The 67747-nt window shown below is 41.3% G+C and overlaps 1 protein-coding gene and 2 long non-coding RNA genes across 3 annotated transcripts; 1 reads left to right on the top strand and 2 right to left on the bottom strand.

Moving 5' to 3' along the window:
• Positions 1–1179: 1179 nt before the first annotated feature.
• On the bottom strand, positions 1180–5879 carry LOC124019368 (serine/threonine-protein kinase 10-like). The gene is made up of 7 exons (XM_046334686.1): positions 5583–5879; positions 4870–5018; positions 3979–4040; positions 3372–3527; positions 3080–3162; positions 2458–2557; positions 1180–2329 (listed from the first exon to the last, which is right to left on the bottom strand). The coding sequence occupies exons 1-7, from the start codon at positions 5877–5879 to the stop codon at positions 1356–1358; spliced, it is 1821 nt and encodes a 606-aa protein (XP_046190642.1). The 3' UTR covers positions 1180–1355.
• Positions 5880–21253: 15374 nt separating this feature from the next.
• Positions 21254–22798, bottom strand: LOC124019372. The gene is made up of 4 exons (XR_006835768.1): positions 22514–22798; positions 22179–22250; positions 21868–22009; positions 21254–21454 (listed from the first exon to the last, which is right to left on the bottom strand). It is a non-coding gene; the product is annotated as an uncharacterized LOC124019372 (long non-coding RNA).
• Positions 22799–26038: 3240 nt separating this feature from the next.
• LOC124019370 lies at positions 26039–48803 on the top strand. Its single transcript, XR_006835767.1, has 3 exons — positions 26039–26173; positions 27279–27351; positions 48167–48803. It is a non-coding gene; the product is annotated as an uncharacterized LOC124019370 (long non-coding RNA).
• Positions 48804–67747: the final 18944 nt, after the last annotated feature.

Here is a 67747-nt window from a genome sequence, read left to right as displayed (position 1 = left end):
ACGAGAGAGAACAGGCTGTAGAGCAGACCCACTCTAACCAGATCCTTCACATCGTCACAGGAGAGTCATGACATTCCCCTCTACGAGAGAGAACAGGCTGTAGAGCAGACCCACTCTAACCTGATCCTTCACATCGTCACAGGAGAGTCATGACATTCCCCCTCTACGAGAGAGAGCAGGCTGTAGAGCAGACCCACTCTAACCTGATCCTTCACATCGTCACAGGAGAGTCATGACATTCCCCCTCTACGAGAGAGAACAGGCTGTAGAGCAGACCCACTCTAACCTGATCCTTCACATCGTCACAGGAGAGTCATGACATTCCCCCTCTACGAGAGAGAACAGGCTGTAGAGCAGACCCACTCTAACCTGATCCTTCACATCGTCACAGGAGAGTCATGACATTCCCCCTCTACGAGAGAGAGCAGGCTGTAGAGCAGACCCACTCTAACATGATCCTTCACATCGTCACAGGAGAGTCATGACATTCCCCCTACACGAGAGAGAGCAGGCTGTAGAGCAGACCCACTCCTAACTTGATCCTTCAGATCGTCACAGGAGAGTCATGACATTCCCCTCTACGAGAGAGAGCAGGCTGTAGAGCAGACCCACTCTAACCTGATCCTTCAGATCGTCATAGAAACAGACAGCATATTTTCCAGAATCCTTCTTTATTATAAACTGGGTGGTTGGAGTCGTGAATACTGATTGGCTGAGAGCCATGGTATAGCAGACAGTAGTATGTATATATATATTATTTATTTCCTTACCTGGGAAGTCAGTTAAGAACAAATTCTTATTTTCAATGACGGCCTAGGAACAGTGGGTTAACTGCCTTGTTTAGGGGCAGAACAACAGATTTTTACCTTGTCAGCTCGGGGATTCAATCTAGCAACCTTCCGGTTAATGGCCCAACGCTCTAACCACTAGGCTACCACACCCCCTTGTGTGTTATTGCTTAAATAACATTGGTGGACAGTGGACACTAATGACCAGAAGAAAACCTGAATTTAGGTGGGAGATGGTGCTGGTGACTGAAGCTCAAAGGAGGGTTAGGGTACGTTTATCATTATCTGAGCCATATACAGTCATAGAAACACACAGCATATTTTTTTAAATCCAGAGTGAATTACCTTCCTACAGATAGTAAAGTCTACAATCAAAGACCCAGTTAGGTAATAATCAGCATGTTTTTGTATTTATTGAAGAACAGGGATTGAATGTGAAAGGAAAGATTAGGATTGGTATGATTATGCCATGTTATGACAGTAAAAGTCTGGTTAATGTTTGTATAAAGATGAAAGTACACACAGTTCCATTCAGTGGGTTAGGACATGGTGCTGGCCACAACAAGGTTAAAGGTTAAAAAGCCGTTCGAACCAATTTCTCCTGCTCCTCTTCCTCCTCTTCTTTTCCATCTTCCCCCTCTCATTTTCCATCTTCCCCCTCTCCTCTTCAATCTTCCTCCTCTCCTCTTCCATCTTCCTCCTCTCCTCCTGTCTCTCCTCTTCCAACTTCCTCGTCTCCTCTTCCGCCTTACTCCTCTCCTCCTGTCTCTCCTCTTCTATCTTCCTCAACTCCTCCTCTCTCTTTATTTCCTCCTCTCTCCTCACCTCCTCTTCCCGCTTCCTGATCGCCTCCTCTTGTTTCTTCATTTCTTCCTCTTTTTTCTTCCTCTCCTCCTCTCTCTTCCTCTCCTCCTCTTCGATCTTCCTCTGGACCTCCTGGTACACCTCGTTGGTGTAGTGTTGTCCTCCGTTCCTCTTCACCATCTCCTCTATCTTCTTCAGCAGCTCTGGGACCTGGTCAAGGTTGGCACTACTGTCACTGTCATTGATGACAGAGTGATGTCCACCTCCACATTTACTGATGAGATCCTGGAGGTGAACACTTTCTCCTACAAACTGCTCAACAGATTTTTTTCTCAGCTGGTCTCCTCCAGTGAACAGCACCATGGTGTACTTTGAGGCTTCTTCTCCAAAGTTCTCCTGGATCCACTTCACAGTGTTCCTCTCCTCCTCTGTGAACCTCCCCAGTCTGATCACCAGCAGGAACACATGGGGTCCTGGGACGGACATGTAGAAGCACCTTTCTAGTTCACCTTTCATTTTCTCTATAGTCACTGACGTGTCAAAGTGTCCCGGCGTGTCAATCACATCAATCTTCCTCCCATCCACCTCTCCACTCTGTTTCTCACACTGAGCAGTCACAGACTCAGGGGAGGAGTCTTCTTTAAACCCCTCCCCACCCAGGATGGTGTTTCCTGTTGCGCTCTTCCCTGCTCCAGTCTTCCCCACCAGAACTATCCTCAGATGAGCTGGACCAGTTTCTGTGAATTAAAAAGAAAGAATATAGAGGCACCATTATATGCTGAAGAATTATCAAGTAAATTATTAAAATAATGTAACTTACCATACATAGTAATGTTGATGATTATAACAACAAACATGTACTTACTCTGCCTCTCTCTCGCCTCCTCCTCCTCCTCTCTCCTCATCCTCTCATCCTCCTGTCTCTCTCTCTCCTCTTCCTCCTGTCTCCTCATCCTCTCATCCTCCTGTCTCTCTCTCTCCTCTTCCTCCAGTCTCCTCATCCTCTCCTCCTCCTGTCTTCTCATCCTCTCCTCCTCCTGAGAGAGAGAGAGAGAGAGAGAGAGAGAGAGAGAGAAAGAGAGAGAGAGAGAGAGAGAGAGAGAGAGAGAGAGCAAGAGAGAGAGAGAGAGGGACAGAGAGAGAGAGAGAGACAGAGAGAGAGAGAGAGAGAGAGAGAGAGACAGAGAGAGAGAGAGAGAGAGAGAGAGAGAGAGAGAGAGAGAGAGAGAGAGAGAGAGAGAGAGAGAGAGAGAGAGAGAGAGAAAGAGAGTGAGTGAGTGAGCGTGTGAGAGAGAGAGCGAGAGAGAGAGAGAGCAAGAGAGAGAGAGAGAGAGACAGAGAGAGAGAGAGAGAGAGAGAGAGAGAGAGAGAGAGAGAGACGAGCGAGAAGGTGGAGCTAAAATGAGGAGTTGTTCAGCTACGTTGCTATAAGTGAATGTCACACATAGAGAACGAGAGGCTTTGAATCAGAGTGTCTTGTACAGTACCAGTTTGAGGAGCACTTGATGGACCACGTCGTTTATTGATTGCTTGTGCCTCTCATATGTTCTCTCTGTCACAGTGAGGCAATCTGAATAATAGGCAGAACGAGTTAACAACCAAATGGTCTCTTGTGACTGCTGACATAAATGTCCAATCAGTATTTGGTCCTGGGTTCCAATACGAACAACCGAACAACATATCAAGATATTTAAAAAAAAGGTTCATTATCTTGATTAATGACACCTGTTACTCATCAAGTGACAGGGCAAAGTATAAACAACCTTCCTGTAGTCTCACCCAGGAAGTGGGGTCTATTAGAAGGCTGTTGGTCCCAGCAATTCACCATGAGGTCCACCATCTCCCCCAGCCCACCAGCCTGGTCCCTGTCCACTGCCTCCAGAGGAGGCCTGTCGCCCAAGGGGACCCGGAACCTCACCATACTGGACTGGAGATCTACAGGAGAGTGAAATAAGAGAACAAGAAAGTGTAAATAATAGTGAGTAGTGACGGGTGAGATGGAGAAGAGACGGAGAGGAAGACGTGTGTGTTAATGTGTGTGTTAACGTGTGTGTTAATGTGTGTGTGTTAATGTGTGTTAATGTATGTGTGTTAATGTGTGTGTGTTAATGTGTGTGTGTTAATGTGTGTGTGTTAATGTGTGTTAATGTGTGTGTTAATGTGTGTGTGTTAATGTGTGTGTGTTAATGTGTGTGTTAATGTGTGTGTGTTAATGTGTGTTAATGTGTGTGTTAATGTGTGTGTTAATGTGTGTTAATGTGTGTGTTAATGTGTGTGTGTTAATGTGTGTGTGTTAATGTGTGTGTGTTAATGTGTGTGTTAATGTGTGTGTTAATGTGTGTGTTAATGTGCGTGTGCTTAACAGTGACACTGAATTACCACTTACGAGGGTTATCTGCATAATAGGGCACTTTTCCAGTGAAGATGGACCACAGCAGTATGCCGTAACTGAGACAGAGGAAATAGAGTTATCGAATGTCCGCGGTGCATTCTGAGTGCTGTCTCTCTGTGTTATACCTGTAGATGTTCGTGAGTGCTGTCTCTCTGTGTTGTACCTGTAGATGTCAGTGAGTGCTGTCTCTCTGTGTTGTACCTGTAGATGTCAGTGAGTGCTGTCTCTCTGTGTTATACCTGTAGATGTTCGTGAGTGCTGTCTCTCTGTGTTGTACCTGTAGATGTCAGTGAGTGCTGTCTCTCTGTGTTGTACCTGTAGATGTCAGTGAGTGCTGTCTCTCTGTGTTGTACCTGTAGATGTTCGTGAGTGCTGTCTCTCTGTGTTGTACCTGTAGATGTCAGTGAGTGCTGTCTCTCTGTGTTGTACCTGTAGATGTTAGTGAGTGCTGTCTCTCTGTGTTGTACCTGTAGATGTCAGTGAGTGCTGTCTCTCTGTGTTATACCTGTGTATGTCAGTGAGTGCTGTCTCTCTGTGTTATACCTGTGTATGTCAGTGAGTGCTGTCTCTCTGTGTTATACCTGTGTATGTCAGTGAGTGCTGTCTCTCTGTGTTGTACCTGTAGATGTTAGTGAGTGCTGTCTCTCTGTGTTGTACCTGTAGATGTCAGTGAGTGCTGTCTCTCTGTGTTGTACCTGTAGATGTTCGTGAGTGCTGTCTCTCTGTGTTGTACCTGTAGATGTTCGTGAGTGCTGTCTCTCTGTGTTGTACCTGTAGATGTCAGTGAGTGCTGTCTCTCTGTGTTGTACCTGTGTATGTCAGTGAGTGCTGTCTCTCTGTGTTGTACCTGTAGATGTCAGTGAGTGCTGTCTCTCTGTGTTGTACCTGTAGATATCAGTGGCTCGAGTTGGTTCATACGATGATTCAAAAGCCTCAGGGGGCATGTAGCTTAGAGTGCCTCCTTCCTTCCCGGGCTCTTGTCTGGACATTTCCAAAACACTATGGGAGACTTCAGCAAGGCCAAAATCTGTAAGCTAGAGAGAGAGAGACAGCGAGACAGAGAGAAAGAGAGTGGGCGTGTGAGAGAGAGAGAAAGAGAGAGAGAGAGAGACAGAGAGAGAGAAAGAGAGGGAGCGTGTGAGAGAGAGAGAGAGAGAGAGAGAGAGAGAGAGAGAGAGAGAGAGAGAGAGAGAGAGAGGGCAGAGAGAGAGAGAGTCTGGAGATTTCCAGAACAGAGAGAGAGAGAGAGTGAGAAGAGAGAGAGAAAGAGAAAGAGAGAGAGAGAAAGAGAGTGTGAGAGTGTGAGAGTGTGAGAGTGTGAGAGTGTGAGAGAGAGAGAGAGAGAGAAAGAGAGTGTGAGAGAGAGAGAAAGAAAGAGAGTGTGAGAGAGAGAGAGAGAGAGAGAGAGAGAGAGAGAGAGAGAGAGAGAGAGAGAGAGAGAGAGAGAGAGAGAGAGAGAGAGAGAGAGATGGGCTTAACATAGACTAAACAGAAATAGTCATGTTCAGTAAACATGTATACTGCCCGTGGGTAGTGATGACTGCATATAGTTCAGACGTATCTCACCACTAGTAGAGACTCAGGATCTTGGGACTTGCCTTTGCATTAAGGTTGTCATCCAGCAGCACGTTATTGGGCTTCAGGTCGCGATGCAGAAGTGGCTGAGGAAGGTTGTGAAGGAAGTTAATTCCTAGAGCGATCTGGTGGGCCAGGCGGAAGGCCAGGGGCCAGGGTGGGGGGCCAGAGAGGCTGGCCTGGAGGGTGGCCAGGGAGCCTATGTTCATTAACTCCATCACAATACCCAGCTGGGTGGAGAGGCCTCTGCCTGGAGAGGGAGGGCACCCCTGGTACACCCCCAGAATCCTCACCACATGGGGGCTCCCTCCCTTCTGCATATTCTTTACCTCCTTAAGCAGGGACGTGCTAGAGCTGGAATGAGGTGTGTGTGTGGGGGGGGGGGGGAACAGGGATTATAGTCCATGAGCCAAGCCAACAAGTTATTTATCACATACTGCACACCCTTTAGAGTCACAGCTATCCATCAGACTCATTTTTGGGAAAGGTTCAGGTCAAAATAACTTTAGGTTAAATATTAGAATTACCTATATAAATTGCTTTAAAAAAGAAACATACATTTTAACTTTGTTTGACGAGTGGTACTGAAAGGTCATTTCATGACCTTTCTAATGATATATAACATAATTATTATTATTATTATTATTATATATTATAACCCACTTTCAAAGGACCAGCTACAACTATTGTTTAAAAATCAGCCATATTGTGCCATTGACATTAGACTGTTGGAAGTTTAGCCATAGAATTCCACGAAGAAGGGAAGCTATGTTTGTGGATTGTACACTTTGTTGATAGAGGCACCACATTTCACACACACAGCTAGAACATGGTTTAAAAAAAAGATTTGTAGATACAGGGCCATCACAGGATGGACACAATAACCCGACAGATATATGGCCGCCAAACAACTCAATGGGGTCTTATTGGATTCATTTTGCTTGACCATACCTGTAAGAAATATAATTTCAGTACGCCCAATAATGTCTTAAAATGTCCATAGTGACCCAGATACATTATGATGTCACATTATGATGTCACATTATGATGTCTCATTATGATGTCACATTATTCACAGAATCGTGGTAACAAGGTGTCTTAAAAAGCTGTATGATGCCTTCTGAATATTTTACAAACGTTTTAAAATGGATATGTACAAGTGAATAGTCACGGATGTGAGCTCAGTCAACTGACAGACAATGTGATCCTGTCAACGGTTTTCAGAAAGTGAATAGTCACGGATGTGAGCTCAGTCAACTGACAGACAATGTGATCCTGTCAACGGTTTTCAGAAAGTGAATAGTCACGGATGTGAGCTCAGTCAACTGACAGACAATGTGATCCTGTCAATGTTTTTCAGAAAGTGAATAGTCACGGATGTGAGCTCAGTCAACTGACAGACAATGTGATCCTGTCAATGTTTTTCAGAAAGTGAATAGTCACGGATGTGAGCTCAGTCAACTGACAGACAATGTGATCCTATCAACGGTTTTCAGAAAGTGAATAGTCATGGATGTGAGCTCAGTCAACTGACAGACAATGTGATCCTGTCAACGGTTTTCAGAAAGTGAATAGTCACGGATGTGAGCTCAGTCAACTGACAGACAATGTGATCCTGTCAACGGTTTTCAGAAAGTGAATAGTCACGGATGTGAGCTCAGTCAACTGACAGACAATGTGATCCTGTCAACGGTTTTCAGAAAGTGAATAGTCACGGATGTGAGCTCAGTCAACTGACAGACAATGTGATCCTATCAACGGTTTTCAGAAAAGGTTCAAGAAAAGAGCAGAAGCTCTGAATGATTCGCTCAGACTCCAGTTCTACCGATCTACAGGTTATGGAAAATGTGCTACTTTAATATTGCACCAGTCGGTTTCCTCAAGAAGAAAGCACTTCTATGTAAAACACAACAACAACTAAAACACTTTAGTAAAAGCTACGATAATTTACGCAAAATTAAAATAAAATAAATACTACAGTATCCCACAAATAGCAAAAACTTCTTCTTCCTGTCTGTGTGATGGACGGAGAACCCCGCTGGCTGAATGGACGGGGACAGTATATCCGGAGAGCCATGATTACGTAAGACAGAGTCCCTGATATCTTTCTGTACCCCAGGGGAAAATACTGTACCCTAACCGTAACCTTATTTCTAAGAGTTTAGGTTCACTAGACTGACCCTTCAGCCCTGCATCTACAGATGTTTTTTTAAACCCTGTTCTAGCTGTCTGTGTGACATGCGTCAAGTTACAATGCAAAACCATTGCTTCCTCTCTTCGTGGAATGTCAATGGTACAATTTTCCCAATGTTTTAATAGTTGTAGCTGGTATTTTCAAAGTAGGTTATATTACATATAAGTTGAAAGGTAATTCCATGATCTTTTAGAACTCCTGGTATGATGAGGGTTTTCTGGTTAAAGCGATTTATACAGGTAATTCTGATGTGTACCCTAGAGGTCAAAGGTAACATTTCTGTTTACCTGAACATTCCGAAAATGTGTCTGACGGTTAGCTGTGAATGTCAGCTTTCCAACGAAGAGGGAATACGTGATCAGTAACTTCTGACGGATAGCTGTGAATGTTAGCTTTCCAACGAAGAGGGAATACGTGATCAGTAACTTCTGATGGATAGCTGTGAATGTCAGCTTTCCAACGAAGAGGGAATACGTGATCAGTAACTTCTGACGGATAGCTGTGAATGTCAGCTTTCCAACGAAGAGGGAATACGTGATCAGTAACTTCTGATGGATAGCTGTGAATGTCAGCTTTCCAACGAAGAGGGAATACGTGATCAGTAACTTCTGACGGATAGCTGTGAATGTCAGCTTTCCAACGAAGAGGGAATACGTGATCAGTAACTTCTGACGGATAGCTGTGAATGTCAGCTTTCCAACGAAGAGGGAATACGTGATCAGTAACTTCTGGTATGCTGGCATGGTTTGTCATAGGGTGAAATCCCGATGGGAAAAATGGATGGGATGGATGAATAAAAGAGTGATAACACAGAGAAAAGCTCCCATTGCTAAACTGCTGTCACACATTTTCAAACTTGAGGGAATTAGACCTTCAACAAAAATCTCAGAGACATCGTCACCCCAAGTGAGCCGGTCTGACCCCCCTGGCTCATGAACTAGAGCAGGGGGGTCAAACTCATTCCATGGAGGGCCTAGTGTCTGCAGGTTTTTGTCCTTTCAATTAAGACCTAGACAACCAGGTGTGGGGAGTTCATTAATAATTAGTGACCTTAATTCATCAATCAAGTACAAGGGAGGAGTGAACCTGCAGACACTCGGGCCCTCTGTGGAATGAGTTTGACACATGGACTAGAACCTTAATGAAACCTTTACTTCCCCCAGTGGTACCTTGACGTAAATACATTTGACCTAAGAGCAACAACAACAACAACATTTTTTAAACAAAAACTGTAGGGGCAGCACTTTAAACCAGAAATAAATGACAGATTGCACCTTTAATGGTTGACATCATTAAAACATATACACTACCATTCAAAAGTTTGGGGTCACTTAGAAATGTCCTTGTTTTTGAAAGAACAGCATATTTTATGTTAGTTAAAATAACATCAAATTGATCAGAAATACAGTGCAGACATTGTTAATGTTGTAAACGCCTAATCGAACCCACAAATGCTGATGCTCCAGATACTCAACTAGTCTAAAGAAGGCCAGTTTTATTGCTTCTTTAATCAGAACAACAGTTTTCAGCTGTGCTAACATAATTGCAAAAGGGATTTCTAATGATCAATTAGCCTTTTAAAATGATAAAATTATAAACTTGGCTAACACAACATGCCATTGGAACACAGGAGTGATGGTTGCTGATAATGGGTCTCTGTACCTCCTCTGTAGATGTTCCATTAAAAATCATCCATTCCCAGCTACAACAGTCATATACAACATTAACAATGTCTACACTGTATTTCTAATCAATTTGATGTTATTTTAATGGACAGAGAAATGTGCTTTTCTTTCAAAAACAAGGACATTTCTAAGTGACCCCAAACATTTGAACGGTAGTATATATATATATTTTTTTAAAGTAATGTAGTTCAGATAGTTTTCTTTCATATTTGCCAGGGCCATTATTTAGAGATTGTGACCGGAGCAAACAGAATGAACATATTGTCTTATGGACGGCTGTGGGATGGTCATATTTACCCATCATCATAATGCAGCAACTTGATGCACGGCTGTGGGATGGTCATATTTACCCATCATCATAATGCAGCAACTTGATGGACGACTGTGGGATGGTCATATTTACCCATCATCATAATGCAGCAACTTGATGGACGGCTGTGGGATGGTCATATTTACCCATCATCATAATGCAGCAACTTGATGCACGGCTGTGGGATGGTCATATTTACCCATCATCATAATGCAGCAACTTGATGCACGGCTGTGGGATGGTCATATTTACCCATCATCATAATGCAGCAACTTGATGGACGGCTGTGGGATGGTCATATTTACCCATCATCATAATGCAGCAACTTGATGCACGGCTGTGGGATGGTCATATTTACCCATCATCATAATGCAGCAACTTGATGGACGGCTGTGGGATGGTCATATTTACCCATCATCATAATGCAGCAACTTGATGGACGGCTGTGGGATGGTCATATTTACCCATCATCATAATGCAGCAACTTGATGGACGGCTGTGGGATGGTCATATTTACCCATCATCATAATGCAGCAACTTGATGGACGGCTGTGGGATGGTCATATTTACCCATCATCATAATGCAGCAACTTGATGCACGGCTGTGGGATGGTCATATTTACCCATCATCATAATGCAGCAACTTGATGGACGGCTGTGGGATGGTCATATTTACCCATCATCATAATGCAGCAACTTGATGCACGGCTGTGGGATGGTCATATTTACCCATCATCATAATGCAGCAACTTGATGCACGGCTGTGGGATGGTCATATTTACCCATCATCATAATGCAGCAACTTGATGCACGGCTGTGGGATGGTCATATTTACCCATCATCATAATGCAGCAACTTGATGCACGGCTGTGGGATGGTCATATTTACCCATCATCATAATGCAGCAACTTGATGCACGGCTGTGGGATGGTCATATTTACCCATCATCATAATGCAGCAACTTGATGCACGGCTGTGGGATGGTCATATTTACCCATCATCATAATGCAGCAACTTGATGCACGGCTGTGGGATGGTCATATTTACCCATCATCATAATGCAGCAACTTGATGGACGGCTGTGGGATGGTCATATTTACCCATCATCATAATGCAGCAACTTGATGCACGGCTGTGGGATGGTCATATTTACCCATCATCATAATGCAGCAACTTGATGGACGGCTGTGGGATGCAGTCATGGTCATTTTACCCATCATCATAATGCAGCAACTTGATGGACGGCTGTGGGATGGTCATATTTACCCATCATCATAATGCAGCAACTTGATGGACGGCTGTGGGATGGTCATATTTACCCATCATCATAATGCAGCAACTTGATGGACGGCTGTGGGATGGTCATATTTACCCATCATCATAATGCAGCAACTTGATGGACGGCTGTGGGATGGTCATATTTACCCATCATCATAATGCAGCAACTTGATGGACGGCTGTGGGATGGTCATATTTACCCATCATCATAATGCAGCAACTTGATGCACGGCTGTGGGATGGTCATATTTACCCATCATCATAATGCAGCAACTTGATGCACGGCTGTGGGATGGTCATATTTACCCATCATCATAATGCAGCAACTTGATGGACGGCTGTGGGATGGTCATATTTACCCATCATCATAATGCAGCAACTTGATGGACGGCTGTGGGATGGTCATATTTACCCATCATCATAATGCAGCAACTTGATGGACGGCTGTGGGATGGTCATATTTACCCATCATCATAATGCAGCAACTTGATGGACGGCTGTGGGATGGTCATATTTACCCATCATCATAATGCAACTTGATGGACTGTGGGATGGTCATATTTACCCATCATCATAATGCAGCAACTTGATGGACGGCTGTGGGATGGTCATATTTACCCATCATCATAATGCAGCAACTTGATGGACGGCTGTGGGATGGTCATATTTACCCATCATCATAATGCAGCAACTTGATGGACGGCTGTGGATGGTCATATTTACCCATCATCATAATGCAGCAACTTGATGGACGGCTGTGGGATGGTCATATTTACCCATCATCATAATGCAGCAACTTGATGGACGGCTGTGGGATGGTCATATTTACCCATCATCATAATGCAGCAACTTGATGGACGGCTGTGGGATGGTCATATTTACCCATCATCATAATGCAGCAACTTGATGCACGGCTGTGGGATGGTCATATTTACCCATCATCATAATGCAGCAACTTGATGCACGGCTGTGGGATGGTCATATTTACCCATCATCATAATGCAGCAACTTGATGCACGGCTGTGGATGGTCATATTTACCCATCATCATAATGCAGCAACTTGATGCACGGCTGTGGATGGTCATATTTACCCATCATCATAATGCAGCAACTTGATGCACGGCTGTGGATGGTCATATTTACCCATCATCATAATGCAGCAACTTGATGCACGGCTGTGGGATGGTCATATTTACCCATCATCATAATGCAGCAACTTGATGCACGGCTGTGGGATGGTCATATTTACCCATCATCATAATGCAGCAACTTGATGCACGGCTGTGGGATGGTCATATTTACCCATCATCATAATGCAGCAACTTGATGCACGGCTGTGGGATGGTCATATTTACCCATCATCATAATGCAGCAACTTGATGCACGGCTGTGGGATGGTCATATTTACCCATCATCATAATGCAGCAACTTGATGGACGGCTGTGGGATGGTCATATTTACCCATCATCATAATGCAGCAACTTGATGCACGGCTGTGGGATGGTCATATTTACCCATCATCATAATGCAGCAACTTGATGCACGGCTGTGGGATGGTCATATTTACCCATCATCATAATGCAGCAACTTGATGCACGGCTGTGGGATGGTCATATTTACCCATCATCATAATGCAGCAACTTGATGGACGGCTGTGGGATGGTCATATTTACCCATCATCATAATGCAGCAACTTGATGCACGGCTGTGGGATGGTCATATTTACCCATCATCATAATGCAGCAACTTGATGCACGGCTGTGGGATGGTCATATTTACCCATCATCATAATGCAGCAACTTGATGCACGGCTGTGGGATGGTCATATTTACCCATCATCATAATGCAGCAACTTGATGGACGGCTGTGGGATGGTCATATTTACCCATCATCATAATGCAGCAACTTGATGGACGGCTGTGGGATGGTCATATTTACCCATCATCATAATGCAGCAACTTGATGGACGGCTGTGGGATGGTCATATTTACCCATCATCATAATGCAGCAACTTGATGCACGGCTGTGGGATGGTCATATTTACCCATCATCATAATGCAGCAACTTGATGCACGGCTGTGGGATGGTCATATTTACCCATCATCATAATGCAGCAACTTGATGGACGGCTGTGGGATGGTCATATTTACCCATCATCATAATGCAGCAACTTGATGGACGGCTGTGGGATGGTCATATTTACCCATCATCATAATGCAGCAACTTGATGGACGGCTGTGGGATGGTCATATTTACCCATCATCATAATGCAGCAACTTGATGGACGGCTGTGGGATGGTCATATTTACCCATCATCATAATGCAGCAACTTGATGGACGGCTGTGGGATGGTCATATTTACCCATCATCATAATGCAGCAACTTGATGGACGGCTGTGGGATGGTCATATTTACCCATCATCATAATGCAGCAACTTGATGCACGGCTGTGGGATGGTCATATTTACCCATCATCATAATGCAGCAACTTGATGGACGGCTGTGGGATGGTCATATTTACCCATCATCATAATGCAGCAACTTGATGGACGGCTGTGGGATGGTCATATTTACCCATCATCATAATGCAGCAACTTGATGGACGGCTGTGGGATGGTCATATTTACCCATCATCATAATGCAGCAACTTGATGCACGGCTGTGGGATGGTCATATTTACCCATCATCATAATGCAGCAACCCATCATGATGATGCACGGCTGTGGGATGGTCATATTTACCCATCATCATAATGCAGCAACTTGATGCACGGCTGTGGGATGGTCATATTTACCCATCATCATAATGCAGCAACTTGATGCACGGCTGTGGGATGGTCATATTTACCCATCATCATAATGCAGCAACTTGATGCACGGCTGTGGGATGGTCATATTTACCCATCATCATAATGCAGCAACTTGATGCACGGCTGTGGGATGGTCATATTTACCCATCATCATAATGCAGCAACTTGATGCACGGCTGTGGGATGGTCATATTTACCCATCATCATAATGCAGCAACTCATAATTTACCCATCATCATAATGCAGCAACTTGATGCACGGCTGTGGGATGGTCATATTTACCCATCATCATAATGCAGCAACTTGATGCACGGCTGTGGGATGGTCATATTTACCCATCATCATAATGCAGCAACTTGATGCACGGCTGTGGGATGGTCATATTTACCCATCATCATAATGCAGCAACTTGATGCACGGCTCATCATAATGCAGCAACTTGATGATGGTCATATTTACCCATCATCATAATGCAGCAACTTGATGCACGGCTGTGGGATGGTCATATTTACCCATCATCATAATGCAGCAACTTGATGCACGGCTGTGGGATGGTCATATTTACCCATCATCATAATGCAGCAACTTGATGCACGGCTGTGGGATGGTCATATTTACCCATCATCATAATGCAGCAACTTGATGCGGCTGCATATTTACCCATCATCATAATGCAGCAACTGATGGATGGTCATATTTACCCATCATCATAATGCAGCAACTTGATGCACGGCTGTGGGATGGTCATATTTACCCATCATCATAATGCAGCAACTTGATGCACGGCTGTGGGATGGTCATATTTACCCATCATCATAATGCAGCAACTTGATGCACGGCTGTGGGATGGTCATATTTACCCATCATCATAATGCAGCAACTTGATGCACGGCTGTGGGATGGTCATATTTACCCATCATCATAATGCAGCAACTTGATGCACGGCTGTGGGATGGTCATATTTACCCATCATCATAATGCAGCAACTTGATGCACGGCTGTGGGATGGTCATATTTACCCATCATCATAATGCAGCAACTTGATGCACGGCTGTGGGATGGTCATATTTACCCATCATCATAATGCAGCAACTTGATGCACGGCTGTGGGATGGTCATATTTACCCATCATCATAATGCAGCAACTTGATGCACGGCTGTGGGATGGTCATATTTACCCATCATCATAATGCAGCAACTTGATGCACGGCTGTGGGATGGTCATATTTACCCATCATCATAATGCAGCAACTTGATGCACGGCTGTGGGATGGTCATATTTACCCATCATCATAATGCAGCAACTTGATGTGTGGATGGTCATATTTACCCATCATCATAATGCAGCAACTTGATGCACGGCTGTGGGATGGTCATATTTACCCATCATCATAATGCAGCAACTTGATGCACGGCTGTGGGATGGTCATATTTACCCATCATCATAATGCAGCAACTTGATGCACGGCTGTGGGATGGTCATATTTACCCATCATCATAATGCAGCAACTTGATGCACGGCTGTGGGATGGTCATATTTACCCATCATCATAATGCAGCAACTTGATGCACGGCTGTGGGATGGTCATATTTACCCATCATCATAATGCAGCAACTTGATGCACGGCTGTGGGATGGTCATATTTACCCATCATCATAATGCAGCAACTTGATGCACGGCTGTGGGATGGTCATATTTACCCATCATCATAATGCAGCAACTGATGCATGGTCATATTTACCCATCATCATAATGCAGCAACTTGATGCACGGCTGTGGGATGGTCATATTTACCCATCATCATAATGCAGCAACTTGATGCACGGCTGTGGGATGGTCATATTTACCCATCATCATAATGCAGCAACTTGATGCACGGCTGTGGGATGGTCATATTTACCCATCATCATAATGCAGCAACTTGATGCACGGCTGTGGGATGGTCATATTTACCCATCATCATAATGCAGCAACTTGATGCACGGCTGTGGGATGGTCATATTTACCCATCATCATAATGCAGCAACTTGATGCACGGCTGTGGGATGGTCATATTTACCCATCATCATAATGCAGCAACTTGATGCACGGCTGTGGGATGGTCATATTTACCCATCATCATAATGCAGCAACTTGATGCACGGCTGTGGGATGGTCATATTTACCCATCATCATAATGCAGCAACTTGATGCACGGCTGTGGGATGGTCATATTTACCCATCATCATAATGCAGCAACTTGATGCATCATATTTACCCATCATCATAATGCAGCAACTTGATGCACGGCTGTGGGATGGTCATATTTACCCATCATCATAATGCAGCAACTTGATGCACGGCTGTGGGATGGTCATATTTACCCATCATCATAATGCAGCAACTTGATGCACGGCTGTGGGATGGTCATATTTACCCATCATCATAATGCAGCAACTTGATGGACGGCTGTGGGATGGTCATATTTACCCATCATCATAATGCAGCAACTTGATGCACGGCTGTGGGATGGTCATATTTACCCATCATCATAATGCAGCAACTTGATGCACGGCTGTGGGATGGTCATATTTACCCATCATCATAATGCAGCAACTTGATGCACGGCTGTGGGATGGTCATATTTACCCATCATCATAATGCAGCAACTTGATGCACGGCTGTGGGATGGTCATATTTACCCATCATCATAATGCAGCAACTTGATGCACGGCTGTGGGATGGTCATATTTACCCATCATCATAATGCAGCAACTTGATGCACGGCTGTGGGATGGTCATATTTACCCATCATCATAATGCAGCAACTTGATGCACGGCTGTGGGATGGTCATATTTACCCATCATCATAATGCAGCAACTTGATGCACGGCTGTGGGATGGTCATATTTACCCATCATCATAATGCAGCAACTTGATGCACGGCTGTGGGATGGTCATATTTACCCATCATCATAATGCAGCAACTTGATGCACGGCTGTGGGATGGTCATATTTACCCATCATCATAATGCAGCAACTTGATGCGGCTGTGGGATGGTCATATTTACCCATCATCATAATGCAGATGCAACTTGTGGTCATATTTACCCATCATCATAATGCAGCAACTTGATGGGATGGTCATATTTACCCATCATCATAATGCAGCAACTTGATGCACGGCTGTGGGATGGTCATATTTACCCATCATCATAATGCAGCAACTTGATGCACGGCTGTGGGATGGTCATATTTACCCATCATCATAATGCAGCAACTTGCAACTTGATGCACGCAGCTGTGGGATGGTCATATTTACCCATCATCATAATGCAGCAACTTGATGCACGGCTGTGGGATGGTCATATTTACCCATCATCATAATGCAGCAACTTGATGCACGGCTGTGGGATGGTCATATTTACCCATCATCATAATGCAGCAACTTGATGCACGGCTGTGGGATGGTCATATTTACCCATCATCATAATGCAGCAACTTGATGCACGGCTGTGGGATGGTCATATTTACCCATCATCATAATGCAGCAACTTGATGCACGGCTGTGGGATGGTCATATTTACCCATCATCATAATGCAGCAACTTGATGCAGTGGGATGGTCATATTTACCCATCATCATAATGCAGCAACTTGATGCACGGCTGTGGGATGGTCATATTTACCCATCATCATAATGCAGCAACTTGATGCACGGCTGTGGGATGGTCATATTTACCCATCATCATAATGCAGCAACTTGATGCACGGCTGTGGGATGGTCATATTTACCCATCATCATAATGCAGCAACTTGATGCACGGCTGTGGGATGGTCATATTTACCCATCATCATAATGCAGCAACTTGATGCACGGCTGTGGGATGGTCATATTTACCCATCATCATAATGCAGCAACTTGATGGACGGCTATGGGATGGTCATATACCCATCATCATAATGCAGCAACTTGATGCACGGCTGTGGGATGGTCATATTTACCCATCATCATAATGCAGCAACTTGGCCACATCGAACCTCCACTTTATATGCCTGGCCTTGTGGATCTGTCCGAATCCCCCTCCACCAATCACTTCCCAGTCCTGCAGGCTGTCATTACTGATCAGGTCCAGTGCCGGGCTGCTGGGTAACGGCAGCGCCATCTTTCATTCAAAATATATTACAAAACATTGATGTTAAATACCTCAACTCAGACTTATCAAAGTAGCATGAAGACATTTACAGGCAAGATATGGAGTTGACATAAAAAGTACATAACAGACTATCGCAACTCAGTTATTTGGCCAAATTAGTTTATATATATATATATATATATTGCACTAAACAATGAAACTCTGTGTTGGGATTCGCATGTCAATAACCTGTGAAATGAACCTTTCGCTTTACTTCAGTATCATGTCCTAAAGGTCGTGTTCCCCTGCTCAGCGGTTGATAATGTATGTATGACTCTTTACTTCAGTATCATGTCCTAAAGGTCGTGTTCCCCTGCTCAGCATAATGTATGTATGACTCTTTACTTCAGTATCATGTCCTAAAGGTCGTGTTCCCCTGCTCAGCGGTTGATAATGTATGTATGACTCTTTACTTCAGTATCATGTCCTAAAGGTCGTGTTCCCCTGCTCAGCGGTTGATAATGTATGTATGACTCTTTACTTCAGTATCATGTCCTAAAGGTCGTGTTCCCCTGCTCAGCGGTTGCATTCATCAACCAATGGGTGAGTGGCATATCATCAGCTGTGCCGTTGGGCACCGGACTGCTGTAACATATGATGTGGTTGGCTGATATATAAAATAGCTATCCAGACGTTGTCAGATCTGGCACGTGTCAGTAATGTCTGACCAATGGAACATGACCTTAGTTCATTTAAAACAAAGTCATTTAATATCAAATCAAATATAAATGTATTTGTCACATACACATGGTTAGCAGATGTTAATGTGAGTGTAGCGAAATGCTTGTGCTTCTAGTTCCGACCGTGCAGTAATATCTAACAAGTAATCTAACCTAACAATTTCACAACTACCTTAAACACACAAGTGTAAAGGAATGAATAAGAATATGTACATAAAAATAAAGGATTGAGTGATGTCCGAACGGCATAGGCAAGATGCAGTAGATGGTATAGAGTCCAGTATATACATATGAGATGAGTAATGTAGGGTATGTAAACAAGATGCAGTAGATGGTATAGAGTACAGTAATTACATATGAGATGAGTAATGTAGGGTATGTAAACAAGATGCAGTAGATGGTATAGAGTACAGTAATTACATATGAGATGAGTAATGTAGGGTATGTAAACAAGATGCAGTAGATGGTATAGAGTACAGTAATTACATATGAGATGAGTAATGTAGGGTATGTAAACATTAGTGGAATTGTTTAAAGTGGCTAGTGATACATTTATTACATCAATTTTTCCATTATTAAAGTGGCTAGAGTTGACCAATATATATATATATATATCATATTGGGTGGAGGGGGTTCTGAATGAATGTAAATTTAGAAAATGCAAAAATAAAGTTGTTTTACACCGGCAAACTGTGGAAAGAGAGACATTATACAGCTGGTGGGAGTTGTAGTTCGTGTTTGTAGTTCTAAATAAACGGATGTAACTTTTCGGCTTCGCGCTTCTTCTTGGCAGTCAAATACGGGGTTTCGAAACCCAGAGGTGCAAGACGAGACTTCCAGGAAAGATTGCGATACACACCAAACAGACCAGCCCGGGGTTTCAGAAGTCAATTAGAGAAGTGAAAGATTCTTCCGAAGTTGTTAACTTTCTCGAAATCTAAAGGCACAAGCTAGATTGGAGCCAATGTCTTAAATAGTTGAACATGGTATTACTCCAACCTCTGAAAGTAAAAACTGACACGTTTTCATTTTCGAAAAAACGTTATATTGCCTTTGATTTGACGGTCCGCACATGCGCAGTTCGCGTTAGAATATATGACGCCATCAGTTTGAATAGCTGTACGGTCTTTGTCAAATACTTTGAAAACCGGCAAATAAAAGTAAATTCACCCGGAAACACTTACACATTTTAATATTTATCTTAGTATGATCGCGTTGTCATGTCTTTGACAATGCAAACTTTTAGACTCATTTTTAACTTACAAAATAAAAATACGGAAGTTACATTTCAGGATCTGACCGTTTGTTCGACGTAAATAATGTAAATGTTATTCAATAGAAAATGTTAATAGCGATCATTATGAAACAATCACGTACCTGCATTTGGTGTGATTTGTTGAAACTGTTGGTCAATCGTGTGCAAATAGATGTAGGCCTATTGGTTCAGTTTAGCGAAGTATGAATTACTGATAGTTTATTGAAAAAGAGTCTGGCTGCTCTGTGTCTGGGAGTAGTGGGGATTTCCACACTTATGCCATTTGCTACCACGTCATTTCTGGTGAAATATAATTCTTGCAGGATTTACTGATTCTGTTACACATAAAGGCAACAACAATAACAACAATTATAGTGACCTGTATTAGCCTTTTGGTGTTGGGTGGACAGTCCCTGGGTTCGTGCCCCAGTTGGGGCTAACTATTTACATAAATTATTCTTTGATCGTGTATATTTGGTTGATCTAGACATGCACAGTGCTTAATTTGAGCCGGATCCGGTACATCTACACGAGAAAGAAAATCACTGTTTGTAATGTAAAAATTATAATCAAAAGCACCCAGAGTTCATTTGAGTTATGCCCTCAATACCTAATTCTGCTGCCCCCTAAAAAAACGTAATTGTAAAACATAGATTTTCAGTCCGCGCCTGATATTCTTAGAATTCATTCGTGTTGGGCCGGTCCGGTTTTATGGTTTGCGCAATATTATAGACTATGTTTTTGAGAGCAACGCGTAGCCGTTGCTGCGGTGAGAGAGAGATCTGTGATCTCGCTCCCTCTCTCTGCTCTAATTGACACGCAACTCTCATCTCTTAAACGGTTGCACTTCATCATTTATACACTTATAGAGTCATACCGCGGGAAGGTGCTGGAGGAGCAGCACCCCTGATCATACCGCGGGAAGGTGCTGGAGGAGCAGCACCCCTGATTAATTGAAATGCATTTGCTGACGTTATAAAATTACTGCTGTCTGTTCAGAAAGAAATTATTCTGAATACTACACCAGGAGCAGGTCTATAATTTAGCCACAGAGGAGCAATAGCTTCTTTAAGCAATAGACTAGCTGTGGATTGTGTTTGTGTAGCCCATTCATAAGGCATATAGACCTAACCCAGGAACGCAAGGCAAATCTGTCAGTGAACAGCATGCAGCCAGAGCAAACCATTCCCAATATTTCAAGTAGGCTACAATCACAGGAAAACACAGGTTGGAAAGCAAATGTCTCCTGCTTAAAATAGAAGACTGTAATCTGGTTATAGGCTAACAAAATATTGTATAAACTTCCAAGTAGACCTAATGAGCAAACATTGTTTTGCAAAGTAATACATAAGAGATAGACTTATGCCTAGTAAAATAAAAAAATGTTTCCAAATGATTCATAATTAAAGTTTTATAATTGCATCACGATACATGATCCATCACCAAAGCCCTTCCATCTACATACATCAGAATAGTTCAGTTGAGTGTTCTTGACCTATGAAGGGGACCTGGCAGAAATGGATAGAGGCAATCAAGGTGTGGAAATGTTCACATACTGTATGTTTTCAAAGAGTAAGGTGGAACTACAGTACAACTGTAATACTGGTCCTAATGGCTGTCCTAGGATCAGATTACCTGACTAAATACTAACCAAACCATTAAAGAGTAAGGTGGAACTACAGTGTAGCTTTAATATAGCTCCTAATGGCTGTCCTAGGATCAGATTACCTGACTAAATACTAACCAAACCATTGAAGAGTAAGGTGGAACTACAGTGTAGCTTTAATACAGGTCCTAATGGCTGTCCGAGGATCAGATTATCCTGACTAAATACTAACCAAACCATGACAGAACTAAATCATATCAGATATATAGGGGCCAATATGAAATGTAGTATGTGGCTTTATGATGAGTCACTCACCCACTGTAGGTCTCTGAAACACAGGAGTACTCTGTGCAGCTCTGACCAGCTCCTCTTTGTAGGAAGTCAGCACTTGTCTCCGGATTCTATCTCCCATGATCCTTAGCTGATACTCCTCTGGGTTCTCCCCCAGTGGAACGGGCTGGTGAGGAAGGAAATGTAGTCATTGGAGTTTTGTTCTGTTATGTAACATTCTCCACGGTGGAGTTTGGCCTGAGCAAGGCACTACAACAGAATATTTAGTGATTTCTCAATCTTTAGTATTGTTTAATATTAAGAAAAAAGGAAGTCAAGGAAAGTTCAGAACTTACTCAGACGCACGTCCATCTCAGCTCAGCCGGGGAAAAGGAGACTCTCACAACTAGTAATGTTATCACTCCACACTGAGGACGTTATGGAAAACACTATTACTGAATGAGGAAATCACAATTGTGGTGTTTTAGGGTTTGTGTGTGTGTGTGTGTGTGTGTGTGTGTGTGTGTGTGTGTGTGTGTGTGTGTGTGTGTGTGTGTGTGTGTGTGTGTGTGTGTGTGTGTGTGTGTGTGTGTGTGTGTGTGTGTGTGTGTGTGTGTGTGTGTGTGTGTGTGTGTGTGTGTGTGTGTGTGTGTGTGTGTAAAGCCATGCAGCAAGTCAACTGAACACTCACCTAATATTCGTATTGCTGTGTGCTCCAGTCCTTCTCTCTATCAGGTGAACCCTCACATGTAGACTACACACATCCTCGACTCTATCAGGTGAACCCTCACATGTAGACTACACACATCCTCGACTCTATCAGGTGAACCATCACATGTAGTCTACACACATCCTAGACTCTATCAGGTGAACCATCACATGTAGACTACACACATCCTCTATCAGGTGAACCATCACATGTAGACTACACACATCCTCTATCAGGTGAACCATCACATGTAGACTACACACATCCTCTATCAGGTGAACCATCACATGTAGACTACACACATCCTCTATCAGGTGAACCATCACATGTAGACTACACACATCCTCTATCAGGTGAACCATCACATGTAGACTACACACATCCTCTATCAGGTGAACCATCACATGTAGACTACACACATCCTCTATCAGGTGAACCATCACATGTAGACTACACACATCCTCTATCAGGTGAACCATCACAGGTAGTCTACACACATCCTCTATCAGGTGAACCATCACATGTAGACTACACACATCCTCTATCAGGTGAACCATCACAGGTAGTCTACACACATCCTCTATCAGGTGAACCATCACATGTAGACTACACACATCCTCTATCAGGTGAACCATCACAGGTAGTCTACACACATCCTCTATCAGGTGAACCATCACATGTAGACTACACACATCCTCTATCAGGTGAACCATCACATGTAGACTACACACATCCTAGACTCTATCAGGTGAACCATCACATGTAGACTACACACATCCTCTATCAGGTGAACCATCACATGTAGTCTACACACATCCTAGACTCTATCAGGTGAACCATCACATGTAGACTACACACATCCTCTATCAGGTGAACCATCACATGTAGACTACACACATCCTCTATCAGGTGAACCATCACATGTAGACTACACACATCCTCTATCAGGTGAACCATCACATGTAGACTACACACATCCTCTATCAGCTGAACCATCACAGGTAGTCTACACACATCCTCTATCAGGTGAACCATCACATGTAGACTACACACATCCTCTATCAGGTGAACCATCACAGGTAGTCTACACACATCCTCTATCAGGTGAACCATCACATGTAGACTACACACATCCTCTATCAGGTGAACCATCACAGGTAGTCTACACACATCCTCTATCAGGTGAACCATCACATGTAGACTACACACATCCTCTATCAGGTGAACCATCACATGTAGACTACACACATCCTCTATCAGGTGAACCATCACATGTAGACTACACACATCCTCTATCAGGTGAACCATCACATGTAGACTACACACATCCTCTATCAGGTGAACCATCACAGGTAGTCTACACACATCCTCTATCAGGTGAACCATCACATGTAGACTACACACATCCTCTATCAGGTGAACCATCACAGGTAGTCTACACACATCCTCTATCAGGTGAACCATCACATGTAGACTACACACATCCTCTATCAGGTGAACCATCACAGGTAGTCTACACACATCCTCTATCAGGTGAACCATCACATGTAGACTACACACATCCTCTATCAGGTGAACCATCACATGTAGACTACACACATCCTAGACTCTATCAGGTGAACCATCACATGTAGACTACACACATCCTCTATCAGGTGAACCATCACATGTAGTCTACACACATCCTAGACTCTATCAGGTGAACCATCACATGTAGACTACACACATCCTCTATCAGGTGAACCATCACATGTAGACTACACACATCCTCTATCAGGTGAACCATCACATGTAGACTACACACATCCTCTATCAGGTGAACCATCACATGTAGACTACACACATCCTCTATCAGCTGAACCATCACAGGTAGTCTACACACATCCTCTATCAGGTGAACCATCACATGTAGACTACACACATCCTCTATCAGGTGAACCATCACAGGTAGTCTACACACATCCTCTATCAGGTGAACCATCACATGTAGACTACACACATCCTCTATCAGGTGAACCATCACAGGTAGTCTACACACATCCTCTATCAGGTGAACCATCACATGTAGACTACACACATCCTCTATCAGGTGAACCATCACATGTAGACTACACACATCCTAGACTCTATCAGGTGAACCATCACATGTAGACTACACACATCCTCTATCAGGTGAACCATCACATGTAGCCTACACACATCCTAGACTCTATCAGGTGAACCATCACATGTAGACTACACACATCCTCTATCAGGTGAACCATCACATGTAGACTACACACATCCTCTATCAGGTGAACCATCACATGTAGACTACACACATCCTCTATCAGGTGAACCATCACATGTAGACTACACACATCCTCTATCAGGTGAACCATCACAGGTAGTCTACACACATCCTCTATCAGGTGAACCATCACATGTAGACTACACACATCCTCTATCAGGTGAACCATCACAGGTAGTCTACACACATCCTCTATCAGGTGAACCATCACATGTAGACTACACACGTCCTCTATCAGGTGAACAATCGCATGTAGACTACACACATCCTAGACTGGTGCCGTAGTAAGTATGTGAGGTCACCCTCCCTCCCTTCTGGGTCTCTTACCTCAAAGAATTTAAACTTTGTATTATCTCAAATGACCTTGTGCCAGTTGTCGAGACAACACCAGGTAAACACCTGTAAGGACACGCCCCTCTAATGTGACTACAGATCTCTCTAACGGAATGATATTAATAGACCATGTGACTACAGATCTCTAACAGAATGATATTAATAGACCATGTGACTACAGATCTCTAACAGAATGATATTAATAGACCATGTGACTACAGATCTCTAACAGAATGATATTAATAGACCATGTGACTACAGATCTCTAACAGAATGATATTAATAGACCATGTGACTACAGATCTCTAACACAATGATATTAATAGACCATGTGACTACAGATCTCTAACAGAATGATATTAATAGACCATGTGACTACAGATCTCTAAAAGAATGATATTAATAGACCATGTGACTACAGATCTCTAACAGAATGATATTAATAGACCATGTGACTACAGATCTCTAACAGAATGATATTAATAGACCATGTGACTACAGATCTCTAACACAATGATATTAATAGACCATGTGACTACAGATCTCTAACAGAATGATATTAATAGACCATGTGACTACAGATCTCTAAAAGAATGATATTAATAGACCATGTGACTACAGATCTCTAACAGAATGATATTAATAGACCATGTGACTACAGATCTCTAACACAATGATATTAATAGACCATGTGACTACAGATCTCTCAAACAAATACAAGAGGAAATAGTGAGTACATGAGAAAAGCAACAAAGTGAATATAACGTTATTTTGCACATCCATTAATTTTAGAACAAAAACTGTGACTGAAGGGGACTTCCTGATTGGTGTCATAGCTGTACTGTTTGTGTTATTATCCTGTGTTAGTAATGGTTTGTATCTGTCACTAAGCAGTAGTGAACTATGAATGGGGGTGGTGCCTCTCATCTTGGTTTCAGGTCAGGGAAAATGAAACTTAAATCCTCAGCATCACAATATCATCAACGGAGGCAGCAGAGACAGACAGGACAAAGTCACAGGTAGGTGTTGAATGGTTTAGTTTTCTGAAAAATCTATTTGAATCGGGGACACCTGAACAATGTGTATGATAGGATACACGTTAACGTCCCAAGTACTGCTACATACTTCCATTCATTTTTTAAAAATGGTACCAGCTACTTCAGATGAGTCCCGTCACATACCATCGTGCTTGTGAGAATCTCCCCTTTCCATAGTGGAGTCATATTAGTTTGTAGTCCAAACCATTCAGACGCTACAGACAGAAGTTGGCACATCGGCGGTACTGACTTCAGACGCGTCTCATAACACTTGTGGGGTCGTAGAGCAAAACGAAGAACATCTTTTTGTAGGCCAAACCGTTCGGACGCTACAGCCGTTTTAGTGAGAAGACCGGTTTTCGCGATGCCTCGTGGTCTGGCGACTATCGCTGTATCTCGGCCACCTTCCTCCACCGCAGATGCTGAAGTCCGATATCGGCAGATTTGGTAGATTGAGAAGCAGTGGAAAACAGAAAGGGAAACGCGGCACACATTTCCAGGAATTTGGCTACAACTCCAATGCCCGCGGAAAGTGCCTGGATGTGCGTATGTTCTGCAGTGTTGAGATGGAGAAGCAGTCCATGCAAAACAACACATACAGTATCTTTAATTTAAACTGATGGACTTTAATGGGGATTTTTTTATTATGTTACTTAGATTGAAGCAACGGTGAATCAATAGACTCGTTGTTTATTGTGAAACAGTCTGTTCTGTTTAACATGTTATTGTGTTCTATGTTTATTATGTTGCATGTTCTATGTTTATTCTGTTCTATGTTTATTATGTTGCATGTTCTATGTTTATTCTGTTCTATGTTTATTCTGTTCTGTTTATTCTTCTCTGTCCTGTGTTAATTCTGTTCCATGTTAATTATGTTCTGTGTTTATTATGTTCTATGTTTATTCTTCTCTGTGATCTGTTTATTCTGTTCTATTTTCTATGATTATTCTGTTCTATGTTCTATGTTTATTCTTCTCTATGATCTATGTTTATTATGTTCTATTTTCTATGATTATTCTGTTCTATGTTCATTGTTTAACTGGTAAACAACATCACCTCATTGTCTAATTTCTATGCTTTATTGTAGACACCCTCTTCATTGAGTTTAATTGAGTTCAGGATAAACAACAGAGGAAAGTACAACAAAATGATGACTTCAGGTGAGTGCTTTACCGTGATTAAAACCCAGACTTCCCTCTCCTATAGGAGAGGACAGTTCAGTAGTGATGCTTTACCGTGATTAAAACCCAGACTTCCCTCTCCTATAGGAGAGGACAGTTCAGTACTGATGCTTTACCGTGATTAAAACCCAGACTTCCCTCTCCTATAGGAGAGGACAGTTCAGTAGTGATGCTTTACCGTGATTAAAACCCAGACTTCCCTCTCCTATAGGAGAGGACAGTTCAGTAGTGATGCTTTACCGTGATTAAAACCCAGACTTCCCTCTCCTATAGGAGAGGACAGTTCAGTAGTGATGCTTTACCGTGATTAAAACCCAGACTTCCCTCTCCTATAGGAGAGAACAGTTCAGTAGTGATGCTTTACCGTGATTAAAACCCAGACTTCCCTCTCCTATAGGAGAGAACAGTTCAGTAGTGATGCTTTACCGTGATTAAAACCCAGACTTCCCTCTCCTATAGGAGAGAACAGTTCAGTAGTGATGCTTTACCGTGATTAAAACCCAGACTTCCCTCTCCTATAGGAGAGAACAGTTCAGTAGTGATGCTTTACCGTGATTAAAACCCAGACTTCCCTCTCCTATAGGAGAGGACAGTTCAGTAGTGATGCTTTACCGTGATTAAAACCCAGACTTCCCTCTCCTATAGGAGAGAACAGTTCAGTAGTGATGCTTTACCGTGATTAAAACCCTAACTTCCCTCTCCTATAGGAGAGGACAGTTCAGTAGTGATGCTTTACCGTGATTAAAACCCTAACTTCCCTCTCCTATAGGAGAGGACAGTTCAGTAGTGATGCTTTACCGTGATTAAAACCCAGACTTCCCTCTCCTATAGGAGAGGACAGTTCAGTAGTGATGCTTTACCGTGATTAAAACCCAGACTTCCCTCTCCTATAGGAGAGAACAGTTCAGTAGTGATGCGTTACCGTGATTAAAACCCAGACTTCCCTCTCCTATAGGAGAGGACAGTTCAGTAGTGATGCTTTACCGTGATTAAAACCCAGACATCCCTCTCCTATAGGAGAGGACAGTTCAGTAGTGATGCTTTACCGTGATTAAAACCCAGACTTCCCTCTCCTATAGGAGAGGACAGTTCAGTAGTGATGCGTTACCGTGATTAAAACCCAGACGTCCCTCTCCTATAGGAGAGGACAGTTCAGTAGTGATGCTTTACCGTGATTAAAACCCAGACTTCCCTCTCCTATAGGAGAGGACAGTTCAGTAGTGATGCGTTACCGTGATTAAAACCCAGACTTCCCTCTCCTATAGGAGAGGACAGTTCAGTAGTGATGCTTTACTGTGATTAAAACCCAGACATCCCTCTCCTATAGGAGAGGACAGTTCAGTAGTGATGCTTTACCGTGATTAAAACCCAGACTTCCCTCTCCTATAGGAGAGGACAGTTCAGTAGTGATGCTCTACTATTGTAGTCTAACAGCTTCCCTATCATAGAGGATAGTTCAGTAGTGATACTCTACTATTGTAGTGTAACAGCTACCCTATCATAGAGAAGAGGACAGTTCAGTAGTGATACTCTACTATTGTAGTGTAACAGCTTCCCTATCATAGAGGACAGTTCAGTAGTGATACTCTACCATTGTAGTGTAACAGCTTCCCTATCATAGAGAAGAGGACAGTTCAGTAGTGATACTCTACTATTGTAGTGTAACAGCTTCCCTATCATAGAGAACAGTTCAGTAGTCATGCTCTACTATTGTAGTGTAACAGCTTCCCTATCATAGAGGACATTTCAGTAGTGATACTCTACTATTGTAGTGTAACAGCTTCCCTATCATAGAGAAGAGGACAGTTCAGTAGTGATACTCTACTATTGTAGTGTAACAGCTTCCCTATCATAGAGAACAGTTCAGTAGTGATGCTCTACTATTGTAGTGTAACAGCTTCCCTATCATAGAGGACAGTTCAGTAGTGATACTCTACTATTGTAGTGTAACAGCTTCCCTATCATAGAGGACAGTTCAGTAGTGATACTCTACTATTGTAGTGTAACAGCTTCCCTATCATAGAGAATAGGACAGTTCAGTAGTGATACTCTACTATTGTAGTGTAACAGCCTCCCTATCATAGAGAACAGTTCAGTAGTGATGCTCTACTATTGTAGTGTAACAGCTTCCCTATCATAGAGAAGAGGACAGTTCAGTAGTGATACTCTACTATTGTAGTGTAACAGCTTCCCTATCATAGAGAACAGTTCAGTAGTGATGCTCTACTATTGTAGTGTAACAGCTTCCTATCATAGAGAACAGTTCAGTAGTGATGCTCTACTATTGTAGTGTAACAGCTTCCCTATCATAGAGGACAGTTCAGTAGTGATACTCTACTATTGTAGTGTAACAGCTTCCCTATCATAGAGAACAGTTCAGTAGTGATGCTCTACTATTGTAGTGTAACAGCTTCCCTATCATAGAGAACAGTTCAGTAGTGATGCTCTACTATTATAGTGTAACAGCTTCCCTATCATAGAGGACAGTTCAGTAGTGATGCTCTACTATTGTAGTGTAACAGCTTCCCTATCATAGAGGACAGTTCAGTAGTGATACTCTACTATTGTAGTGTAACAGCTTCCCTATCATACAGAACAGTTCAGTAGTGATACTCTACTATTGTAGTGTAACAGCTTCCCTATCATAGAGGACAGTTCAGTAGTGATACTCTACTATTGTAGTGTAACAGCTTCCCTATCATAGAGGACAGTTCAGTAGTGATACTCTACTATTGTAGTGTAACAGCTTCCCTATCATAGAGGACAGTTCAGCAGTGATACTCTACTATTGTAGTGTAACAGCTTCCCTATCATAGAGGACAGTTCAGTAGTGATACTCTACTATTGTAGTGTAACAGCTTCCCTATCATAGAGGACAGTTCAGCAGTGATACTCTACTATTGTAGTGTAACAGCTTCCCTATCATAGAGGACAGTTCAGTCGTGATACTCTACTATTGTAGTGTAACAGCTTCCCTATCATAGAGGACAGTTCAGCAGTGATACTCTACTATTGTAGTGTAACAGCTTCCCTATCATAGAGAACAGTTCAGTAGTGATACTCTGCTATTGTAGTGTAAGAGCTTCCTATAATAGAGGACAGTAAGTGATACTCTACTATTGTAGTGTAACAGCTTCCCTATCATAGAGGACAGTTCAGCAGTGATACTCTACTATTGTAGTGTAACAGCTTCCCTATCATAGAGGACAGTTCAGTAGTGATACTCTACTATTGTAGTGTAACAGCTTCCCTATCGTAGAGGACAGTTCAGTAGTGATACTCTACTATTGTAGTGTAACAGCTTCCCTATCATAGAGGACAGTTCAGTAGTGATACTCTACTATTGTAGTGTAACAGCTTCCCTATCATAGAGGACAGTTCAGTAGTGATACTCTACTATTGTAGTGTAACAGCTTCCCTATCATAGAGGACAGTTCAGTAGTGATACTCTACTATTGTAGTGTAACAGCTTCCCTATCATAGAGGACAGTTCAGTGGTGATACTCTACTATTGTAGTGTAACAGCTTCCCTATCATAGAGGACAGTTCAGTAGTGATACTCTACTATTGTAGTGTAACAGCTTCCCTATCGTAGAGGACAGTTCAGTAGTGATACTCTACTATTGTAGTGTAACAGCTTCCCTATCATAGAGGACAGTTCAGTAGTGATACTCTACTATTGTAGTGTAACAGCTTCCCTATCATAGAGGACAGTTCAGTAGTGATACTCTACTATTGTAGTGTAACAGCTTCCCTATCATAGAGGACAGTTCAGTAGTGATACTCTACTATTGTAGTGTAACAGCTTCCCTATCATAGAGGACAGTTCAGTGGTGATACTCTACTATTGTAGTGTAACAGCTTCCCTATCATAGAGGACAGTTCAGTAGTGATACTCTACTATTGTAGTGTAACAGCTTCCCTATCATAGAGAACAGTTCAGTAGTGATGCTCTACTATTGTAGTGTAACAGCTTCCCTATCATAGAGGACAGTTCAGTAGTGATACTCTACTATTGTAGTGTAACAGCTTCCCTATCATAGAGGACAGTTCAGCAGTGATACTCTACTATTGTAGTGTAACAGCTTCCCTATCATAGAGGACAGTTCAGTAGTGATACTCTACTATTGTAGTGTAACAGCTTCCCTATCATAGAGGACAGTTCAGTAGTGATACTCTACTATTGTAGTGTAACAGCTTCCCTATCATAGAGGACAGTTCAGTAGTGATACTCTACTATTGTAGTGTAACAGCTTCCCTATCATAGAGGACAGTTCAGTAGTGATGCTCTACTATTGTAGTGTAACAGCTTCCCTATCATAGAGGACAGTTCAGTAGTGATGCTCTACTATTGTAGTGTAACAGCTTCCCTATCATAGAGGACAGTTCAGTAGTGATACTCTACTATTGTAGTGTAACAGCTTCCCTATCATAGAGAAGAGGACAGTTCAGTAGTGATACTCTACTATTGTAGTGTAACAGCTTCCCTATCATAGAGGACAGTTCAGTAGTGATACTCTACTATTGTAGTGTAACAGCTTCCCTATCATAGAGGACAGTTCAGTAGTGATACTCTACTATTGTAGTGTAACAGCTTCCCTATCATAGAGAACAGTTCAGTAGTGATACTCTACTATTGTAGTGTAACAGCTTCCCTATCATAGAGGACAGTTCAGTAGTGATACTCTACTATTGTAGTGTAACAGCTTCCCTATCATAGAGGACAGTTCAGCAGTGATACTCTACTATTGTAGTGTAACAGCTTCCCTATCATAGAGGACAGTTCAGTAGTGATACTCTACTATTGTAGTGTAACAGCTTCCCTATCATAGAGGACAGTTCAGCAGTGATACTCTACTATTGTAGTGTAACAGCTTCCCTATCATAGAGGACAGTTCAGTCGTGATACTCTACTATTGTAGTGTAACAGCTTCCCTATCATAGAGGACAGTTCAGCAGTGATACTCTACTATTGTAGTGTAACAGCTTCCCTATCATAGAGAACAGTTCAGTAGTGATACTCTGCTATTGTAGTGTAAGAGCTTCCTATAATAGAGGACAGTAAGTGATACTCTACTATTGTAGTGTAACAGCTTCCTATCATAGAGGACAGTTCAGCAGTGATACTCTACTATTGTAGTGTAACAGCTTCCCTATCATAGAGGACAGTTCAGTAGTGATACTCTACTATTGTAGTGTAACAGCTTCCCTATCGTAGAGGACAGTTCAGTAGTGATACTCTACTATTGTAGTGTAACAGCTTCCCTATCATAGAGGACAGTTCAGTAGTGATACTCTACTATTGTAGTGTAACAGCTTCCCTATCATAGAGGACAGTTCAGTAGTGATACTCTACTATTGTAGTGTAACAGCTTCCCTATCATAGAGGACAGTTCAGTAGTGATACTCTACTATTGTAGTGTAACAGCTTCCCTATCATAGAGGACAGTTCAGTGGTGATACTCTACTATTGTAGTGTAACAGCTTCCCTATCATAGAGGACAGTTCAGTAGTGATACTCTACTATTGTAGTGTAACAGCTTCCCTATCGTAGAGGACAGTTCAGTAGTGATACTCTACTATTGTAGTGTAACAGCTTCCCTATCATAGAGGACAGTTCAGTAGTGATACTCTACTATTGTAGTGTAACAGCTTCCCTATCATAGAGGACAGTTCAGTAGTGATACTCTACTATTGTAGTGTAACAGCTTCCCTATCATAGAGGACAGTTCAGTAGTGATACTCTACTATTGTAGTGTAACAGCTTCCCTATCATAGAGGACAGTTCAGTGGTGATACTCTACTATTGTAGTGTAACAGCTTCCCTATCATAGAGGACAGTTCAGTAGTGATACTCTACTATTGTAGTGTAACAGCTTCCCTATCATAGAGAACAGTTCAGTAGTGATGCTCTACTATTGTAGTGTAACAGCTTCCCTATCATAGAGGACAGTTCAGTAGTGATACTCTACTATTGTAGTGTAACAGCTTCCCTATCATAGAGGACAGTTCAGCAGTGATACTCTACTATTGTAGTGTAACAGCTTCCCTATCATAGAGGACAGTTCAGTAGTGATACTCTACTATTGTAGTGTAACAGCTTCCCTATCATAGAGGACAGTTCAGTAGTGATACTCTACTATTGTAGTGTAACAGCTTCCCTATCATAGAGGACAGTTCAGTAGTGATACTCTACTATTGTAGTGTAACAGCTTCCCTATCATAGAGGACAGTTCAGTAGTGATGCTCTACTATTGTAGTGTAACAGCTTCCCTATCATAGAGGACAGTTCAGTAGTGATGCTCTACTATTGTAGTGTAACAGCTTCCCTATCATAGAGGACAGTTCAGTAGTGATACTCTACTATTGTAGTGTAACAGCTTCCCTATCATAGAGAAGAGGACAGTTCAGTAGTGATACTCTACTATTGTAGTGTAACAGCTTCCCTATCATAGAGAAGAGGACAGTTCAGTAGTGATACTCTACTATTGTAGTGTAACAGCTTCCCTATCATAGAGGACAGTTCAGTAGTGATACTCTACTATTGTAGTGTAACAGCTTCCCTATCATAGAGAACAGTTCAGTAGTGATGCTCTACTATTGTAGTGTAACAGCTTCCCTATCATAGAGGACAGTTCAGTAGTGATACTCTACTATTGTAGTGTAACAGCTTCCCTATCATAGAGGACAGTTCAGCAGTGATACTCTACTATTGTAGTGTAACAGCTTCCCTATCATAGAGGACAGTTCAGCAGTGATACTCTACTATTGTAGTGTAACAGCTTCCATATCATAGAGAACAGTTCAGTAGTGATGCTCTACTATTGTAGTGTAACAGCTTCCCTATCATAGAGGACAGTTCAGTAGTGATACTCTACTATTGTAGTGTAACAGCTTCCCTATCATAGAGGACAGTTCAGCAGTGATACTCTACTATTGTAGTGTAACAGCTTCCCTATCATAGAGGACAGTTCAGTAGTGATACTCTACTATTGTAGTGTAACAGCTTCCCTATCATAGAGGACAGTTCAGCAGTGATACTCTACTATTGTAGTGTAACAGATTCCCTATCATAGAGGACAGTAGTGATACTCTACTATTGTAGTGTAACAGCTTCCCTATCATAGAGAACAGTTCAGTAGTGATACTCTACTATTGTAGTGTAACAGATTCCCTATCATAGAGGACAGTTCAGTAGTGATGCTCTACTATTGTAGTGTAACAGCTTCCCTATCATAGAGGACAGTAGTGATACTCTACTATTGTAGTGTAACAGCTTCCCTATCATAGAGGACAGTTCAGTAGTGATACTCTACTATTGTAGTGTAACAGCTTCCCTATCATAGAGGACAGTTCAGTAGTGATACTCTACTATTGTAGTGTAACAGCTTCCCTATCATAGAGGACAGTTCAGCAGTGATACTCTACTATTGTAGTGTAACAGCTTCCCTATCATAGAGAACAGTTCAGTAGTGATACTCTACTATTGTAGTGTAAGAGCTTCCCTATAATAGAGGACAGTAGTGATACTCTACTATTGTAGTGTAACAGCTTCCCTATCATAGAGAAGAGGACAGTTCAGTAGTGATACTCTACTATTGTAGTGTAACAGCTTCCCTATCATAGAGAACAGTTCAGTAGTCATGCTCTACTATTGTAGTGTAACAGCTTCCCTATCATAGAGGACATTTCAGTAGTGATACTCTACTATTGTAGTGTAACAGCTTCCCTATCATAGAGAAGAGGACAGTTCAGTAGTGATACTCTACTATTGTAGTGTAACAGCTTCCCTATCATAGAGAACAGTTCAGTAGTGATGCTCTACTATTGTAGTGTAACAGCTTCCCTATCATAGAGGACAGTTCAGTAGTGATACTCTACTATTGTAGTGTAACAGCTTCCCTATCATAGAGGACAGTTCAGTAGTGATACTCTACTATTGTAGTGTAACAGCTTCCCTATCATAGAGAATAGGACAGTTCAGTAGTGATACTCTACTATTGTAGTGTAACAGCCTCCCTATCATAGAGAACAGTTCAGTAGTGATGCTCTACTATTGTAGTGTAACAGCTTCCCTATCATAGAGAAGAGGACAGTTCAGTAGTGATACTCTACTATTGTAGTGTAACAGCTTCCCTATCATAGAGAACAGTTCAGTAGTGATGCTCTACTATTGTAGTGTAACAGCTTCCCTATCATAGAGAACAGTTCAGTAGTGATGCTCTACTATTGTAGTGTAACAGCTTCCCTATCATAGAGAACAGTTCAGTAGTGATGCTCTACTATTGTAGTGTAACAGCTTCCCTATCATAGAGGACAGTTCAGTAGTGATACTCTACTATTGTAGTGTAACAGCTTCCCTATCATAGAGAACAGTTCAGTAGTGATGCTCTACTATTGTAGTGTAACAGCTTCCCTATCATAGAGAACAGTTCAGTAGTGATGCTCTACTATTATAGTGTAACAGCTTCCCTATCATAGAGGACAGTTCAGTAGTGATGCTCTACTATTGTAGTGTAACAGCTTCCCTATCATAGAGGACAGTTCAGTAGTGATACTCTACTATTGTAGTGTAACAGCTTCCCTATCATACAGAACAGTTCAGTAGTGATACTCTACTATTGTAGTGTAACAGCTTCCCTATCATAGAGGACAGTTCAGTAGTGATACTCTACTATTGTAGTGTAACAGCTTCCCTATCATAGAGGACAGTTCAGTAGTGATACTCTACTATTGTAGTGTAACAGCTTCCCTATCATAGAGGACAGTTCAGCAGTGATACTCTACTATTGTAGTGTAACAGCTTCCCTATCATAGAGGACAGTTCAGTAGTGATACTCTACTATTGTAGTGTAACAGCTTCCCTATCATAGAGGACAGTTCAGCAGTGATACTCTACTATTGTAGTGTAACAGCTTCCCTATCATAGAGGACAGTTCAGTCGTGATACTCTACTATTGTAGTGTAACAGCTTCCCTATCATAGAGGACAGTTCAGCAGTGATACTCTACTATTGTAGTGTAACAGCTTCCCTATCATAGAGAACAGTTCAGTAGTGATACTCTGCTATTGTAGTGTAAGAGCTTCCCTATAATAGAGGACAGTAAGTGATACTCTACTATTGTAGTGTAACAGCTTCCCTATCATAGAGGACAGTTCAGCAGTGATACTCTACTATTGTAGTGTAACAGCTTCCCTATCATAGAGGACAGTTCAGTAGTGATACTCTACTATTGTAGTGTAACAGCTTCCCTATCGTAGAGGACAGTTCAGTAGTGATACTCTACTATTGTAGTGTAACAGCTTCCCTATCATAGAGGACAGTTCAGTAGTGATACTCTACTATTGTAGTGTAACAGCTTCCCTATCATAGAGGACAGTTCAGTAGTGATACTCTACTATTGTAGTGTAACAGCTTCCCTATCATAGAGGACAGTTCAGTAGTGATACTCTACTATTGTAGTGTAACAGCTTCCCTATCATAGAGGACAGTTCAGTGGTGATACTCTACTATTGTAGTGTAACAGCTTCCCTATCATAGAGGACAGTTCAGTAGTGATACTCTACTATTGTAGTGTAACAGCTTCCCTATCGTAGAGGACAGTTCAGTAGTGATACTCTACTATTGTAGTGTAACAGCTTCCCTATCATAGAGGACAGTTCAGTAGTGATACTCTACTATTGTAGTGTAACAGCTTCCCTATCATAGAGGACAGTTCAGTAGTGATACTCTACTATTGTAGTGTAACAGCTTCCCTATCATAGAGGACAGTTCAGTAGTGATACTCTACTATTGTAGTGTAACAGCTTCCCTATCATAGAGGACAGTTCAGTGGTGATACTCTACTATTGTAGTGTAACAGCTTCCCTATCATAGAGGACATTTCAGTAGTGATACTCTACTATTGTAGTGTAACAGCTTCCCTATCATAGAGAACAGTTCAGTAGTGATGCTCTACTATTGTAGTGTAACAGCTTCCCTATCATAGAGGACAGTTCAGTAGTGATACTCTACTATTGTAGTGTAACAGCTTCCCTATCATAGAGGACAGTTCAGCAGTGATACTCTACTATTGTAGTGTAACAGCTTCCCTATCATAGAGGACAGTTCAGTAGTGATACTCTACTATTGTAGTGTAACAGCTTCCCTATCATAGAGGACAGTTCAGTAGTGATACTCTACTATTGTAGTGTAACAGCTTCCCTATCATAGAGGACAGTTCAGTAGTGATACTCTACTATTGTAGTGTAACAGCTTCCCTATCATAGAGGACAGTTCAGTAGTGATGCTCTACTATTGTAGTGTAACAGCTTCCCTATCATAGAGGACAGTTCAGTAGTGATGCTCTACTATTGTAGTGTAACAGCTTCCCTATCATAGAGGACAGTTCAGTAGTGATACTCTACTATTGTAGTGTAACAGCTTCCCTATCATAGAGAAGAGGACAGTTCAGTAGTGATACTCTACTATTGTAGTGTAACAGCTTCCTATCATAGAGAAGAGGACAGTTCAGTAGTGATACTCTACTATTGTAGTGTAACAGCTTCCCTATCATAGAGGACAGTTCAGTAGTGATACTCTACTATTGTAGTGTAACAGCTTCCCTATCATAGAGAACAGTTCAGTAGTGATGCTCTACTATTGTAGTGTAACAGCTTCCCTATCATAGAGGACAGTTCAGTAGTGATACTCTACTATTGTAGTGTAACAGCTTCCCTATCATAGAGGACAGTTCAGCAGTGATACTCTACTATTGTAGTGTAACAGCTTCCCTATCATAGAGGACAGTTCAGCAGTGATACTCTACTATTGTAGTGTAACAGCTTCCATATCATAGAGAACAGTTCAGTAGTGATGCTCTACTATTGTAGTGTAACAGCTTCCCTATCATAGAGGACAGTTCAGTAGTGATACTCTACTATTGTAGTGTAACAGCTTCCCTATCATAGAGGACAGTTCAGCAGTGATACTCTACTATTGTAGTGTAACAGCTTCCCTATCATAGAGGACAGTTCAGTAGTGATACTCTACTATTGTAGTGTAACAGCTTCCCTATCATAGAGGACAGTTCAGCAGTGATACTCTACTATTGTAGTGTAACAGATTCCCTATCATAGAGGACAGTAGTGATACTCTACTATTGTAGTGTAACAGCTTCCCTATCATAGAGAACAGTTCAGTAGTGATACTCTACTATTGTAGTGTAACAGATTCCCTATCATAGAGGACAGTTCAGTAGTGATGCTCTACTATTGTAGTGTAACAGCTTCCCTATCATAGAGGACAGTAGTGATACTCTACTATTGTAGTGTAACAGCTTCCCTATCATAGAGGACAGTTCAGTAGTGATACTCTACTATTGTAGTGTAACAGCTTCCCTATCATAGAGGACAGTTCAGTAGTGATACTCTACTATTGTAGTGTAACAGCTTCCCTATCATAGAGGACAGTTCAGCAGTGATACTCTACTATTGTAGTGTAACAGCTTCCCTATCATAGAGAACAGTTCAGTAGTGATACTCTACTATTGTAGTGTAAGAGCTTCCCTATAATAGAGGACAGTAGTGATACTCTACTATTGTAGTGTAACAGCTTCCCTATCATAGAGGACAGTTCAGCAGTGATACTCTACTATTGTAGTGTAACAGCTTCCCTATCATAGAGAACAGTTCAGTAGTGATACTCTACTATTGTAGTGTAAGTGTCATGTTTTGTCATTAATTATCATGTCTTGTCCCTGTGCTTCCCCTTCTATTCGTTTCCCTCTGCTGGTCTTATTAGGTTCTTTCCCTCTTTCTATCCCTCTCTCTCCCCCTCCCTCTCTCACTCTCTCGCTCTCTCTTCTCTCTATCGTTCCGTTCCTGCTCCCAGCTGTTCCTATTCCCCTAATCAATCATTTAGTCTTCCCACACCTGTTCCCGATCCTTTTCCCTGATTAGAGTCCCTATTTCTCTCCTTGTTTTCCGTTCCTGCCCCGTCGGATCCTTATCTATAATTCACCGTGCTGTGTCTATGTTTTGCCCTGTCGTGTCGTGTTTCCCTCAGATGCTGCGTGGTGAGCAGGTGTCTGAGTCTGCTAGGTTCAAGTGCCTTCCCGAGGCAACCTGCAGTTCTCGATCAAGTCTCCAGTCTGTTCTTACGAGTAGTATTATGCTTTTTGTTTTGTAAAGTTTCTTACTGGATTAAAAACTCTGTTTTCGCCAAGTCGCTTTTGGGTCCTCATTCACCTGCATAACAGAAGGATCCGACCAAGGAATGGACCCAGCGACTACAGAGGCTCGTAACACTGCCGTCAAGATCCAAGGAGCCATGCTCGGCAGACACGAGCAGGAATTGTCTGCTGCTCGCCATGCCGTGGAGAACCTGGCCGCTCAGGTTTCCGACCTCTCTGGACAGTTCCAGAGTCTTCGTCTCGTGCCACCTGTTACTTCCTGGCCTGCCGAGCCTCCGGAACCTAGGGTTAATAACCCACCTTGCTACTCCGGGCAGCCCACGGAGTGCCGCTCCTTTCTCACCCAGTGTGATATTGTGTTCTCTCTCCAACCCAACACATACTCTAGTGAGAGAGCTCGGGTTGCTTACGTCATTTCACTCCTTACTGGCCGGGCCCGAGAGTGGGGCACAGCTATCTGGGAGGCAAGGGCTGATTGTTCTAACAATTACCAGAACTTTAAAGAGGAGATGATTCGGGTTTTTGACCGTTCAGTTTTTGGTGGGGAGGCTTCTAGGGCCCTGGCTTCCCTATGCCAAGGTGATCGATCCATAACGGATTACTCTATAGAGTTTCGTACTCTTGCTGCCTCTAGTGACTGGAACGAGCCGGCGCTGCTCGCTCGTTTTCTGGAGGGACTCCACACAGTGGTCAAGGATGAGATTCTCTCTCGGGAGGTTCCTTCCAGTGTGGACTCTTTGATTGCTCTCGCCATCCGCATAGAACGACGGGTAGATCTTCGTCACCAGGCTCGTGGAAGAGAGCTCGCATCAACGGTGTTTCCCTGCTCCGCATCGCAACCATCTCCCTCCTCTGGCTCTGAGACTGAGCCCATGCAGCTGGGAGGGATTCGCATCTCGACTAAGGAGAGGGAACGGAGGATCACCAACCGCCTGTGCCTCTATTGGGATTTGATGGACATTTTGTTAATTCATGTCCAGTAAGAGGCCAGAGCCCATCAGTAAGCGGAGGGCTACTGGTGAGCGCTACTACTCAGGTCTCTTCATCTAGATCCTGTACTACTATGTCGGTCCATCTACGCTGGACCGGTTCGGGTGCTACATGCAGTGCCTTGATTGACTCTGGGGCTGAGGGTTGTTTCATGGACGAAGCATGGGTTCGGAAACATAACATTCCTTTCAGACAGTTAGACAAGCCTACGCCCATGTTTGCCTTAGATGGTAGTCATCTTCCCAGTATCAGATTTGAGACACTACCTTTAACTCTCACAGTATCTGGTAACCACAGTGAGACTATTTCTTTTTTGATTTTTCGTTCACCTTTTACACCTGTTGTTTTGGGTCATCCCTGGCTAGTATGTCATAATCCTTCTATTAATTGGTCTTGTAATTCTATCCTATCCTGGAACGTATCTTGTCATGTGAAGTGCTTAATGTCTGCCATCCCTCCCATTTCTTCTGTCCCCACTTCTCAGGAGGAACCTGGCGATTTGACAGGAGTGCCGGAGGAATATCATGATCTGCGCACGGTCTTCAGTCGGTCCCGAGCCAACTCCCTTCCTCCTCACCGGTCGTATGATTGTAGTATTGATCTCCTTCCGGGGACCACTCCTCCTCGGGGTAGACTATACTCTCTGTCGGCTCCCGAACGTAAGGCTCTCGAGGATTATTTATCTGTGTCTCTTGACGCCGGTACCATAGTGCCTTCTTCCTCTCCGGCCGGGGCGGGGTTCTTTTTGTTAAGAAGAAGGACGGTACTCTGCGCCCTGCGTGGATTATCGAGGGCTGAATGACATAACGGTTAAGAATCGTTATCCGCTTCCCCTTATGTCATCAGCCTTCGAGATTCTGCAGGGAGCCAGGTGCTTTACTAAGTTGGACCTTCGTAACGCTTACCATCTCGTGCGCATCAGAGAGGGGGACGAGTGGAAAACGGCGTTTAACACTCCGTTAGGGCATTTTGAGTACCGGGTTCTGCCGTTTGGTCTCGCCAATGCGCCAGCTGTTTTTCAGGCATTAGTTAATGATGTTCTGAGAGACATGCTGAACATCTTTGTTTTTGTCTATCTTGACGATATCCTGATTTTTTCACCATCACTCGAGATTCATGTTCAGCACGTTCGACGTGTTCTACAGCGCCTTTTAGAGAATTGTCTCTACGTAAAGGCTGAGAAGTGCTCTTTTCATGTCTCCTCCGTTACTTTTCTCGGTTCCGTTATTTCCGCTGAAGGCATTCAGATGGATTCCGCTAAGGTCCAAGCTGTCAGTGATTGGCCCGTTCCAAGGTCACGTGTCGAGTTGCAGCGCTTTTTTAGGTTTCGCTAATTTCTATCGGCGTTTCATTCGTAATTTCGGTCAAGTTGCTGCCCCTCTCACAGCTCTTACTTCTGTCAAGACGTGTTTTAAGTGGTCCGGTTCCGCCCAGGGAGCTTTTGATCTTCTAAAAGAACATTTTACGTCCGCTCCTATCCTCGTTACTCCTGACGTCACTAGACAATTCATTGTCGAGGTTGACGCTTCAGAGGTAGGCGTGGGAGCCATTCTATCCCAGCGCTTCCAGTCTGACGATAAGGTTCATCCTTGCGCTTATTTTTCTCATCGCCTGTCGCCATCTGAGCGCAACTATGATGTGGGTAACCGTGAACTGCTCGCCATCCGCTTAGCCCTAGGCGAATGGCGACAGTGGTTGGAGGGGGCGACCGTTCCTTTTGTCGTTTGGACAGACCATAAGAACCTTGAGTACATCCGTTCTGCCAAACGACTTAATGCCCGTCAAGCTCGTTGGGCGTTGTTTTTCGCTCGTTTCGAGTTTGTGATTTCTTACCGTCCGGGTAGCAAGAACACCAAGCCTGATGCCTTATCCCGTCTGTTTAGTTCTTCTGTGGCTTCTACTGATCCCGAGGGGATTCTTCCTTATGGGCGTGTTGTCGGGTTGACAGTCTGGGGAATTGAAAGACAGGTTAAGCAAGCACTCACGCACACTGCGTCGCCGCGCGCTTGTCCTAGTAACCTCCTTTTCGTTCCTGTTTCCACTCGTCTGGCTGTTCTTCAGTGGGCTCACTCTGCCAAGTTAGCTGGTCATCCCGGTGTTCGAGTCACTCTTGCGTCTATTCGCCAGCGCTTTTGGTGGCCGACTCAGGAGCGTGACACGCGCCGTTTCGTGGCTGCTTGTTCGGACTGCGCGCAGACTAAGTCGGGTAACTCTCCTCCTGCCGGTCGTCTCAGACCGCTCCCCATTCCTTCTCGACCATGGTCTCACATCGCCCTAGACTTCATTACCGGTCTGCCTTTGTCTGCGGGGAAGACTGTGATTCTTACGGTTGTCGATAGGTTCTCTAAGGCGGCACATTTCATTCCCCTCGCTAAACTTCCTTCCGCTAAGGAGACGGCACAAATCATTATCGAGAATGTGTTCAGAATTCATGGCCTCCCGTTAGACGCCGTTTCAGACAGAGGCCCGCAATTCACGTCACAGTTTTGGAGGGAGTTCTGTCGTTTGATTGGTGCGTCCGTCAGTCTCTCTTCCGGGTTTCATCCCCAGTCTAACGGTCAAGCAGAGAGGGCCAATCAGACGATTGGTCGCATACTACGCAGCCTTTCTTTCAGAAACCCTGCGTCTTGGGCAGAACAGCTCCCCTGGGCAGAATACGCTCACAACTCGCTTCCTTCGTCTGCTACCGGGTTATCTCCGTTTCAGAGTAGTCTGGGTTACCAGCCTCCTCTGTTCTCATCCCAGCTTGCCGAGTCCAGCGTTCCCTCCGCTCAAGCGTTTGTCCAACGTTGTGAGCGCACCTGGAGGAGGGTGAGGTCTGCACTTTGCCGCTACAGGGCACAGACTGTGAGAGCCGCCAATAAACGCAGGATTAAGAGTCCAAGGTATTGTTGCGGCCAGAGAGTGTGACTTTCCACTCGCAACCTTCCTCTTACGACAGCTTCTCGTAAGTGGACTCCGCGGTTCATTGGTCCGTTCCGTGTCTCCCAGGTCGTCAATCCTGTCGCTGTGCGACTGCTTCTTCCGCGACATCTTCGTCGCGTCCATCCTGTCTTCCATGTCTCCTGTGTCAAGCCCTTTCTTCGCACCCCGTTCGTCTTCCCTCCCCCCCCTCCCGTCCTTGTCGAGAGCGCACCTATTTACAAGGTACGTAAGATCATGGACATGCGTTCTCGGGACGGGGTCACCAATACTTAGTGGATTGGGAGGGTTACGGTCCTGAGGAGAGGAGTTGGGTTCCGTCTCGGGACGTGCTGGACCGTTCGCTTATTGATGATTTCCTCCGTTGCCGCCAGGGTTCCTCCTCGAGTGCGCCAGGAGGCGCTCGGTGAGTGGGGGGTACTGTCATGTTTTGTCATTAATTATCATGTCTTGTCCCTGTGCTTCCCCTTCTATTCGTTTCCCTCTGCTGGTCTTATTAGGTTCTTTCCCTCTTTCTATCCCTCTCTCTCCCCCTCCCTCTCTCACTCTCTCGCTCTCTCTTCTCTCTATCGTTCCGTTCCTGCTCCCAGCTGTTCCTATTCCCCTAATCAATCATTTAGTCTTCCCACACCTGTTCCCGATCCTTTTCCCTGATTAGAGTCCCTATTTCTCTCCTTGTTTTCCGTTCCTGCCCCGTCGGATCCTTATCTATAATTCACCGTGCTGTGTCTATGTTTTGCCCTGTCGTGTCGTGTTTCCCTCAGATGCTGCGTGGTGAGCAGGTGTCTGAGTCTGCTAGGTTCAAGTGCCTTCCCGAGGCAACCTGCAGTTCTCGATCAAGTCTCCAGTCTGTTCTTACGAGTAGTATTATGCTTTTTGTTTTGTAAAGTTTCTTACTGGATTAAAAACTCTGTTTTCGCCAAGTCGCTTTTGGGTCCTCAGTCCTCAGAGGACAGTTCAGTAGTGATACTCTACTATTGTAGTGTAACAGCTTCCCTATCATAGAGGACAGTTCAGCAGTGATACTCCACTATTGTAGTGTAACAGATTCCCTATCATAGAGGACAGTAGTGATACTCTACTATTGTAGTGTAACAGCTTCCCTATCATAGAGAACAGTTCAGTAGTGATACTCTACTATTGTAGTGTAACAGATTCCCTATCATAGAGGACAGTTCAGTAGTGATGCTCTACTATTGTAGTGTAACAGCTTCCCTATCATAGAGGACAGTAGTGATACTCTGCTATTGTAGTGTAACAGATAACCTATCATAGAGGACAGTAGTGATACTCTACTATTGTAGTGTAACAGCTTCCCTATCATAGAGAACAGTTCAGTAGTGATGCTCTACTATTGTAGTGTAACAGCTTCCCTATCATAGAGGACAGTTCAGTAGTGATACTCTACTATTGTAGTGTAACAGCTTCCCTATCATAGAGGACAGTTCAGTAGTGATACTCTACTATTGTAGTGTAACAGCTTCCCTATCATAGAGGACAGTTCAGCAGTGATACTCTACTATTGTAGTGTAACAGCTTCCCTATCATAGAGGACAGTTCAGCAGTGATACTCTACTATTGTAGTGTAACAGCTTCCCTGTCATAGAGAACAGTTCAGTAGTGATACTCTACTATTGTAGTGTAAGAGCTTCCCTATAATAGAGGACAGTAGTGATACTCTACTATTGTAGTGTAACAGCTTCCCTATCATAGAGGACAGTTCAGCAGTGATACTCTACTATTGTAGTGTAACAGCTTCCCTATCATAGAGGACAGTTCAGTAGTGATACTCTACTATTGTAGTGTAACAGCTTCCCTATCATAGAGGACAGTTCAGCAGTGATACTCTACTATTGTAGTGTAACAGCTTCCCTATCATAGAGGACAGTTCAGTAGTGATGCTCTACTATTGTAGTGGGTGGGGTTATATCCTTCCTGTTTGGCCCTGTCCGGGGGTGTCCTCGGATGGGGCCACAGTGTCTCCTGACCCCTCCTGTCTCAGCCTCCAGTATTTATGCTGCAGTAGTTTATGTGTCGGGGGGCTAGGGTCAGTTTGTTTATCTGGAGTACTTCTCCTGTCCTATTCGGTGTCCTGTGTAAATCTAAGTGTGCGTTCTCTAATTCTCTCCTTCTCTCTTTCTTTCTCTCTCTCGGAGGACCTGAGCCCTAGAACCATGCCCCAGGACTACCTGACATGATGACTCCTTGCTGTCCCCAGTCCACCTGGCCATGCTGCTGCTCCAGTTTCAACTGGCCTGGGCCCTAGGACCATGTCCCAGGACTACCTGACATGAGAGACTCCTTGCTGTCCCCAGTCCACCTGGCCATGCTCCTGCTCCAGTTTCAACTGTTCTGCCTTACTATTATTCAACCATGCTGGTCATTTATGAACATTTGAACATCTTGGCCACGTTCTGTTATAATCTCCACCCGGCACAGCCAGAAGAGGACTGGCCACCCCACATATGCTCTCTCTAATTCTCTCTTTCTTTCTCTCTCTCGGAGGACCTGAGCCCTAGGACCGTGCCCCAGGACTACCTGACATGATGGCTCCTTGCTGTCCCCAGTCCACCTGACTGTGCTGCTGCTCCAGTTTCAACTGTTCTGCCTTATTATTATTTGACCATGCTGGTCATTTATGAACATTTGAACATCTTGGTCATGTTCTGTTATAATCTCTACCCGGCACAGCCAGAAGAGGACTGGCCACCCCACATAGCCCGGTTCCTCTCTAGGTTTCTTCCTAGGTTTTGGCCTTTCTAGGGAGTTTTTCCTAGCCACCGTGCTTTTACACCTGCATTGTTTGCTGTTTGGGGTTTTAGGCTGGGTTTCTGTACAGCACTTTGAGATATCAGCTGATGTACGAAGGGCTATATAAATACATTTGATTTGATTTGATTTGATTTAGTGTAACAGCTTCCCTATCATAGAGGACAGTTCAGTAGTGATACTCTACTATTGTAGTGTAACAGCTTCCCTATCATAGAGGACAGTTCAGTAGTGATACTCTACTATTGTAGTGTAACAGCTTCCCTATCATAGAGGACAGTTCAGCAGTGATACTCTACTATTGTAGTGTAACAGCTTCCCTATCATAGAGGACAGTTCAGCAGTGATACTCTACTATTGTAGTGTAACAGCTTCCCTGTCATAGAGAACAATTCAGTAGTGATACTCTACTATTGTAGTGTAAGAGCTTCCCTATAATAGAGGACAGTAGTGATACTCTACTATTGTAGTGTAACAGCTTCCCTATCATAGAGGACAGTTCAGCAGTGATACTCTACTATTGTAGTGTAACAGATTCCCTATCATAGAGGACAGTAGTGATACTCTACTATTGTAGTGTAACAGATTCCCTATCATAGAGGACAGTAGTGATACTCTACTATTGTAGTGTAACAGCTTCCCTATCATAGAGGACAGTTCAGCAGTGATACTCTACTATTGTAGTGTAACAGCTTCCCTATCATAGAGGACAGTTCAGCAGTGATACTCTACTATTGTAGTGTAACAGCTTCCCTGTCATAGAGAACAGTTCAGTAGTGATACTCTACTATTGTAGTGTAACAGCTTCCCTATAATAGAGGACAGTAGTGATACTCTACTATTGTAGTGTAACAGCTTCCCTATCATAGAGGACAGTTCAGCAGTGATACTCTACTATTGTAGTGTAACAGATTCCCTATCATAGAGGACAGTAGTGATACTCTACTATTGTAGTGTAACAGCTTCCCTATCATAGAGGACAGTTCAGCAGTGATACTCTACTATTGTAGTGTAACAGCTTCCCTATCATAGAGGACAGTTCAGCAGTGATACTCTACTATTGTAGTGTAACAGCTTCCCTGTCATAGAGAACAGTTCAGTAGTGATACTCTACTATTGTAGTGTAACAGCTTCCCTATAATAGAGGACAGTAGTGATACTCTACTATTGTAGTGTAACAGCTTCCCTATCATAGAGGACAGTTCAGCAGTGATACTCTACTATTGTAGTGTAACAGCTTCCCTGTCATAGAGAACAGTTCAGTAGTGATACTCTACTATTGTAGTGTAACAGCTTCCCTATAATAGAGGACAGTAGTGATACTCTACTATTGTAGTGTAACAGCTTCCCTATCATAGAGGACAGTTCAGCAGTGATACTCTACTATTGTAGTGTAACAGATTCCCTATCATAGAGGACAGTAGTGATACTCTACTATTGTAGTGTAACAGCTTCCCTATCATAGAGGACAGTTCAGCAGTGATACTCTACTATTGTAGTGTAACAGCTTCCCTATCATAGAGGACAGTTCAGCAGTGATACTCTACTATTGTAGTGTAACAGCTTCCCTGTCATAGAGAACAGTTCAGTAGTGATACTCTACTATTGTAGTGTAACAGCTTCCCTATAATAGAGGACAGTAGTGATACTCTACTATTGTAGTGTAACAGCTTCCCTATCATAGAGGACAGTTCAGCAGTGATACTCTACTATTGTAGTGTAACAGATTCCCTATCATAGAGGACAGTAGTGATACTCTACTATTGTAGTGTAACAGAATGGGGAACATAAAGCTGACAGAGATGCCTGAAGCCAAAGTAAAAGATAACCACTTGTTTTGTTTTTATTCTTTCAAGTATCATTAAATGACAGATGTGCTGAATACTGTAAAATGCAGCAGATTGTTAATGATTAATACTCGGTGTGTATGTGTGTCACAGCTCCTGATAAGCCAGATTGTGGGCCGATGGTGGTTACTGTTGGATTCTTGACGTTGGTCATTGGAATCGCTGTTGGAGTGAAACTGAAGGTGGCCACAGACCAGTTCATTCAACAACATCAATGGAAGATCATTGCCTTTGTAACTGTTTTTATTGTTGTTTGTATCATGGTGCTTCTGATCTTGAAGAAACAGGAAGTATAGAGGGATATTTAAGGAATGACCCATACAATTAGCAAACACTTCTCAGTCAGTCAAACACAACTCCCTCTGGATAAGAACATCTGCTAAATGACTGAACTGTAAACAACATTTGGATAAAAGTGATTCATAGTAGGTTAGATGTATTTGTCTAAGATTGTATTTGTCATCCTATTTTAATGTGACCAAGATCCCTTTCCATCTCTGACCATCTGTGTGTGTGCAAAAGGATCTGGTCAGAGCTGCACAGAGTACTCCTGTGTTTCAGAGACCTACAGTGGTGACTCATCATAAAGCCACATACTACATTCCATATTGGCCCCTATATATCTGATATGATTTAGCTCTTTAACTGGTTTAATTAAAAACCACTATCTCAATTAGAACATGTACATTCTTTTGGGAAATCAGAGATCAGTAAATCATAGGAGGAACTATAGAGGTGTGGTTTGCATGTTTCTGGACAAACTGCTTTTATGGTGACGACAAAGCAGAGGTGGCCAACAACTCTCACATTATTGAGCTGCCGGCTTGACACACATACACACGCACACACATGCATTCACACACGCACGCACACACACACACACACACACACACACACACACACACACACACACACACACACACACACACACACACACACACACACACACACACACACACACACACACACACACACACACACACACACACACACACACACACACACACACACACACACACACACAATGATTCATACACCCACACACACATACATGTACATGCACCCACCCATACATACATACACACACACAAAAACCCACACTTGCATACAAACAAACTGACACACACACACACACACACACACACACAATCAATCAATGAAAGGCAGCTATCAATACAAGTGACACATTCATTTCTTCGACCCATGATGACGTTGGAACAGTAGTGTATGATGGAGATAGTAGGAAACAGGGAAAGTTGTATCATTAAAACGTTTTGTGACTCTACTCAAAGGTTACAGTTTTTAACTGTCACTTTGGCACTAATTTCAAAACCTTGGAATCATGTTTCAAAACTCTAGACACAAAACTCAAAACGGTCATTACTTCTAACACAGGCTGTCCAATGTTCAAAACATTGCATTGTTCATTCATATCTTTAAAGAAACCTTGACATGCAGAATCATTGGTTCAAATAACTAATGTATCATGAAATACCACAGGAACATTCATTTAGATCAGCCACACACAGACAAAACCAACAGATACACGAAAAGGGATCGGTAGTGGCTAGTAGGACGGTGACGAAGACCGCCGAGCACCGCCCGAACGGGCAGGAGAGCCAACCTGGGCGGAAGTCGTGACAACTACATGTAAATACATCACTGTAAAAGGACTAGTAGAGAGAATACTACAGACACAGTGGAATCATTGAACAAAATATGACATTTATTGATGAAATACAATAAAATCACAACAGGTTTCTTTGAATCAAAGCAAAAATAATTAGCTACAAAAAAAGAAAAAACAGTTAAAGGTCAACTGCAGTGTTCCTCACCTGGCTTACTGTAAAACATCACTGCAGTGTTCCTCACCTGTCTTACTGTAAAACATCACTGCAGTGTTCCTCACCTGTCTTACTGTAAAACATCACTGCAGTGTTCCTCACCTGGCTTACTGTAAAACATCACTGCAGTGTTCCTCACCTGGCTTACTGTAAAACATCACTGCAGTGTTCCTCACCTGGCTTACTGTAAAACATCACTGCAGTGTTCCTCACCTGGCTTACTGTAAAACATCACTGCAGTGTTCCTCACCTGGCTTACTGTAAAACATCACTGCAGTGTTCCTCACCTGGCTTACTGTAAAACATCACTGCAGTGTTCCTCACCTGGCTTACTGTAAAACATCACTGCAGTGTTCCTCACTTGGCTTACTGTAAAACATCACTGCAGGTTCCTCACCTGGCTTACTGTAAAACATAACTGCAGTGTTCCTCACTTGGCTTACTGTAAAACATCACTGCAGGTTCCTCACCTGGCTTACTGTAAAACATCACTGCAGTGTTCCTCACCTGGCTTACTGTAAAACATCACTGCAGTGTTCCTCACCTGGCTTACTGTAAAACATCACTGCAGTGTTCCTCACCTGGCTTACTGTAAAACATCATTGCAGTGTTCCTCACCTTGCTTACTGTAAAACATCACTGCAGTGTTCCTCACCTGTCTTACTGTAAAAACCAGAACAAAGGATTGATTACTGTACTTCTATATTTCCATCAACTCTGTCTTATGGATTTGGCCACAGGTTCTCATCCACAGGTTCTCAGCCACATCACAATGGATGTTTTCATTCGCCTAACATCTTGGGAAGAATCTTCAGGCGAATCCAGGCCTGACACTGGTCTGCTGTGATGTCATTGCATGCGTCATCCATGGCCTGGAGAAGGGTGGCGCCTATCATATACCTTCCACCTCCATGTGGAGAAATATTCCTCAATTGGGTTTTAAGAAAGGAGAGTATGTGGGTAAGTACAGGGTGGTGAATTGTGGTTGGGCCTGAAACCATGCTTGCTCCATTTGAGCATGGTGGAACCTGACATTATCCCACACAATGACATAGGTCAACGCCATCAGCTCTAAAGACCTGATTTAGCTCATCAAGGAAGGTTACATTCGAACAGCGAATCATGTGGCTGCCTGCAACTCAATATATAGAGTATATAGAGTAGAGAGCTTTAGATGTTGTTCGACCAAACATTATAACGGGTAAGATGAGTAATCTAAGCAACTTTGACCGTGGTATGATTGTTGATGCCACACATGGTGGTTAATGATTACACCTTGCGAATGCCTTTAATATCATGAGTAAATAACTCATAATGATTACACCTTGCGAATGCCTTTAATATCATGAGTAAATATCTCATAATGATTACACCTTGCGAATGCCTTTAATATCATGAGTAAATAACTCATAATGATTACACCTTGCGAATGCCTTTAATATCATGAGTAAATAACTCATAATGATTACACCTTGCGAATGCCTTTAATATCATGAGTAAATAACTCATAATGATTACACCTTGCGAATGCCTTTAATATCATGAGTAAATAACTCATAATGATGACACCTTGTGAATGCCTTTAATATCATGAGTAAATAACTCATAATGATTACACCTTGCGAATGCCTTTAATATCATGAGTAAATAACTCATAATGATTACACCTTGCGAATGCCGTTAATATCATGAGTAAATAACTCATAATGATTACACCTTGCGAATGCCGTTAATATCATGAGTAAATAACTCATAATGATTACACCTTGCGAATGCCGTTAATATCATGAGTAAATAACTCATAATGATGACACCTTGCGAATGCCGTTAATATCATGAGTAAATAACTCATAATGATTACACCTTGCGAATGCCTTTAATATCATGAGTAAATAACTCATAATGATTACACCTTGCGAATGCCGTTAATATCATGAGTAAATAACTCATAATGATTACACCTTGCGAATGCCTTTAATATCACGAGTAAATAACTCATAATGATTTCCATCAAGGTTTTATTTGCCTTAAACATCATGTAGATAGTAAATGACATGAATATACATGAATATAAACACAGTAGGGTTGAGGACAAAAACCACATTAAAACACATTTGGCCTTGAAGATGATTGTAGTCATCAGAGTGTTCAGATAAATCAACAAAATGGTGGAAATCATTGTGAAATAACACTGGTGGATACAACGTTTCAAAGTAAAACAGTAGAATAGAAGGAAGGTTGGGGACTGGGTTCAAAGTTCATGTAATCCCATCAACATACAGCAGGGGGTACCATTCAACTCTTATAACTGAACAAGCTTCATCACTACTGAAAACAGACTATTTGAAATGTATTTTCAACATCATCTGCCAGGCCTGTAAAATGAAATGACATTTTATACAGTCAGTTCTAAGACTTTAGTGGAGGCCTCTTTCACGGCAGGTAGACTAGAATGTTGGGCCAATAACCCAGAGGTCGCTGGTTTGAATCCCTGAGCCTACTCGCTGAAACATCTGTCAAAATGCTCTTGGGCAAGACACTAAACCTAATTGCTCCTGTGGTTCACTCTGGATAAGAGCGTCTGCTAAATGAATGAAGTGTAAGAACAGCAGAAGAGCAATCATAAATATAATTTAAATGACCAAATCTAAATATTTGTGTTAACATGAGTACAGGGTTTACTGATTCCATGACAGATCGGACTTTTAGATCTTTTAGATCGTTTCTGTACAGCACTTTGAGATATCAGCTGATGTACGAAGGGCTATATAAATAAATTTGATTTGATTTGATTTGATTTGATCATAATGCATATATGGACAGATCCTAGATCAGTACTCCTACTCTGAGATGCTTCCTGGATACGTGATCTTAGCCAGAATGTGTTGGGTTGCGAGTCACTGGATCGGGGTTCTATGTTTTTTTTTTACATAAACAATGATTTAATAATGTATATATGGTGATCTAGTCCTTGGTTCTTGTTGCCGTTATTTGTAAGGATTTTACAGGGTAGGATAGAGGCTTATCATTGGCCAGAACTACTGTCACACGATATCTGAATACTTGGTCAGATGAAATCCCTTCATGAGTAACAGGTTCAGACCCATGTCAGGACCGACTTCACAGAAGTACTGTAGGTTAGCACTGGTGATGAATATGAGGGTTTCATCTCTCTTTAAAAAATAATCAATATATTCTCTGTTTCTTATCTCTTTATTGGGCTTTTATTCACTTCCAAATGATTCATAATTAAAGTTTGATAATTGCATCAAGATACATGATCACCAAAGTCCTTCCATCTACACACATTAAAATGGTTTTATCCTCCAGATGTCTTTATAAAAGTAGATCCATAGCCGACACATGGCGTCTCCCAGTGAATCAGGGGCTCCACCAGTTCCTAACCAGTCCTGTTGTAAACCATATCACCGCCCCTGTCAACCCTCCCATGACAACACCTCCAAAACCACCTGTCAGAACCCCCATCAACAACCCTGTCACTATGGCGACGAAGAGCTCCAATCTGTCACCGACGATTCTCTGCCTGTCCTCCTTCCTCCACTGGGATCTGTAGCGCTCCCTCTCCTCCACCTCATTGGTCCGCACTGCCAAGAGAAAGACACACCCCTCTTTACTCACAGGGGGAAACAGTCACCAAGGTGAAATAGATCTATGTTCTTTGAGGGAAGTGTATGAAGAAGAACCTCCTAAATACTATATTGTTCTGTATTTTACTGCATTTGAACTATTGTTTGAACTATTGTGAATACGTATATTTAAGTAAATGGCCCAGATTATTTATTCAACGTATTTCACACATCACTGCTAGGTGGAGAGCTTTCACTAAAACACTGATAAGGAGATATCCCAGCACAGACTACCACTCCCTCATTGAAATGAAGGACAAATTCACCCAGCTGGAGGTAAGACAGGTGGAGCTGGAACAGCAGGTGATTACACTTCAGTCAGCACAGACCCAGACAACAGTCCAGCACAACAACACCCCCTTAACCAGACCCGGAGAGCTGGAGGTGGACAGAGACATATCTGCACTCTGGACTGTGGTGAGACAACTTCAACAGGAGAAAGAGCAGAATCAGGAGAAGAACAGAGCATTAGAGGAGAGGGTGAGGGGGACGGAGGAGAGGTTGAGGGGGACGGCGTGTGACAGAGAACAACCCACTAGAGAGGTGGCCACCCCCACAGAGAAGCCAGCAGAACAGTCCACCCCAGCACCTGACAGAAGTTTCGACACCACAGCAGAACAGTCCACACCAGACCCTGACCATAGAGTCGACACCACAGCAGAACAGACAAATGAAGAACCCCAAGCCCAGCGACTCCCACTGCCTCTGAGCACCCCCCCTGTCAGCCACCCTGATAGCCCTTCTGACAACCCCCTCACACCCACTGAGGACAAACACAAGACACAGATTGTACTACTTATGGACTCAAATGGGAAATATATAGAAGAAAAAAAACTTTTTCCCAAACACAGTGTGTCTAAACTCTGGTGTCCAAACACCCAGCGCGCCCTAGACCTTCTGTCTGAGGCCAAACTAGGGTCACCCAGCCACATAATAATACACACAGGCACAAACGACCTGAGAGCACAGCAGGAAAGGGTGGCCACAGCACTGAAGGGAGTGATTGAAAAGGCTTCTTCTACTTTCCCCAACGCACAAGTGGTTATCTCCACCCTGCTACCACGAAAAGACTTCCACCCTGCTACCATACAGCGGGTAAACGCAAGTATTTCCTGTGACTGTGCCTCAAAACCAAATGTTTTCCTGGCCCACCACTCCACCCTGGACTTGAACAGCCTCTATGACCAGGTCCACCTCTACAAGGCAGCAGTGCCCACCTTTGCCAGGTCTCTAAAGGACATCGCTCTCAAACGTATCCCCAACACTTCACACAGGAGCAACAGATCAATAGACTCCCCACCCAGACCAGCGAGACACCCTCCCAGATTTGCAGGACCCCCCCTGGACCTACACATAGAGGACCCACGCCAAGAGGAATTACATCCAGACCACAGTACACCCAGACACATCCACACCCCCACCCCAACCAATCAACACCCCCCCACGTCAACCATGCCCACACCCCATTTAGGCCCCCTGAGATCAGACCTATGCCACTCCTGCCCACCCCATGCACCCCACCCCCGCAAAGAGGGCCTCAACATGGAAGCCACACATACGCCCAGGTAGTGAGCGGGCTAACAGTCCCAACCCCCACCCACACACTCGCCCAAGCCAATGGCATGTACCAGATGCTCAGCAGGCTCTGCTCACACTTACTGACCTGAGGCCAAAAAACGACCAACAACATTGGACACTCTATGGAACAAAAAGCCTTCACTATATTATCCTGGAATATCCAAGGCCTGAGGTCATCTGCCTTTGGCCTAAAGAGCAGAAACCCGGACTTCACCAAAGAAATCGGTAATACAGACATTGTCATCCTGCAAGAAACCTGGTATAGAGGAGACGGACCCACTGGTTGCCCTCTAGGTTACAGAGAGCTGGTAGTCCCATCCACCAAACTACCAGGTGTGAAACAGGGAAGGGACTCAGGGGGTATGCTAATTTGGTATAGAGCAGACCTAACTCACTCCATTAAATTAATCAAAACAGGAACATTCTACATTTGGTTAGAAATTCAAAAGGAAATTATCCTAACAGAGAAAAATGTCCTCCTGTGTGCTACCTATATCCCCCCCACTAGAATCCCCATATTTTAATGAAGACAGCTTCTCCATCCTGGAGGGCGAAATCAATCATTTCCAGGCCCAGGGACATGTACTAGCCTGTGGCGACCTAAATGCCAGAACCGGACAAGAACCTGACACCCTCAGCACACAGGGGGACAAACATCTGCCTGGAGGTGACAGCATCCCCTCCCCCCATATCCCCCCTAGGCACAACTATGACAACATAACCAACAAAAACGGGTCACAACTCCTGCAGCTCTGTCGCACGCTGGGTATGTACATAGTCAACGGTAGGCTTAGAGGGGACTCCTATGGTAGGTACACCTATAGCTCATCTCTTGGCAGTAGTACTGTAGACTACTTTATCACTGACCTCAACCCAGAATCTCTCAGAGTGTTCACAGTCAGTCCACTAACACCCCTATCAGACCACAGCAAAATCACAGTCTACTTGAACAGAGCAATACTCAATCATGAGGCATCAAAGCCAAAGGAACTGAGTAACATTAAGAAATGCTATAGATGGAAGGAATGCAGTTTGGAAACCTACCAAAAAACAATTAGGCAACAACAAATTCAATCCCTTTTAGACAATTTCCTGGGTAAAACGTTCCACTGTAATAGTGAAGGTGTAAACTTGGCAGTAGAAAATCTTAACAGTATATTTGACCTCTCAGCTTCCCTATCAAATCTAAAAATCTCAAATAGAAAACCGAAGAAAATTAACAACAATGACAAATGGTTTGATGAAGAATGCAAAAATCTAAGAAAGAAATTGAGAAACCTGTCCAACCAAAAACATAGAGACCCGGAAAACCTGAGTCTTCGCCTTCACTATGGTGAATCACTAAAACAATACAGAAATACACTACGGAAAGAGAAGGAACAGCACGTCAGAAATCAGCTCAATGCAATTGAAGAATCCATAGACTCTAACCACTTCTGGGAAAATTGGAAAACACTAAACAAACAACAACACAAAGAATTATCTATCCAAAATGGAGATGTATGGGTAAACCACTTCTCCAATCTTTTTGGCAAAAACATATACATGATCAAATACAGATCTTAGAACCAACTATTAAAGACTACCAGAACCCACTGGATTCTCCAATTACATTGAATGAGTTACAGGACAAAATAAAAACCCTTCAACCCAAAAAGGCCTGTGGTGTCGATGGTATCCTCAATGAAATGATCAAATATACAGACAACAAATTCCAATTGGCTATACTAAAACTCTTTAACATCATACTTAGCTCTGGCATCTTCCCCAATATTTGGAACCAAGGACTGATCACCCCAATCCACAAAAGTGGAGACAAATTTGACCCCAATAACTACCGTGGAATATGTGTCAACAGTAACCTTGGGAAAATCCTCTGCATTATTATTAACAGCAGACTCGTACATTTCCTCAATGAAAACAATGTACTGAGCAAATGTCAAATTGGCTTTTTACCAAATTACCGTACAACAGACCATGTATTCACCCTGCACACCCTAATTAACAACCAAACAAACCAAAACAAAGGCAAAGTCTTCTCATGCTTTGTTGATTTAAAAAAAGCCTTCGACTCAATCTGGCATGAGGGTCTGCTATACAAACTGATGGAAAGTGGTGTTGGGGGTAAAACATATGACATTATAAAATCCATGTACACAAACAACAAGTGTGCGGTTAAAATTGGCAAAAACACACACATTTCTTCACACAGGGTCGTGGGTTAGACAGGGATGCAGCTTAAGCCCCACCCTTTTCAACATATATATCAACGAATTGGCGCGGGCACTAGAAAAGTCTGCAGCACCCGGCCTCCCCTGCTAGAATCCGAAGTCAAATGTCTGCTGTTTGCTGATGATCTGGTGCTTCTGTCACCAACCAAGGAGGGCCTACAGCAGCACCTAGATCTTATGCACAGATTCTGTCAGACCTGGGCCCTGACAGTAAATCTCAGTAAGACCAAAATAATGGTGTTCCAAAAAAGGTCCAGTCACCAGGACCACAAATACAAATTCCATCTAGACACTGTTGCCCTAGAGCACACAAAAAACTATACATACCTTGGCCTAAACATCAGCGCCACAGGTAACTTCCACAAAGCTGTGAACGATCTGAGAGACAAGGCAAGAAGGGCATTCTATGCCATCAAAAGAAACATAAATTTCAACATACCAATTAGGATTTGGCTAAAAATACTTGAATCAGTCATAGAGCCCATTGCCCTTTATGGTTGTGAGGTCTGGGGTCCGCTCACCAACCAAGACTTCACAAAATGGGACAAACACCAAATTGAGACTCTGCACGCAGAATTCTGCAAAAATATCCTCAGTGTACAACGTAGAACACCAAATAATACATGCAGAGCAGAATTAGGCCGATACCCACTAATTATCAAAATCCAGAAAAGAGCCATTAAATTCTACAACCACCTAAAAGGAAGCGATTCACAAACCTTCCATAACAAAGCCATCACCTACAGAGAGATGAACCTGGAGAAGAATCCCCTAAGCAAGCTGGTCCTGCGGCTCTGTTCACAAACACAAACACACCCTACAGAGCCCCAGGACAACAGCACAATTAGACCCAACCAAATCATGAGAAAACAAAAAGATAATTACTTGACACATTGGAAAGAATTAACAAAAAAACAGAGCAAACTAGAATGCTATTTGGCCCTACACAGAGAGTACACAGCGGCAGAATACCTGACCACTGTGACTGACCCAAAATTAAGGAAAGCTTTGACTATGTACAGACTCAGTGAGCATAGCCTTGCTATTGAGAAAGGACATGAACTGAATCTAGAATGTTAACACTTTAACTGCTGAAATACATGATAGAAGACATGAACTGAATCTAGAATGTTAACACTTTAACTGCTGAAATACATGATAGAAGACATGAACTGAATCTAGAATGTTAACACTTTAACTGCTGAAATACATGATAGAAGACATGAACTGAATCTAGAATGTTAACACTTTAACTGCTGAAATACATGATAGAAGACATGAACTGAATCTAGAATGTTAACACTTTAACTGTTAAAATACATGATGGAAGACATGAACTGAATCTAGAATGTTAACACTTTAACTGTTATAATACATGATGGAAGACATTAACTGAATCTAGAATGTTAACACTTTAACTGCTGAAATACATGATAGAAGACATGAACTGAATCTAGAATGTTAACACTTTAACTGCTGAAATACATGATGGAAGACATGAACTGAATCTAGAATGTTAACACTTTAACTGCTGAAATACATGATGGAAGACATGAACTGAATCTAGAATGTTAACACTTTAACTGCTAAAATACATGATGGAAGACATGAACTGAATCTAGAATGTTAACACTTTAACTGTTATAATACATGATGGAAGACATGAACTGAATCTAGAATGTTAACACTTTAACTGCTGAAATACATGATAGAAGACATGAACTGAATCTAGAATGTTAACACTTTAACTGCTGAAATACATGATAGAAGACATGAACTGAATCTAGAATGTTAACACTTTAACTGCTGAAATACATGATAGAAGACATGAACTGAATCTAGAATGTTAACACTTTAACTGCTGAAATACATGATAGAAGACATGAACTGAATCTAGAATGTTAACACTTTAACTGTTAAAATACATGATGGAAGACATGAACTGAATCTAGAATGTTAACACTTTAACTGTTAAAATACATGATGGAAGATATGAACTGAATCTAGAATGTTAACACTATAACTGCTGAAATACATGATAGAAGACATGAACTGAATCTAGAATGTTAACACTTTAACTGCTGAAATACATGATGGAAGACATGAACTGAATCTAGAATGTTAACACTTTAACTGCTGAAATACATGATAGAAGACATGAACTGAATCTAGAATGTTAACACTTTAACTGCTGAAATACATGATAGAAGACATGAACTGAATCTAGAATGTTAACACTTTAACTGCTGAAATACATGATAGAAGACATGAACTGAATCTAGAATGTTAACACTTTAACTGCTGAAATACATGATAGAAGACATGAACTGAATCTAGAATGTTAACACTTTAACTGTTATAATACATGATGGAAGACATGAACTGAATCTAGAATGTTAACACTTTAACTGTTATAATACATGATGGAAGACATGAACTGAATCTAGAATGTTAACACTTTAACTGCTGAAATACATGATGGAAGACATGAACTGAATCTAGAATGTTAACACTTTAACTGCTGAAATACATGATAGAAGACATGAACTGAATCTAGAATGTTAACACTTTAACTGCTGAAATACATGATGGAAGACATGAACTGAATCTAGAATGTTAACACTTTAACTGTTATAATACATGATAGAAGACATGAACTGAATCTAGAATGTTAACACTTTAACTGCTGAAATACATGATAGAAGACATGAACTGAATCTAGAATGTTAACACTTTAACTGCTGAAATACATGATAGAAGACATGAACTGAATCTAGAATGTTAACACTTTAACTGCTGAAATACATGATAGAAGACATGAACTGAATCTAGAATGTTAACACTTTAACTGCTGAAATACATGATAGAAGACATGAACTGAATCTAGAATGTTAACACTTTAACTGCTGAAATACATGATGGAAGACATTAACTGAATCTAGAATGTTAACACTTTAACTGCTGAAATACATGATGGAAGACATGAACTGAATCTAGAATGTTAACACTTTAACTGCTGAAATACATGATAGAAGACATGAACTGAATCTAGAATGTTAACACTTTAACTGCTGAAATACATGATAGAAGACATGAACTGAATCTAGAATGTTAACACTTTAACTGCTGAAATACATGATAGAAGACATGAACTGAATCTAGAATGTTAACACTTTAACTGCTGAAATACATGATAGAAGACATGAACTGAATCTAGAATGTTAACACTTTAACTGCTGAAATACATGATAGAAGACATGAACTGAATCTAGAATGTTAACACTTTAACTGCTGAAATACATGATGGAAGACATGAACTGAATCTAGAATGTTAACACTTTAACTGTTAAAATACATGATGGAAGACATGAACTGAATCTAGAATGTTAACACTTTAACTGTTAAAATACATGATGGAAGATATGAACTGAATCTAGAATGTTAACACTTTAACTGCTGAAATACATGATGGAAGACATGAACTGAATCTAGAATGTTAACACTTTAACTGCTGAAATACATGATAGAAGACATGAACTGAATCTAGAATGTTAACACTTTAACTGCTGAAATACATGATAGAAGACATGAACTGAATCTAGAATGTTAACACTTTAACTGCTGAAATACATGATGGAAGACATGAACTGAATCTAGAATGTTAACACTTTAACTGCTGAAATACATGATGGAAGACATGAACTGAATCTAGAATGTTAACACTTTAACTGCTGAAATACATGATAGAAGACATGAACTGAATCTAGAATGTTAACACTTTAACTGCTGAAATACATGATGGAAGACATGAACTGAATCTAGAATGTTAACACTTTAACTGTTATAATACATGATAGAAGACATGAACTGAATCTAGAATGTTAACACTTTAACTGCTGAAATACATGATGGAAGACATGAACTGAATCTAGAATGTTAACACTTTAACTGCTGAAATACATGATAGAAGACATGAACTGAATCTAGAATGTTAACACTTTAACTGCTGAAATACATGATAGAAGACATGAACTGAATCTAGAATGTTAACACTTTAACTGCTGAAATACATGATAGAAGACATGAACTGAATCTAGAATGTTAACACTTTAACTGCTGAAATACATGATAGAAGACATGAACTGAATCTAGAATGTTAACACTTTAACTGTTAAAATACATGATGGAAGACATGAACTGAATCTAGAATGTTAACACTTTAACTGTTATAATACATGATAGAAGACATGAACTGAATCTAGAATGTTAACACTTTAACTGCTGAAATACATGATGGAAGACATGAACTGAATCTAGAATGTTAACACTTTAACTGCTGAAATACATGATAGAAGACATGAACTGAATCTAGAATGTTAACACTTTAACTGCTGAAATACATGATGGAAGACATGAACTGAATCTAGAATGTTAACACTTTAACTGCTGAAATACATGATAGAAGACATGAACTGAATCTAGAATGTTAACACTTTAACTGCTGAAATACATGATGGAAGACATGAACTGAATCTAGAATGTTAACACTTTAACTGTTATAATACATGATAGAAGACATGAACTGAATCTAGAATGTTAACACTTTAACTGCTGAAATACATGATGGAAGACATGAACTGAATCTAGAATGTTAACACTTTAACTGCTGAAATACATGATAGAAGACATGAACTGAATCTAGAATGTTAACACTTTAACTGCTGAAATACATGATAGAAGACATGAACTGAATCTAGAATGTTAACACTTTAACTGCTGAAATACATGATAGAAGACATGAACTGAATCTAGAATGTTAACACTTTAACTGCTGAAATACATGATAGAAGACATGAACTGAATCTAGAATGTTAACACTTTAACTGCTGAAATACATGATAGAAGACATGAACTGAATCTAGAATGTTAACACTTTAACTGCTGAAATACATGATAGAAGACATGAACTGAATCTAGAATGTTAACACTTTAACTGTTAAATACATGATGGAAGACATGAACTGAATCTAGAATGTTAACACTTTAACTGTTAAAATACATGATGGAAGATATGAACTGAATCTAGAATGTTAACACTTTAACTGCTGAAATACATGATAGAAGACATGAACTGAATCTAGAATGTTAACACTTTAACTGCTGAAATACATGATGGAAGACATGAACTGAATCTAGAATGTTAACACTTTAACTGCTGAAATACATGATAGAAGACATGAACTGAATCTAGAATGTTAACACTTTAACTGCTGAAATACATGATAGAAGACATGAACTGAATCTAGAATGTTAACACTTTAACTGCTGAAATACATGATAGAAGACATGAACTGAATCTAGAATGTTAACACTTTAACTGCTGAAATACATGATGGAAGACATGAACTGAATCTAGAATGTTAACACTTTAACTGTTATAATACATGATGGAAGACATGAACTGAATCTAGAATGTTAACACTTTAACTGCTGAAATACATGATAGAAGACATGAACTGAATCTAGAATGTTAACACTTTAACTGTTATAATACATGATGGAAGACATGAACTGAATCTAGAATGTTAACACTTTAACTGCTGAAATACATGATAGAAGACATGAACTGAATCTAGAATGTTAACACTTTAACTGCTGAAATACATGATGGAAGACATGAACTGAATCTAGAATGTTAACACTTTAACTGCTGAAATACATGATAGAAGACATGAACTGAATCTAGAATGTTAACACTTTAACTGCTGAAATACATGATGGAAGACATGAACTGAATCTAGAATGTTAACACTTTAACTGCTGAAATACATGATAGAAGACATGAACTGAATCTAGAATGTTAACACTTTAACTGCTGAAATACATGATAGAAGACATGAACTGAATCTAGAATGTTAACACTTTAACTGCTGAAATACATGATAGAAGACATGAACTGAATCTAGAATGTTAACACTTTAACTGCTGAAATACATGATGGAAGACATGAACTGAATCTAGAATGTTAACACTTTAACTGCTGAAATACATGATGGAAGACATGAACTGAATCTAGAATGTTAACACTTTAACTGTTAAATACATGATGGAAGACATGAACTGAATCTAGAATGTTAACACTTTAACTGCTGAAATACATGATGGAAGACATGAACTGAATCTAGAATGTTAACACTTTAACTGCTGAAATACATGATGGAAGACATGAACTGAATCTAGAATGTTAACACTTTAACTGCTGAAATACATGATAGAAGACATGAACTGAATCTAGAATGTTAACACTTTAACTGTTAAATACATGATGGAAGACATGAACTGAATCTAGAATGTTAACACTTTAACTGCTGAAATACATGATGGAAGACATGAACTGAATCTAGAATGTTAACACTTTAACTGCTGAAATACATGATAGAAGACATGAACTGAATCTAGAATGTTAACACTTTAACTGCTGAAATACATGATAGAAGACATGAACTGAATCTAGAATGTTAACACTTTAACTGTTAAATACATGATGGAAGACATGAACTGAATCTAGAATGTTAACACTTTAACTGCTGAAATACATGATGGAAGACATGAACTGAATCTAGAATGTTAACACTTTAACTGCTGAAATACATGATGGAAGACATGAACTGAATCTAGAATGTTAACACTTTAACTGCTGAAATACATGATAGAAGACATGAACTGAATCTAGAATGTTAACACTTTAACTGCTGAAATACATGATAGAAGACATGAACTGAATCTAGAATGTTAACACTTTAACTGCTGAAATACATGATGGAAGACATGAACTGAATCTAGAATGTTAACACTTTAACTGTTATAATACATGATAGAAGACATGAACTGAATCTAGAATGTTAACACTTTAACTGCTGAAATACATGATGGAAGACATGAACTGAATCTAGAATGTTAACACTTTAACTGTTATAATACATGATAGAAGACATGAACTGAATCTAGAATGTTAACACTTTAACTGCTGAAATACATGATGGAAGACATGAACTGAATCTAGAATGTTAACACTTTAACTGCTGAAATACATGATAGAAGACATGAACTGAATCTAGAATGTTAACACTTTAACTGCTGAAATACATGATGGAAGACATGAACTGAATCTAGAATGTTAACACTTTAACTGTTATAATACATGATAGAAGACATGAACTGAATCTAGAATGTTAACACTTTAACTGCTGAAATACATGATGGAAGACATGAACTGAATCTAGAATGTTAACACTTTAACTGCTGAAATACATGATAGAAGACATGAACTGAATCTAGAATGTTAACACTTTAACTGCTGAAATACATGATGGAAGACATGAACTGAATCTAGAATGTTAACACTTTAACTGTTATAATACATGATAGAAGACATGAACTGAATCTAGAATGTTAACACTTTAACTGCTGAAATACATGATGGAAGACATGAACTGAATCTAGAATGTTAACACTTTAACTGCTGAAATACATGATAGAAGACATGAACTGAATCTAGAATGTTAACACTTTAACTGCTGAAATACATGATGGAAGACATGAACTGAATCTAGAATGTTAACACTTTAACTGTTATAATACATGATAGAAGACATGAACTGAATCTAGAATGTTAACACTTTAACTGCTGAAATACATGATGGAAGACATGAACTGAATCTAGAATGTTAACACTTTAACTGCTGAAATACATGATAGAAGACATGAACTGAATCTAGAATGTTAACACTTTAACTGCTGAAATACATGATGGAAGACATGAACTGAATCTAGAATGTTAACACTTTAACTGCTGAAATACATGATAGAAGACATGAACTGAATCTAGAATGTTAACACTTTAACTGCTGAAATACATGATGGAAGACATGAACTGAATCTAGAATGTTAACACTTTAACTGTTATAATACATGATGGAAGACATGAACTGAATCTAGAATGTTAACACTTTAACTGTTATAATACATGATGGAAGACATGAACTGAATCTAGAATGTTAACACTTTAACTGTTATAATACATGATGGAAGACATGAACTGAATCTAGAATGTTAACACTTTAACTGCTGAAATACATGATAGAAGACATGAACTGAATCTAGAATGTTAACACTTTAACTGCTGAAATACATGATGGAAGACATGAACTGAATCTAGAATGTTAACACTTTAACTGCTGAAATACATGATGGAAGACATGAACTGAATCTAGAATGTTAACACTTTAACTGCTGAAATACATGATAGAAGACATGAACTGAATCTAGAATGTTAACACTTTAACTGCTGAAATACATGATAGAAGACATGAACTGAATCTAGAATGTTAACACTTTAACTGTTATAATACATGATGGAAGACATGAACTGAATCTAGAATGTTAACACTTTAACTGCTGAAATACATGATGGAAGACATGAACTGAATCTAGAATGTTAACACTTTAACTGCTGAAATACATGATAGAAGACATGAACTGAATCTAGAATGTTAACACTTTAACTGCTGAAATACATGATAGAAGACATGAACTGAATCTAGAATGTTAACACTTTAACTGTTAAATACATGATAGAAGACATGAACTGAATCTAGAATGTTAACACTTTAACTGCTGAAATACATGATGAACTGAAGACATGAACTGAATCTAGAATGTTAACACTTTAACTGCTGAAATACATGATAGAAGACATGAACTGAATCTAGAATGTTAACACTTTAACTGTTATAATACATGATGGAAGACATGAACTGAATCTAGAATGTTAACACTTTAACTGTTATAATACATAATGGAAGACATGAACTGAATCTAGAATGTTAACACTTTAACTGCTGAAATACATGATAGAAGACATGAACTGAATCTAGAATGTTAACACTTTAACTGCTGAAATACATGATAGAAGACATGAACTGAATCTAGAATGTTAACACTTTAACTGTTAAATACATGATGGAAGACATGAACTGAATCTAGAATGTTAACACTTTAACTGCTGAAATACATGATAGAAGACATGAACTGAATCTAGAATGTTAACACTTTAACTGCTGAAATACATGATGGAAGACATGAACTGAATCTAGAATGTTAACACTTTAACTGCTGAAATACATGATGGAAGACATGAACTGAATCTAGAATGTTAACACTTTAACTGCTGAAATACATGATAGAAGACATGAACTGAATCTAGAATGTTAACACTTTAACTGCTGAAATACATGATAGAAGACATGAACTGAATCTAGAATGTTAACACTTTAACTGCTAAATACATGATGGAAGACATGAACTGAATCTAGAATGTTAACACTTTAACTGTTATAATACATGATGGAAGACATGAACTGAATCTAGAATGTTAACACTTTAACTGCTGAAATACATGATAGAAGACATGAACTGAATCTAGAATGTTAACACTTTAACTGCTGAAATACATGATAGAAGACATGAACTGAATCTAGAATGTTAACACTTTAACTGCTGAAATACATGATAGAAGACATGAACTGAATCTAGAATGTTAACACTTTAACTGCTGAAATACATGATAGAAGACATGAACTGAATCTAGAATGTTAACACTTTAACTGCTGAAATACATGATGGAAGACATGAACTGAATCTAGAATGTTAACACTTTAACTGTTAAAATACATGATGGAAGACATGAACTGAATCTAGAATGTTAACACTTTAACTGTTAAAATACATGATGGAAGATATGAACTGAATCTAGAATGTTAACACTTTAACTGCTGAAATACATGATGGAAGACATGAACTGAATCTAGAATGTTAACACTTTAACTGCTGAAATACATGATAGAAGACATGAACTGAATCTAGAATGTTAACACTTTAACTGCTGAAATACATGATAGAAGACATGAACTGAATCTAGAATGTTAACACTTTAACTGCTGAAATACATGATGGAAGACATGAACTGAATCTAGAATGTTAACACTTTAACTGTTATAATACATGATAGAAGACATGAACTGAATCTAGAATGTTAACACTTTAACTGCTGAAATACATGATAGAAGACATGAACTGAATCTAGAATGTTAACACTTTAACTGCTGAAATACATGATAGAAGACATGAACTGAATCTAGAATGTTAACACTTTAACTGCTGATAATACATGATAGAAGACATGAACTGAATCTAGAATGTTAACACTTTAACTGCTGAAATACATGATGGAAGACATGAACTGAATCTAGAATGTTAACACTTTAACTGCTGAAATACATGATAGAAGACATGAACTGAATCTAGAATGTTAAC

Source organism: Oncorhynchus gorbuscha, unplaced genomic scaffold (assembly GCF_021184085.1).
Source record: "Oncorhynchus gorbuscha isolate QuinsamMale2020 ecotype Even-year unplaced genomic scaffold, OgorEven_v1.0 Un_scaffold_824, whole genome shotgun sequence".
Classification (NCBI taxonomy): Eukaryota; Metazoa; Chordata; class Actinopteri; order Salmoniformes; family Salmonidae; genus Oncorhynchus; species Oncorhynchus gorbuscha.
Note: the sequence above shows the minus strand (reverse complement) of the source record. Positions and strands in the feature narration are given on the sequence as shown.

Coding starts and splice junctions, on each gene's coding strand:
- LOC124019368 (XM_046334686.1), bottom strand. CDS start 5,879: ATGCAGAAGGGAGGGAGCCCCCATGTGGTGAGGATTCTGGGGGTGTAC. Junction 5,019..5,582: donor ATGACAACCTTAATGCAAAG/GCAAGTCCCAAG, acceptor CTCTCTCTCTAG/CTTACAGATTTTGGCCTTGC. Junction 2,330..2,457: donor GGAGGCGAGAGAGAGGCAGA/GTAAGTACATGT, acceptor TTTAATTCACAG/AAACTGGTCCAGCTCATCTG.